The following is a 72,089-nucleotide window of genomic DNA, read 5'->3' on the forward strand; positions in this document are numbered from 1 at the left end:
GTACCAATCATTGTCACACAGACACTAGGTGTGGTAAAATTTGTCTTCTGCATTTGCCCCATCACTTTGTTCACTCCCTGGGAGGTGAGAGGAGCAGTGGGCAGCAGCGGTGGCCACGCCCAGGAATCATTTTTGGTGATTTAACCCCCAATTCCAACCCTTGATGCTGAGTGCCAAGCAGGGAGGTAATGGTTCCCATTTTTATATTCTTTGGTATGACTCTGCCGGGGTTTGAACTCACAACCTACCAATTTCGGGGCGAACACTGTAGCCACTAAGCCGCATGCATCCACAGCTGTTACCATTTCTAATTCAAAGTACCATACAGTTGTAACTGATATCTGTCAGTAGACTCAATATGGAAACGGTAAAAATAAAAACTACAATGATGCTAGTGGGGAGAAAACGCAGTCGAAGTGGAGGCACGTAAATAAGATTACCCACAAAACGGAGCATCCAGAAAGGACGGTCAGAACGAGCCTTGAAGAAAGTCTGTAAAACATAATTGATCCAAAATTCTGACCAAAGAACCATATTGCGTGTTTTGGCGACCACAAGGAGGAAATGTTTTAAATGTAGACAACAAACATCCATCCATCCATCCATTTTCTACCGCTTATTCCCTTTTTTGGGGTCGCGCGGTGCGCTGGCGCCTATCTCAGCTACAATCGGGCGGAAGGCAGAACATGACCCATTTTAAAACTGCTGTACAGAAAGGTAGAGGATTGGACAGTGTTTGCATTAAAAAGAGCTGAGATCATGGTGAATTTAATAAAAAATAGTATAGTGCATTCCAGATAACTGGGATATAGGACACACCGCCCAGGCTGAAAAAAAATATTTACCTGATGACGGTAAGGAGTGTGCAGTCTAGCAATAGAGGTAAGGCTTGTCGGTGCTATTTTGAAATGAAATGGTTATGCTTTCAACTGATACTGTGTGACATCAGACAGCGCCATCATTTTGGCCTCAAGTACAGCTGCTTCATACATTTTCCCTTGTTTAAAGCGTGGAAATTGTTTCGACAAGTAAAATGATTGGCTTGTTAGTCAAATTAGCACTACCTACATTTGTTTAGCCTGGATATAATTGGGTTTGAAAACATTACAAAAACTTTGTCGACCCAAATAGCAAAACTACATTTACAACGTCAGAGGTTTTGAAATAAATCATAATGAAGATTATTCATTTTTAAATCTTTAAATTTTGAGGACAGCCACGTAAAATTGCGTTGTGTTATACAAACCCCTTTTCCATATGAGTTGGGAAATTGTGTTAGATGTAAATATAAACGAAATACAATGATTTGCAAATCCTTTTCAACCCATATTCAATTGATTGCACTACCAAGACAATATATTTGATGCTCAAACTGATAAACATTTTTTTTTTTTTAAATAATCATTAACTTTGGAATTTGATGCCAGCAACACGTGACAAATAAGTTGGGAAAAGTGGCAATAAATACTGATAACGTTGAGGAATGCTCATCAAACACTTATTTGGAACATCCCACAGGTGTGCAGGCTAATTGGGAACAGGTGGGTGCCATTATGGGTATAAAAACAGCTTCCCAAAAAATGCTCAGTCTTTCACAAGAAAAGATGTGACGAGATACACCCCTTTGTCCACAACTGCGTGAACAAATAGTCAAACAGTTTAAGAACAACGTTTCTCAAAGTGCAATTGCAAGAAATTTAGGGATTTCAACATCTACGGTCCATAATATCATCAAAAGGTTCAGAGAATCTGGAGAAATCCCTGCACGTAAGCGGCATGGCCGGAAACCAGCATTGAATGACCATGACCTTCGATATCAAAAATCGACATCAATCTCGAAAGGATATCACCACATGGGCTCAGGAACACTTCAGAAAACCTCTGTCACTAAATACAGTTTATCGCTATATCTCTAAGTGTAAGTTAAATCTCTACTATGCAAAGCGAAAGCCATTTATCAACAACATCCAGAAACGCCGCCGGATTCCCTGGGCCCGAGATCATCTAAGAATGACTGATGCAAAGTGGAAAAGTGTTCTCTGGTCTGACAAGTCCACATTTCAAATTGTTTTTGGAAATATTTGACATCGTGTCATCCGGACCAAAGCGGAAGCGAACCATCCAGACTGTTATCGACGCAAAGTTCAAAAGCCAGCATCTCTGATGGTCTGGGGGTGCATTAGTGCCCAAGGCATGGGTAACTTACACATCTGTGAAGGCACCATTAATGCTGAAAGGTACATACAGGTTTTGGAACGACATATGCTGCCATCTAAGTGTCGTCTTTTTCATGGGCGCCCCTGCTTATTTCAGCAAGACGATGCCAAGCCACATTCAGCCCGTGTTACAACAGCGTGGCTTCGTAAAAAAAGAGTGCGGGTACTTTTCTGGCCCGCCTGCAGTCCAGACCTGTCTCCCATAAAAAATGTGTGGCACATTATGAAGCATAAAATACGACAGCGGAGACCCTTGACTGTTGAACGACTGAAGCTCTACATAAAACAACAATGGGAAAGAATTCCACTTTCAAACCTTCAACAAATAGTTTCCTTAGTTTTATTGAATGTTGTTAAAAGAAAAGGTGATGTTACACAGTGGTGAACATGCCCTTTCCCAACTACTTTGGCACGTGTTGCAGCCATGAAATTCTAAGTTAATTATTATTTGCAAAAAAAAAAAACAAGTTTATAAGTTTGAACATCAAACATCTTGTCTTTGTAGTGCATTCAACTGAATATGGGTTGAAAAGGATTTGCAAATCATTGTATTCCGTTTATATTTACATTTAATACAATTTCCCAACTCATATGGAAACAGGGTTTGTAAATTAGATTTCAATTTTCCCCCTAGCCGTCCAAATCTTTCATTGCTAGATTCCTATTTTCAATAGTTAAATAATCAACCGGAAGAAATAGCTACCATAGAAGCGGCTTGCAGCTTTAGGTCTCTCTTTATATACCATGTGGAGCCATTTCCCTAAATCAATAATCCTCAAAATTAAACTATCCATCCATCCATTTTTTTCCGCTTATTCCCTTCGGGGTTGCGGGGGGTACTGGAGCCTATCTCAGCTACAATCGGGCGGAAGGCCCGGTACACCCTGGACAAGTCGCCACCTCATCACAGGACCAACACAGATAGACAACATTCACACTGACATTCACACACTAGGGCCAATTTAGTGTTGTCAATCAACCTATCCCCAGGTGCATGTCTTTGGAAGTGGGAGGAAGCCGGAGTACCCGGAGGGAACCCACGCAGTCACGGGGAGGACATGCAAACTCCACACAGAAAGATCCCGAGCCTGGGATTGATCCGTAGGACTAACTCAGGACCTTCGTATTATGAGGCAGATGCACGAACCCTTGCTGCCCCAAATTAAACTACATTTCTTAAAAGTATCATTATCCCTACAATACTGGATGAGGCCAAACATGGTATACACTGAAAATGACAAGAGTAAGACTTTAGGGGCATTAGGTGTTTGAAAAAAATGTGGCCATTTCTAACCAAGAATTTGGCCTGTTTTAACGTTGATTTATACTTAAGACTGATGTCCTCAACTCCAACAGCTCTCCCTGCACTGTGGCTAAAGTTAGTCTTATATAACCTGAAATAAGAAATTAAAATAAGCTCCACTGTTTTCTCTGCTAGCTCTTTTGTATCATTCTCTGCATCTGTGTTCTCAACTTGTATCTCTTCTACAACTCCATCCTCACTCTACACGTGTGTACTCAACTGCAGTGGTTCTCAACCTTTTTTCAGTGATGTAACCCCTGTGAACATTTTTTTAATTCAAGTACCCCCTAATCAGAGCAAAGCATATTTGGTTGAAAAAGGAGATAAAGAAGTAAAATACAGCACTATGTCATCAGTTTCTGATTTATTAAATTGTCCAGGGTGTAAACCGCCCTCCGCCCGATTGTAGCTGAGATAGGCACCAGCGCCCCCCGCGACCCCTAAGGGAATAAGCGGTAGAAATGGATGGATGGATGGATGGATGGATGTATAACAGTGCAAAATAGTGCTCATTTGTAGTGGTCTTCCTTGAACTATTTGGAAAAATAGATATAAAAATAACTAAAAACTTGTTGAAAAATAAATAAGTGATTCAATTATAAATAAAGACTTCTACACATCATGCGATGAGACGGTGACTTGTCCAGGGTGTACACCACCTTACGCCCGATTTTAGCTGAGATAGGCACCAGCGCCCCCTGCCACCCCAACAGGAATAAGCGGTAGAAAATGGATGGATGGATTTCTACACATAAAAGTAATCATCAACTTAAAGTGTCCTCTTTGGGGATTGTAATAGAGATCCATCTGGATTCATGAACTTAATTCTAAACATTTCTTCACAAAAAAATAAATCTTTAACATCAATATTTATGGAACATGTCCACAAAAAATCAAGCTGTCAACACTGAATATTGCATTGTTGCATTTCTTTTCACAGTTTATGAACTTACATTCATATTTTGTTGAAGTATTATTCAATAAATATATTTATAAAGAATTTTTAAATTGTTGCTATTTTTCAATATATATATATATATATATATATATATATATATATATATATACATATATATATATATATATATATATATATATATATATATATATATATATATATATATAAGGTATTTTGGAATTGTTGCTGTTTTTAGAATGTTTAAAAAAAAAATCTCACGTACCCCTTGACATACCTTCAAGTACCCCCAGGGGTATGCGTACCCCCATTTGAGAACCACTGCTCTACTGCACAGGAAGTGACGTCCCCAAAAGGGCAGCGCTCTAAGGCCTCTAGCGGCCCACAAAAAGAATGAATGAATATTAGTGTTTGTTCTCCCAGACATAGTTCACTCACACAGAGACATTTTTGGATTGATCTGAAAGTTTGTAAATCGAAAAGAGGGGTTTGTAAATATAGGTTCCATTATCTGTGTTAATGTTTTTATGAGATTTTCAAAAACTTTTTTTTTTACTTTTGTGGAAAGAATGTTCATAACATTTATATTCAAGCTCAAAGGAATAATATTTCAACACTGTTTGATGATTGTCCAGTTAAAAATTCATGATAAATGTTTGACTCTGCCTCTTGAAAGTATTGCAATCGAGAATTGCTGAGAACCGGAACAATGCCCAACCCGAGTTGCCTGGCAGATATTTTAAGCAGAACCGGAACAATCCCCAACCCGAGTTGCCTGGCAGATATTTTAAGCAGCAGCTGTTAAGTATGCGTCCACTTTGTTTGCCTGAGCCTTAATGACCGATTGCAATTAATTATGGTTTATAGCTTACATTTTAGCTTCCACTACAGTGGAAAACAGCTGTAATTAAAAGTGTGTTTTTCCTCATTGCATTTGAAACAAGCTGAAGACATTTACAATTAGGTTGAAAAGTCCGGTGCAGGATTGGAAAGTCAATGTGATAAAACATTAATCTGGGGTTATGTTCCTCAGCAGTTTAGTGGGCTGATGTTTTCTCATTTTGCCAATGGTAGTCACGTTTAAACTGATGTTAAGCTGCAACCAAGCTATCGGCTCGCCAGTGGGTCTGCTCTCAATGCACTAAAGAAGTACAGCCTTGGGCTCAAAGAAATCCACAGCATTAATGTTAGTCCTCGGCTGTGCTTGGACTTGAAAATATTTGCTGTTCTGAAACTGTTTGACAATGTCATTTCTTAATCTATTCTACCTTCTTTACTGATGCCTGTGATACATAGCCACTACTAAGGATATTCACCTAAATTATTGTACAGGCCACATTTCTAAAAAGCTAAGGACTGTGTGGCCAGGCTACTCCCTTCACTTTTATTCTTTTTTTGAGAACTAGTATATTCTGCAGTGGACCTTTGTTTGTGTTTTGTGTTGTACAAAACACAATGGAGTGTGCACTGCACCGGACGGGGGTCTTTAGGAGGTTAAAATGTCAATGCAAGGGTTTGCCATACCTAAAAGGTTTACCTCACCAAGTGGTTAGTCATAAATTAGAACACAAACACTGGTCCAAGTTTTAGCACTTTGTTGCTTTTTAAGGACCTAATGCAAAAAAAGCTATTTAAAGATCATCTATGTGAAAGCACTCTCGTGTTTTTAGGAGTTTTCTGCAAAAATCTTAGTCTTTCCCGAGTTTTGAACTCGAAAACCGGTCTAGTGTCATTCCGGGACAAGATTTCGCTAGCAGGCTGCCAGTTGAATAATATTGGTATATACTGTATATATCAGGGGGGAAACTGTTATGAGCTTGTGTGGCGTGGAACCCAGCATGCAGAAAGCCAGAGAGCAGGTCAGCAGTCTTTAATAGCAGGTAGGATATTAAAAGATGATGGCGATAAAGCACAGCATGAAAAATACAAAAACTAAACTAGCGGTCAGGAAAGAAACAGCTGTGTATAGCACGCAGGGATTAGAGCCTTGAATGGGGGAAGCATCAACCAGGAAGCCTTCACATCCCACATTTTCCTTAGCGCTAGGTATTTCTCCAGTTTTTTGGTTTCCTTTCACCTGATGTTACTATTACTGTGAATGACTGCCACTATCACCACAGTTGTCTTCTGAAGTTTATACTAACCACCACTGTGTGAGCCTGTTTGTCAGTCTGGATTTGTTCCACATGATCTTGTCTGTGTCTGTTTGTTAGTTGCTACATAGCTCAGTGGTTAGCACCACTGATTCTCACTGGTGACAATCTGGGTTAAAATCCTGGTCAGGGTTATAAGTCGCATTCAGGTGGGTCCAAGACCCTAGACGTAGATACTCCAGATGTGTGAAAAAGTGAGGGAGAGCTTGGCTTGGGTATTTAATTTATATATCGGTGAACAAAAACACATTTTAATTTTTAACAAAGAAGTGAACTCCTCTCATATAATGGTCATTGCCTAAATAGTTGGTGTACTTTTCTAATTTCAAAACATAAAATGCATTGCCAGCTCTTTTGTCTCAGATTGTTTGCAAGCCAACTGTTGCATTTATGCCAGGGATCTCAATCTGTCAGTTCATTATAAGACGCTCCTTGTTCTCTTGATTTTATTTTCTGGGCAGTTGTAGAACTGGCATCATTTAACTTGGCAGGCTCCACAAACATTTTGGTGGACTTAATGTTTGCCACTAAATCTGTGTGGTCCACATGTTGCCTTATGAATGAAGAGGATAAACACCAAACTGTTGGCATTTCATTTTCTTTTTTTGCATTTATTTTTTCTGATGTATTTGTTGTCATCAGGTTCTTTCTTTTCCGCAACAGGTCTCCCAGTGTCCTCTGAAGCAGCGCATGCAGCAGAGCATGTTGTGACAGACATGTCTCTGGAGATGGAGAAGACCATCACCAAGCTGATGTATGACTTCCAGAGGAACTCTACATCTGATGATGACTCTGGATGCGCTCTGGAGGAATATGCCTGGGTTCCCCCTGGCCTGAGTCCGGAGCAGGTAAACAATAGAGATGGATTAATAGATATTAAAATATCAAGACCAAAGTTCCTGATACAGTAATTGGTTCCTGGCTTGACTGTGGTGTTTCAATTTTCGCAAAGTAGGATTCGTATTCTTAATTCAAATACTTCAAAAGCTAGACCATAAAAAAATATGTCTACGACTTTGATTGAAACTTGTATTAGTAGATTGCACAGTACAGTACATATTGCGTACAATTAACCACTAAATGGTAACACTCGGATACGTTTTTCAACTTGTTTAAAGGCCTACTGAAATGAGATTTTCTTATTTAAACGGGGATAGCAGGTCCATTCTATGTGTCATACTTGATCATTTCGCGATATTGCCATATTTTTGCTGAAAAGATTTAGTAGAGAACATCCACGATAAAGTTCGCAACTTTAGGTGCTAAGAGAAAAGCCCTGCCTCTACTGGAAGTCGCAGACGATGACGTCACCCGTGTGATGGCTCCTCACATCTTCACATTGTTTTTAATGGGAGCCTCAAACAAAAAGTGCTATTCTGACCGAGAAAACGACAATTTCCCCATTTATTTGAGCGAGGATGAAAGATTCGTGTTTGAGGATATTGATAGCGACGGACTAGAAAAAAAAAAAAAAACACGATTGCATTGGGACGGATTCCGATGTTTTTAGACACATTTACGAGGATAATTCTGGGAAATCCCTTATCTTTCTATTGTGTTGCTAGTGTTTTAGTGAGTTAAATAGTACCTGATAGTCGGAGGTGTACGTCCACGGGTGTCTTGACGCGCAGTGTCTCAGGATAGTCGACGGCAGCTATGGACGGCACAAGCTCAGCTTTTCTCCGGTAAGAATTGACTTTTTAACCACAATTTTCTCACCAAAACCTGCTGGTTGACATTTGGTAGGATCCATGTTCTCTTGACCCGCTCTGATCCATAGTAAATTTTCACCTCCAGGAATTTTAAACAAGTAATCACCGTGTGTTTATGTGGCTAAAGGCTAAAGCTTCCCAACTCCATCTTTCTACTGTGACTTCTCCAATATTAATTGAACAAATTGCAAAATATTCAGCAACACAGATGTCCAAAACACTGTATAATTATGCCGTTAAAGCAGACAACTTTTCACTGTGTGTGTGTGCAGCGCTCATACTTCCTAAAAACCCGTGATGTCTTGCGTACACGTCATCATTACACGACGTTTCGAAGACAAAACTCCCAGGAAATATAAAATTGTAATTTAGTAAACTAAAAAGGCCGTATTGGCATGTGTTGCAATGTTAATATTTTATCATTGATATATAAGGTACGGCGTGGCGCGTTGGGGGAGTGGCCGTGCGCAACCCGAGGGTCCCTGGTTCAAATCCCACCTAGTACCAACTTCGTCACGTCCGTTGTGTCCTGAGCAAGACACTTCACCCTTGCTCCTGATGGGTGCAGGTTAGCGCCTTGCATGGCAGCTCCCTCCATCAGTGTGTGAATGTGTGTGTGAATGGGTAAATGTGGAAGTAGTGTCAAAGCGCTTTGAGTACCTTGAAGTTAGAAAAGCGCTATACAAGTACAACCCATTTATCATTTATAAACTATCAGACTGCGTGGTGAGTAGTAGTGGGTTTCAGTAGGCCTTTAAGTCGGGATACATGTTAATCATTTCATGGTAAACCTTCTACATACGAGTTATTTAAAATTTTAGAGCCCCCTAAACATGAAATAATACTCATATAGTAAGATTTTTGCTAGTTTTACCCAACATTTTTTACCTACCATGAATTGATTAACGTGGACCCCGACTTAAACAATTTGAAAAACGTATTCGGGTGTTACCATTTAGTGGTCAATTGTACGGAATATGTACTGTACTGTGCAATCTACTAATAAAAGTTTCTATCAATCAAGCAATCTAAGTAACCTTGAAAGCATTGTTGAATTTGTTGCTCTGGGCGTCGTCAAAGCTTCCAGCACGGCTACATCGTGGAAATACTTTGTCAAATCCTGAGTAATTACGGTTAGACCTGAGCATCGATGTTATGGTTGTTCTACCAAAAGGTGGTCAACCAGATCAATGCTCCAAAGATGGCGCCGACATTAGCCGTGTCGTTACCATTGAGTGGCTCAAGTCCCACGAGGTTGTTGCATTTGACATTGCTCATGTCAAAGGCTGACTAATGTGGAGGTGTTTATGATGAGTCAGGAATTTAATCAAAAGTTTTTCCCTCCCTGAACATAAAAACCAGGCACATAACACATATATATGGCTCCATCGGCATTTGGTGATGACACTAAGCGGTCCTTTAGACAGGAAACAGAAGTTACGCTTGGTGACTATTGTGATTAACACAAAATAAATAAGACACATATACTAGTTGACAAAACATACTCAATAGTACTGTTAATTTACATTTATATGATTCAAGTAAGAGTAAAAAGTAGTCATCAAAATAACAACTTCAGAAAAAAGTATGGTCAAAACTACTCAACTACTGACTAACTTCTGATTAATTTAGATTAAAAGCTAGGACCGGCGACAACACACAGCAAACACACTCGACAACACACAACAAAAACAACAGGTGTAGCAGCATTTTTGCACTTTTTCAGCTATTTTTACAACGCTGATTTTGGAACATGGACTGAAGTAGGACGCCAGTTGCAAAGTTTGCAAGTCAAGTAGACGGTTGCTTGGCTAACAGCTGATTGGTAGCGTTACATAGCAGCAGCATGCTGCCAAAGAAGGTAATGCAAACGGAAGAGGGAGGCAAATTTAAAAACACCGTGGAGTTTTTGGCTGACCAGATTTATGTGGTTGGATAGCAGCAGAAAGGCCTTCTGGGGCTGTTGGACAAAGTGAAATTTGTTAGGATCCAGAACGCCGAGAAGGACCGGCATCTGGTGGAGCTGGAGAACAGAGTGGCGGACCTAGAGCAGTACTCCAGGATTAACGATGTAATTGTGACTGGGCTCTGCATTAAACCCCGTTCAAAACACCCCGGCGGTGACCAATGACGACGAGGGGGAGCCTGTTGAGCAGGATGACAGATCAACAGAGCAAAAGGTGGCTGCCTTCCTCCACTCAAATGGGATTGAAGTGGATTCAAACAACACAGAGGCTTGCTACCCTCTGACCCGCAAAAGTGACAAAAATACATCAACTGTTATCATGAGATTTACAAACAGAAAATACAAGTCATCACTGTTGAAGCAGGAAAGAAAGCTTAAAGGAACAAATGTATTAACGAGCACCCCCCAAAACGAAACTTCGACATTGCAAGAAAAGCAGGCATTCTGAAAAAAACAAGGGATAAATCAAAGCACAATGACAGGCAATTGTAAAAAACTGATCGAGCAGAACGGAACACCAGAGCAAGCAAAAACTGTCGTCATCAGGAACATTGAGGAGCTGGACAGGGACCAGTGAGCATCATGAACCGAGTGGTAAGCAGAGAAACATGGACCAATGGTGAAAAAGGAATGTATTTTGAGCGGGATGGATATGAGCTCAATCACATCAACAGAAAGAACAAAAGCAGAGGATGTTTGGTTCTATATGGGGACCAAGTTTTGAACTATAGGAAATTAACTAATACACACTTTCACGGACCAAATTATCAATACAACTAAAAAAATATATGGTATGGAAAAAATAGTCATTACAATTCATTCATTCCTATCATTAAGGAATGTAAATATCACACTGACGATCATTTCAATTCCGCAAAAGGTCCAATGATGGACAATACATGATCACTCAATCATTCATTTCAACAATCACAGTTTAAACTGCAATTTCGAAAAAATAACACAGTACTTAAGTAATTTTAGTAAAAGCTTCAAATTTGATTGCAGTAACAAAAACTAGGTAGATAGAAACAAACATAAATGAAGTTGAAATTGATGGCTACAAACTATACAATGTAAATAGAACCGATAAAAAGGGGTGTGGGGGTAGTCCTTAATGTAAGCACAGACTTATAGTGTAAACTAGCTAGTAATATGATGATTGTTTAAAATGATAGTATCGAAATGGTCACAGTAGAAATAATGAAGTACACAAGTAAAAATATTATTTTCTCGTGTGTACAGAAAGCCTGGGTCATGCGAAGAACAGTTTATGGAAAAATTAATGGAGTTAACGCCAAAAAAATCAGTGTTTCTATGTGGTGATTTTAACATCAATATTGAAGGAGGACTGAGAACATCAGATGAATTTTTGAACAACATGTACAGTACATAATTGTTTTCCATCATACCGTATTTTTGGACTACACGGCACACTTAAAATACTTTCTTCCATCCATCCATCCATCTTCTTCCGCTTATCCGAGGTCGGGTCGCGAGAGCAGCAGCCTAAGCAGGGAAGCCCAGACTTCCCTCTCCCCAGCCACTTCGTCCAGCTCCTCCCGGGAGATCCCGAGGCGTGCCCAGGCCAGCCGGGAGACATAGTCTTCCCAACGTGTTCTGGGTCTTCCCCCTGGCCTTCTACTGATCGGACATGCCCGAAAAACCTCCTTAGGGAGGCGTTCAGGTGGCATCCTAACCAGATGTTCGAACCACCTCATCTGGCTCCTCTCGATTTGGAGGAGCAGCAGCTTTCCTTTGAGCTCCTCACGGTTGACAGAGCTTCTCACCCTATCTCTAAGGGAGAGCCCGGCCATCTGGTGGAGGAAACTCATTTTGACCGCTTGTACCCGTGATCTTGTCCTTTCGGTCATAACCCAAAGCTCATTACCGTAGGTGAAGATGGGAACGAAGATCGACCGGTAAATTGAGAGCTTTGCCTTCCGGCTCAGCTCCTTCTTCCCCACAACAAATCGATACAGCGTCCGCATTACTGAAGACGCCACACCGATCCGCCTGTCGACCTCACGATCCGCACTTCCCTCACTTGTGAACAAGACTCCTAGATATTTGGACTTCTCCAAATACTTTAATTTTCTCAAAAATTCACAGGGCGCCTTATAACCTGTTGCGCTTAGTGTACGGAATAATTCTGGTTGTGCTTACTGACCTCGAAGCCATTTTATCCGGTACATGGTGTAATGATAAGTGTGACCAGTAGATGACATTCACACATAATAGATTCGTGTCGACTGCAAGATGACGCCAGTAAACAACACCAAAACTTTAAATGTTCCATTGAGAATATAGAACATTACCCATGGCGTTCAAAAATCTGTCTAGATGTTTTAGTACAACTTTGGTAAGCTATGAAGCCGCACCTCTTGATGGATTGTCAGAGCACAATGGCTACCATAGTCAGACGTACTGTGCATCAACATACAGGTGTTATTATGGTGTTTGTATAAGGACCACAAAATTGAACCTGTCAGCAGACATATTATCTGGCATTTTGTTTCACATCATTGTGCAAAACCAACTTTTCTTACCTTCTGGTACCTGCTGATGTGTAGTTGGGACCTGCATAAGTCCTCAAAGTTTGCACGTGCCAACCATTGTAGTTCGTTGCCACGCCGTAATTGATAAGCTTCTTTTTTTTCCCTATCTTCTTGTTGTGGGGCATTCATCCTCCGCTGTTGCCATTTCTAATACAAAGTAGTGTAATTTTCTAACTTATATCTATCAGTAAACTCACCATGGAAGCGCTGAAAACTACCGGTGAAGAGAGTTTACATTATTCACTCGCAGAACTTTAGTTATTAAAGAAATCCAGTCGGAAGTTTTTTCACGGGACACATTTCCGACGTTTTTGTTGCACTGGTGAGCCACGGATTAGGAGATGCTGCTCTGTTATTGATTTAAGTAAAGTCTGAATGTCATTAAAACAGTTAGCTCCACCTTTTGACACTTCTTCCACTCCCCTCCTTGCACGCTACACGGCTACAACATGGCTGACGGGGAGAAGACGCTGTTGAAGAGAAGCAACAAAAATAAGACCCCCAAACAAAACGGCGCATCCTGAGATGGTCAGCAAGTGTCTTGAAAATGATCTGTTAAACATAATCTGTGCAACATTTTTACCAAAGAACCACCTTTACATGTTGTATAGACCACAAGGAAGGGTTTAAAAATCATAATATGACCCCTTTGGTGGGCCTTATAATCCGGTGCGCCTTTTGTATGAAAATGGACCTGAACAGACCCGCTCCTCCGCAGTGAGCCATATAATCCGGTGCACCGCATGGTCCAAAAAATACTGTAACAATGATATTACTTTGGCTTCCAAACTGTTTAAGTGTATTCTATTTGCAGACCATAGTTTATTCAGGACAAAATACTGCCGATGTGTTAGAGGTGGTTTAAAATTAATTCATCAAAATTAACAGATGGTTTGATGCGAATAGATGATCCTTCAATCTTGGCAAAACTAAATTTATGATTGTTGGCAGTCGTAGGAAACTTATGGATGGCTCATTATATGTCAAAGGAGTTGAGATTCAAAGAACACAAAAAATCTAGTTTTTGGGTAGAAATTTGTCAGGGAAATCACGTACAGTAAAAATGATATAAAGGTTAAAGTATATAAAACTATTGCTGTTTTACACACAATGACAGAAGTGTTAAATCAAAAAGCATTGTAATTTTTGTATAACTCACTGATTGTTCCGCATCTAACATACTGTATGGAAGTGTGGGGTAGGGCCTGTAAAACATATTTAAATCTAATCTTCTTTCTGCGGAAAAAAGCTGTAAGAAGTGTTGAAATGCGTACATGGAACCCACAAACCCAATATTCAAACATTTAAATGTATTAAAATTTCATGAACTGGCATGGTATAATATTCTAAAAATCATGCACAAAGCATGTGCAACAATTCTACCAAACAACATTCAAAGTAGATGTGTAAAAAGAGAAAGTCATTATAATCTGAAAGGAACTGATATCTTTCATGAATCTTGATTTAGATCAGTCGTAATGGAAATAAGTATTCCTATCAGAAGTGTTAGTTTATGGAACTAACACTTGTGGAATAAAATTATATAAACGTCCCTTTGCATTAAAAGAAAAAAATAAAATCATGATGATGAAAAGATATGACTGGGTACAATTATTTCCTCATTAAATTTAAATATTGCTTTGTAGTCGTCAACATTGAAAGTCAATTGTTGTATTTGTGAAAATAGGGGTATATGTCATAATCAGCTCCTTTTCTTTCATAATTTACTTTATGTTATGTTGTTTGTTTTGTTTTTATTTGTATTACTTTGTTACATTTTTTTCTGAATGAAATAAATAAATGAACTGAACTGAACTGAGCTACAGTATTTCTAATGGCACTTAAACTACAACCATAGTTGGTGTGTTTGTGTGCCTCGTGTGTGCACATGCATGCTTCCTTGCAATACACCTAGATTTTATCCTCATTAGTACTAGAATGAATTCATTATTTTGCATGCACAAAAGACGTAAATTTTACATCATTAATGTCATTACAACAGGGCTAATGTATATATACATATATATATACTGTATTTCCATGTGAGTTTGGAAATTGTGTTAGATGTAAATATAAATGGAATACAATGATTTGCAAATCCTTTTCAACCCATAGTCAATTGAATGTACTACAAAGACAAGATATTTTTTTGGGGGCAAATAATAATTAACTTAGAATTTCATGGCTGCAACACGTGCCAAAGTAGTTGGGAAAAGGAATGCTCACCATTGTGTTGTATCACATTTTCTTTTAACAACACTCAATAAACGTTTGGGAACTGAGGAAACTAATTGTTGAAGCTTTTTAAGTGGAATTCTTTACCATTCTTGCTTGATGTGCAGCTTAAGTTGTTCAACAGTCCGGGGTCTTGTTGTCGTATTTTACGTTTCATAATGCGCCACACATTTTCGATGAGAGACATGTCTGGACTGCAGGCGGATCAGGAAAGTACCCGCACTCTTTTACTACGAAGCCACGCTGTTGTAACATGTGGCTATGCATTGTTTTGCTGAAATAAACAGGGGCGTCCATTATAACGTTGCTTGGATGACAACATATGTTGCTCCAAAACCTGTATGGACCATACAACATTAATTGTGTGTAATTTACCCATGCCTTGGGTACTAATACACCCCCATACCATCACAGATGCTGGCTTTTGAACTTTGCGCCTATAACAATCCAAATGGTTATTTCCTCTTTGTTCCGGAGGGCACCACGTCCAGAGTTTCCAAATATAATTTGAAATGTGGACTCTTCAGACAACAGAACACTTTTCCAATTTGCATCAGTCAATCTTAGATGAGCACGGGCCAAGCGAAGCCGGCGGCGTTCCTGGGTGTTGTTGATAAATGGCTTTCGCTTTGCATAGTAGAGTTTTAACTTGCACTTACAGATGTAGCGACCAACTGTAGTTACTGACAGTGGTTTTATGAAGTGTTCCTGAGCCCATGTGGTGATATCCTTTACACACTGATGTCAGTTTTTGATGCAGTACCGCCTGAGAGATCAAAGGTCTGTGATATCATCGCTTACGTGCAGTGATTTGTCTAGATTCTCTGAAACTTTTGATGATTTTACTTTGAGAAATGTTGTTCTAAAACTGTTCGACAATTTGCTTACAAATTGGTGACCCTCACCCCATCCTTGTGAGTGAATTACTTTCATGGAAGCTGCTTTTATACCCAATCATGGCACCCACCTGTTCCCAATTAGCCTGCACACCTGTGGGATGTTCCAAATAAGTGTTGGATGAGCATTCCTCAACTTTATCAGTATTTATCGCCACTTTTCCCAACTTCTTTGTCATATGTCGCTGGCATCAAATTCTTAAGTTGATGATTATTTGCAAAAAAAAAAAAAAAATGTTTATCAGTTTGAACATCAAATATGTTGTCTTCGTAGCATATTCAACTGAATATGGGTTGAAAAGGATTTGCAAATCATTGTACTCCGTTTATATTTACATCTAACACAATTTCCCAACTCATATGGAAACGGGGTGTATGTATATATATATATATATATATATATATATATATATATATATATATATATACAAATATACACATATATACACATATATGTATATATGTATGTATGTAGCGATGGGAATGAACACAATGTAACAAAGAAAAAGTTGCGTTTCTTCTTCACGAAAATACCCAAAAGTAAAAAGTATGTGAAAACAGCTCTGAGAAGTATAATTTGTAAAAATTATACTTTTAAAAATTACTTAAGTAAATGTAGCATGTTACTACCCATCTCTGACTGCAATACATACATGTCATATATACGACTTAACGTAGTCCATGACTTACAATGTGGGCCAAAAATATGTAATGTAATAAAATAAAAATGTGATTGAGTTAAGCCGCAAATTTGAAGCGCAATGTGGCAAATGGTATAAATATTCATACAAAAATAATAGTAAGCATCCATCCATCCATTTTCTACCGCTTATTCCCTTTTGGGGTCGCGGGGGGCGTTGGCGCCTATCTCAGCTACAATCGGGCGGAAGGCGGGGTACACCCTGGACAAGTCGCCACCTCATCGCAGTAATAGTAAGCAATAATACATAAATACATTTAAATAATAGTACTAAAATGTGTATTATACTAATATAATAATACTATCAGTATCTAATTTCAGTTTTGCTGTGTTAACAATATGTTGTTAACATTGCTACAGAGCAGACCTGGGCAAATTAAGGCCCGTGGGCCACATGCGGCCCGTTAAGCTTTTTAATCTGGCCCGCCGGACATTCCCAAATAATTTTTTTAGATCTTTAAGATCGAAATTGTAGCCGTCATTATGATGTGCAGTGATGTTTTCAAATAACCGTAAGTCTTGAATTATACAAAGTATTTCAATGGTTGGAATCTGAGCTTTTGCATTGTATACTAGTAACTATGGCAATCTAAGTCACAGCAGCTCATATGAGGCATCAGTGTGGGTGTGGTGCATTTCCACAGAGTGTTTCAAGAGCGACCAGCCTGAAATGTGGGTTTCAAGGACAGATGTGGAAGGAGATTTTTACAACAATGTTCTAAAGCTTAGTGACATATCAGATATATCAGATTATAGGTGGGTTTTTTGGGGGGGTTTTCGCGTTCATATTTTGCTTTGTTTGTTGCATTTTTGTTGCGTTTCACGTGATTGTAAAATAAGTCAATCGAGAGGATGTGTGATGTTCATATGTGTCAATATTCAGTGTTTTATCGTTCATAGTTAGTATTTTAAAGCCCACATTCTTTATTTTCATGTACATTCTGGGTGTCTCCTGCAGTAAAAATTCAATCAGACATTATTGTGAGGTTTTGTATTAGTGTTCCTAAAAATCAGATGTACCGGCCCCCAGACAAATTTTTTTCTCTAAATTTGGCCCCCCGAGTCAAAATAGTTGCTCAGGCCTGCTACAGAGTGTTGGTAATATCGTATTGACAAGCACTAGTTTTCCTTTCACCTCATTGTGCCAACTGACCAAGTGAGTAGAATAGAATAGAATAGAATAGAATGGATTTTACTGTCAATATATTTGCATATAACGAGATTAAGGACTCCAATTTAAGGTGCGGTAGTGGGAACAAATATGGGCACAAGAGGTAATAAAGGAAAAACTAACAATTGAAATAAACAGACTACTATCCAATAAAAATAATAAGCAATCCTGTACAATATACAAAACACTATAGAAATACAAAATACTGTACAATATACAGAACAAGACAAGAGTACCGAAGTAAAAAATAACAATCAGTTATTTAAGGGTAGTAGTAGTAGTAGTAGGGTATTCGGGTAGGATATGGTATAGGGGTGAATTATTATTTTAAGTTAGAGTTCAACATGGTGACAGCGCTGGGAAACAAGCTGTCTCTGAGCCTGTTTCTTCTGGCTCTGATGCACCTGTAGCGCCTGCCCGATGGTAGCAGGTGGAACAGGTGGAAGCCAGGGTGTGTGCTGTCCTGGGTTATGCGTTTTGCTTTGTTGAGGCATCGGGAGTTATGTAAAACCTTCAGGGAGGGCAGGGGGCAAACGATGATTTTTTTTGTGTAGACTTTATGACCCTCTGAATTGCCTGTTTGTTTGGTTCAGTGCAGCTGGCGTACCAGACTGTTATGCAGTACGTCAGCAGGCTCTCGACAGCCGAGCGATAGAAAGAGCGAGTGATTACTGAACTAGGCTTTCATGTGTGCCTTGTACGTACTTAAGTTGGCTCTGGAATAATTTCATTTTGTATATATGCATGTCTGACCATAAAACAGGGAATTATAAGGATAATTTAAGCTAAGAATTAGAAGACGATGATAAATGATGGTCCATCAACCTGCTTGATTTCTTTTGTTTTGGTTGGTTGTATTGCCCGACACCTGTATACAGGACTGTTCATTTACTCATTACACATCTTCAAGTCACAGGTATTCAGTTCAAATTTGACAGTCCTGTACCACTCCTACGTACTCCATTAGCTAATGCATTTTTGTGCAGGAGCCAGACTGTAGCAAATCGAACGGAATCGCTGAGGGAAATGTAATTATTTGGGTGATTTGTGGCATTTTCGCAATAACATTATGGTTCATTAACTGATCTCCTTCATGGTGCTTTAAGAGTCTTTGGGCTGCAGTTGGTGGAGGGGTGGGCTGGGGTGGATCGGGGTCAGACATGACAAACAAATCACTGCAACTAAGCTGTCAAGCTATTCACGGAGGCATAATTGTAAAGAAATTTTTTTAGCTGACACTTTTTTCGAAAACAAGTTCACATTCAGGCAGAGTGACAAGCATAGCCGAATGTTAAAGAGCAGACTGATGGACTGATTACAGTATTTGAACAGGCGACGTGATGCAGTGAACAAATACCGCCTAGATCGCTCTTCCAGAAATGCAATTTTCCAGAGAAGGAAGTACACAATACGTACAGAATTATGACAGAGATGTGTCAATTTCAATGGTGCTTAGCAAGATTGTAATTATGTCTTTTAATGTACTCTCTCAAAATTAAACCCCAAGGAATACAAGTAATCTAAATCAATGACACATCTAATTGAAAATGTGTGCTAATAGGTTCATGTGTTCAGGTAGGACAATTCCCAGTCTGGTCTTATTTGCAGTTTAAACTCCTTTTGATTGTATGCAAGACCAAGCTCACTTTATCAGTTGCAAATAAAAAAGGAGTAGTAGAGTTTTCATTCATTAGTAGCAAATAGGAGAGTGACGATACACTCATCTCACGAGACGATACGCGATATTAGTTTCACAAGATTGAGATGAGTTTTTAACCTTAAGTTTGAGCATGGGCACCATTTAGAGTTGGAACAATCAAGGCTACCCCTGGCTAAACTGGGACCCTCAGCAGAATTTTACTTTCAGGTACCCTCCCTACCATTACAAAATGTAGTTACTCCTTTTTAATTATGTCAAACAACTTCCAATTTCAAACCTGAGTTTAATTTGATGCATGTTTTGTACAAAAAATATATTATTTTGAAAAAATATTTAATAATAATAATAATGGATTAGATGTATTTAACGTTTTTCTAGACACTAAAAGCGCTTCACAGAGAAGTGATGACCCATCATTCATTCACTCCACATTCACACTTGGTGGTGGTAAGCTACATTTGTAGCCACAGCTGCCCTGGAGTGGACTGACGAAAGTGTGGCTGCCAGTTTGCGCCTACGGCCCCTCTGACCACCATTATTTGTTTGATAAATTATGTTTTTAGTGCAAAATAACAAATTAAACATAATGAAAACATAAGGATGTACACCCTGACCAGGATTCAATCTTTTATGCAAAATGACCAGCCCCGCAAAAAGAATCAGATCCAGAAATACTTTAATTATCCTAGAGGGGAAATTCAGCCCATTCAAAATCAGACAAACATTGCAGGGAGACAGAACGGGATCGCTGACAGGTCTGCCAACTTCCGACGCCCCTTACAAAAAAGGTGAGAAACAGGTAAACACTGAGGAAGGAGGGGGGGGTTGACAAAAAAAATCAGTCTAAGCCTGAGCCCCTGGAGAAGGGGTCTAGATTGAGGCCAAGGAAAAAAATCTCATAGCCATAGCTCACATAAACATGTGTAAGAGGGAAACATCAAAGGACACATAAGACATTAAAAGCCAATTCTACACACAGCCACCTAGTTGGTACTAGGTGGGAATTGAACCAGGGGACGCTCGGGTTGCGCACGGCCACTCTCCCCACTGCGCCACGCCGTCCCAAGATACGTCAAAGGACACCTAGGTCTCCGGTACCTGCTCATTCAGCCAAGACACTGTGAAGCGTGTCTGTCCCAGCGCTCAGCGCCAGATATACAGCCCTGTCTCGTCATCCGCATCTCCTCCATTCTCTCCAAACAAACTCTGATGTGGCAGAGACCCACCAGCTGGTCTCCATGGCCTAAAGGCTCCTGTTAGGCAGATCCAGAAGTTCACAAAAAAGTACCGCAGAAGTCACAAAAGTCCTTGTCACACAGTCCCAAAGGACAGGGAGAAAAGATGGCAGCTTGAAGAAATGTGTCATTATATTCTTAGCAATGATGGAGCAAAAAAGGTAAGGAAGACATTTGTGGTAAAATTTTCTATTAGCGCCATGTCATTAATAAATTCACGCTTTACATGAGCTATTTTACATGCACTTCTTTATGCAAAACAGATCAGATTTTGCCTATAGGTTCTATTCAGTCACGTGACTTTTGAACAGAAGTGAACAAAGTGGCGTTACATCAAACCATGTCCAACCATCAACGTCTTTCTACATAACAAAACAGATGCTGGAAGCTTGGAAAAGCATGCAGATTGTGTAGCAAAAATGAGTTTCAAGAACTCCAAAACAAAATATATTACAACCCCCGTTTCCATACGAGTCGGGAAATTGTGTTAGATGTAAATATAAACGGAATACAATGATTTGAAAATCCTTCAATTGAATGCACTACAAAGACAACATATTTGATGTTCGAACTCATAAACTTTTTCTTTTTTTTCCAAATACTATTTAACTTAGAATTTAATGGCTGCAACACGTGCCAAAGTAGTTGGGAAAGGGCATGTTCACCACTGTGTTACATCACCTTTTCTTTTAACAACACTCAATAAACGTTTGGGAACTGAGGAAACTAATTGTTGAAGCTTTAAAAGTTGAATTCTTTACCATGTTTTATGTAGAGCTTTAGTCATTCAACAGTCCGAGGTCTCCACTGTCTTATTTTACGCTTCATAATGCGTCACGCATTTTCGATGGGAAACATGTCTGGACTGCAGGCGGGCCAGGAAAGTACTACGAAGCCACGCTGTTGTAACATGTGGCTTGGCATTGTTTTGCTGAAATAAGCAGGGGCGTCCATGATAATGTTGCTTGGATGACAACATATATTGTTCCAAAACCTGTATGTACCATTCAGCATTAATGGTGCCTTCACAGATGTGTAAGTTACCCATGCCTTGGGCACTAATGCACCCCCATACCATCATAGATGCTGGCTTTTGAACTTTGCGCATATAACAATCCGGATGGTTATTTTCTTTGTTCAGGAGGACACCACGTCCACAGTTTCCAAATATAATTTGAAATGTAGACTCGTCAAACCACAGAACACTTTATCACTTTGCATTAGTCCATCTTAGATGAGCTCGGGCCCAGCGAAGCCGGCGGCGTTCCTGGGTGTTGTTAAAAAATGGCTTTCGCTTTGCATAGTACAGTTTTAACTTGCACTTACAGATGTAGCGACCAATTGTAGTTACTGACAGTGGTTTTATGAAGTGTTCCTGAGCCCACGTGGTGATATGCTTTACACACTGATGTCGGTTTTTGATGCAGTACCGCCTGAGGGGTCAAATGTCCATAATATCATCGCTTACGTCCAGGGATTTCTCCAGATTCTCTGAACCCTTTGATGATTTCACGGACTGTAGATGGTAAAATCCCTAAATTCCTTGCAATAGCTCGTTGAGAAATGTTGTTGTAAAACTGTTCGACATTTTGCTTACAAATTGGTGACCCTCGCCCCATCCTTGTTTGTGAATTACTTAGCATTTCATGGAAGCTGCTTTTATACACATTCATGGCACCCACCTGTTCCCAATTAGCCTGCACACCTGTGGGATGTTCCAAATAAGTGTTTGATGAGCATTTCTCAACTTTATTAGTATTTATTGCCACCTTTCCCAAGTTCTTTGTCAGGTGTTGCTGGCATCAAATTCTAAAGTTAATGATTATTTGCACACAAAAAAAAAATGTATCAGTTTTAACTTCAAATATGTTGTCTTTGTAGCATATTCAACCGGATATGGGTTGAAAATGATTTGCAAATCATTGTATTCCTTTTATATTTACATCTAACACAATTTCCCAACTCATATGGAAACGGGGTTTGTACAAATAACATTAAAATAATTTTATTTTACTTTTATTTAACTTTGTATCACTGGCTGTAGCGAGACTTCAAGCCGGCGCGAGACCATTAATTCTGGGTTGGTGTTGCACATTGCCAACAAACAAATACAGCAAATACTAGACATTTGTGAACTACAGGTGAGCACATGTGGGATTTTTGGGACAAGGGAACTAGTGAGTGTTTTATTTGGATTATTCAGCAATCTGTGTAATACGAGCAGTCAGCTGGCGCCGGGTGTACACATTCATTCGTTCATGTGTCTTTCACTTGGTTACCTGGGTTACAATGGGAAATACTGAACGTTAAAAGTATATCAAACAAGCCTTTTAAAGAAGTGTCACTGCAAACTTGTGCGTTCTTCGACTCTGCTCCCTTGGACTGGAATGTTATATTCGAGAGCCACCTCGAATATAGCCCTTCTTGGTTACCTCTTGAGGAAGTCTGAAAATAAATGTATCTTGTTCGTAATTTGAACTGTTCCAACAGCCTAAAACAACGCAAGCATGGGGCATTTTTCTTCGAAAATGGCAAAATGGTGCTCAGAATGCTTTGACAGCTGGCTCACCACTTTGAGCCTAGCATCGTTAATAAACTGGACGTGACGTCAGGTGAATACAGCCTAAAGGGAAGGGGGCCCTAGACCAGGGGTCACCAACGCGGTGCCCGCGGGCACCAGGTCGCCTGTAAGGACCAGATGAGTCGCCCGCTGGCCTGTTCTAAAAATAGCTCAAATAGCAGCACTTACCAGTGAGCTGCCTCTATTTTTTAGATTTTATTTATTTACTAGCAAGCTGGCCTCCCTTTTCTCAAAATTTTTAATTCTCAGAGAGACAAAACTCAAACAGAATTTGAAAATCCAAGAAAATATTTTAAAGACTTGGTCTTCACTTGTTTAAATAAATTCATTTTTTTTTTTTTCTTTGCTTGTTATAACTTTCAGAAAGACAATTTTAGAGAAAAAATACAACCTAAAAATGATTGTAGGATTTCTAAACACATATACCTTTTTACCTTTTAAATTATTTCCTCTTCTTTCCTGACAATTTCAATTAATGTTCAAGTAATTTTTTTATTTTTTATTGTAAAGAATAATAAATCAATTTTAATAAAAAATTTTCGACGAAGAATATTTGTGAAATATTTCTTCAAACTTATGATTAAAATTAAAAAAAAATATTCTGGCAAATCTAGAAAATCTGTAGAATCAAATTTAAATCTTATTTCAAAGTCTTTTGAATTTCTTTTAAAAAATTTGTTCTGGAAAATCTAGAAGAAATAATGGTTGGTCCAATTTGTTATATATTTCAACAAAGTGCAGATTGGATTTTAACCTATTTAAAACATGTAATCAAAATTCTAAAATTTATCTTAATCAGGAAAAATTACTAATGATGTTCCATAAATTATTTTTTTAATTTGTTCAAAAAGATTTGAATTAGCTGTTTTTTCTCTTCCTATTTTTCGGTTGAATTTTGAATTTCAAAGAGTCGAAATTGGATATAAACTATGTTTCAAAATTTAATTTTCATTTTTTTCGGGTTTCCTCCTCTTTTAAACGGTTCAACTAAGTGTTTTTTTCATCATTTATTCTCTACAAATAACCTTCCGTAAAAGGAAAAAAAATGTACGATGGAATGACCGACAGAAATACCCATTTTTTTTTATATATACAGATATATTTACTAAAGGTAAATTGAACAAATTGGCTATTTCTGGCAATTTATTTAAGTGTGTATCACTTTGGTAGCCCTTCACATTAATCAGTACCCAAGAAGTAGCTCTTGGTTTCAAAAAGGTTGGTGACCCCTGCCCTAGACTGACAGGTGTTGAGTGGGGGCGGGGCTGTAAGGGGGCATGTATTTGCTGACAGTGCCCCTGATTTTACCATGAGAAGTTATATGACTTTACGAGGAAACATTCTAATTTAGCTAAACAAGGCAGGTGCACTGTGAATTTTTTTATTTACACATGACCTTTAACTGTTGAACTTGTTTCTACAAATGAAGACTGAAATGAAAAACTATGAACTTCAAAATTACTATTTCAATGTCTTATTTGAGACTTATCAAGTGTATCGATGATTGTCTAGGCTGCTGTGGTGGTCTCTTGCTGCTAGGGAAAGCAATCCAGTGTGGCTTGTCTGGCGCTTTTTTTCATGTTACCCCAATACTGGAGACAGGTGCATTTGTCCCAACAGAAAATTATACAGCAAAGGAGAGAAATATTACAATTTTACATATTTGACTCTCATGCTTTCATTTTCAAAGAGCAACACAGTGTCATGCAGCTCTGACTTTGAGGGAGTCAGAGGGAGACATACCTTTTTAAAACGGTACGTAGGAAACATTGCCAGAAATTGTGTTTGTATTCTTCTTATAACGTAACCACTTAGGCCTATGTGTTTTAGAATAGAATAGAAGACCTTTTATTGTCACTATACACAGGTACAATGAGATTAAAAGCAACTCCAGTATCAGTGCGACAGTCTACAAATAGGCAAAACATAGGAAGGAAAGAAAAGAAAAATAGTGCAAAAGGATGTAAGGTGAACAGTCCAGTCCTGAGAACAAATGTTCTGAATGTTTGGTTAAATATTATACTATATGCATATATACAGAAGCATTCAGACTGTGGGTGGAAAGTAAAAATTGCACACAGAGAGCTGCTAAACTATACAATAAAATCAGTGCCTATCAGAGTTCATCGTGGTTATGGCTTTACGGAAAAACTGTTCTTGAGTCTGTTTGTCTTAGACCTGATGACCATGTAGTGCCTTCCTTGAGGACAGCAGATCAAACAGGTCAAAGCCAGGTTGGGAACGGTCCTTGATAATGTTGGTATCGTTGCTGAGGCAGTAAGAGGTGTAAATGTCTATCAGGGAGGGGATAGGGCAGCTGATGATCTGCTGTGCTGCCTTTACCACTCTTTGGAGCTTCTCCCTGCCTGCAGCGGTGCAGCTGCCGTACCATGCTGTGATGCAGTATGTCAGCAGGCTCTCAATGGATGAGCGGTAGAAGGTCAGCAGCAGGTTGGAGTCCGGGTTGTAGTTCTTGAGGACTCTCCATTTTGAGTGAGTTCATCGTATTCCTGAGATTCACGTCCATCCATGATTTGATTGCTTAACTTGTCAGTGTTGCCAAGTTACGTCAACACTAGTTTAAATGTTTTTTCATCTCATTTCCGTACAAAATGAACACTAAAAGAAAGTTGAAATAGCTGTGTGAGGTTTTTTTTTGTGTTCAAAGTGTGAGTACTAACAGTTACACAACACAAGGACCACAACTGATCATACTCGACCATCTGTCAACATTAGGGACGGGAATTGATAAGATGTTTCCGGTTCTGATTCCATTTTCGATTCTGCTAAACGATTTGGTTCTTTAACGTTTCTTTAATCGATTCTTATTTGTGAAAAAAGATAAGGTAAAGATGGATTTGCATCAATTGTGCTTAGTTTAGAGCTACCAAAACCTTACAAATCCAACAATAAGGTCTTAATAAGCATATAGCAGTGGAAAAAACTTTAGAAATTAAATATTCATTCAATAAAATAAAACAAGTGGGAACTACACACAAAAATGTAATATTTCATAACATTTTTTAAACTTTTAAGAATCTTTGGCATGTACTTAGAAAATATACAGTGCAAAGGTTTGTTTAGATTTATAAGGTGATACTAATATAATGACATGGGCTCATGGCATGCAACATGAGATGTTTCGAACCTTCTTTTGATATAATGTTGCTTACAGCTTATGAAAAAACCTTGAATCGAAAATCTCAGAAATTGTGGTGTACTGTAAACGTATTAACTGTGAACCAAAGTTGTATTAAATAGAGGCTTGATGCATGTCACTTTGCATGTAAAGACTTAATATCACGGATTAGTTTCCCATTTGAGGGTTAATTGCTGACATCAATGGACGTCTACACAATATTCTAATTTCCTGAGTTCTACCTGTTCAATATAATGACTGAGAGAAAATATGTTTGGAGAAAAAACATTCAACTTTTCTCTGACTTCAATTGAACATTCATCTACCGAAGAAGCGTCTATGTGGTAAATTGTTGGAAGCTTTTGACCACAAACATAGTCACTGCTCTGTGACATTCGTCGTTCCTGGCCGAGTGGAACCTTTCCCTGCTGCGGTCAAAACTCGAGGTAGATGTGAACTGGCTATTACTGCCCATCTCCAAACTGATCAGAATATGTCTCCTCATGCCCATTTAAATGAGAAGGCATTCATTTCAATTTAACTGGTAATAGCGCTAACATCACCAGCGGTATTAGTGTCTGCTGTAATTACGTCAGATGACTGCCGCTGCCTGGGATGAGATAAACCTGACATTCATTGCATGCTGTGTGTTCAAATGTATCAGCTATTGCTCATATGTCCTCCTCTTGACAAAATAACAACCTTGGAATTAATAAAAGTACCGTTGTTGCTATTTTTTTTTTTTTTTAGTAAAATGTCGAAAAACGTTGCTGACGTCACTACGCAGCTGGAAGAACCGTAAAGAGAATTACTAGACAAAATGGCAAGCGATTCCAAGGTGTTTGATTCCCATCCATAGTCAACATGCATGACATTTTATTAGTTCATATGTTTAAAATGTCAGGAGGATGATAGTACATAGTGAGGCAAAACAAATTGAAGAGACTGAAAAAAAGGAAGCTCAGGTGAGGTCATAAATTAATTAAATATGTATTTGCCTGTTTTTACTTTTTAAACAAAGTATTTAAATGAGAGGAACTGTAATATAGTTAGGGAAGATTTATGACTACCAGTGGGAGCTTTAGTGTGCTTTTCTTGGTGTGCAATAGCAATGTTAAGATAGTGTTTTGTTTTCCCTTTTTAATCCAGACATAGTGTAATTGTTAGTGCGTAATAGGTATTATTTATTACAAGTTTTAAGTTTTTCATTACATTTTACTGCCGTTACTGTATGTAAAAAGATGTACTACAGCCATATCATTTCTCCATTGTGGGATGAATAAAATGTCTCTTTATTTGTAATAGATCCAGAAAGGTCAACACGTGAGGACTAGGGGTATTGTTCGAAACCGGTTCCCCCGATTGTTCAATAAGAAAAGAACCGATTCCATGGATTCAAATCCCTTTTTGAGAACCGGTTCCCGTCATCGAAGCCACTATACTGTTTTTTCGCGACCATAGGGCGCACCGTATTAAAAGGCGCCGTGTCAGTTACGGGTGCTATTTCTGTATTAAACGCATAAATAAGGCGCAGAGTATTTTTGGGCGCAGGCATGGTTAAACACATGCGAGCTTAAAACATACGCTACCATGCATGGACGCTGTTTTAAAAAGGCAGCAGGCACAAAGCTGAGTTCGGTTGAACTTTATTGAAGTATTTTTCAATATACTCCCATTATTATTTGATCAATCCTCATCCACAAATCAATCAAAGTCCTCATCTTCTGTGTCCGAAATGAAAATTTTGGCCAGATTCCCTCTCCTCATTTTCAAAGTCAGTCTTGTTGTCCATTAGCATAGCAAGCTAGCACAACAGTAAAAGCCGACTTCTCTTGCCCTGTTGTACGTATCGATTCTCTACCGTGCTGGTCCCTTCTTCTCCAGTGTGCTTCACCGGGATGTCGAAAGTGAGCATCCATGTGGGTGACGTGTTTGTCGGCAATTTTTATTTACAACGTACATAGCAGCACTATATATGCTCAATGGGGGCGTGCCTTTAGCGTCCTCTCTCACCTGAAACATTCACCCTATAACGGCAGCATGCTGTCCTCAGTCATGTCCGCTTTTCCTCCATATAAACAGCGTGCCCGCCCAGTCACATAACATCTACGGCTTTTGGAACTCAGTGCACACACAACAACCTGGATTCAATAAGAGATTCGATAAAGAATCGGTTCAATAATCAATCAATCAATCAATCAATGTTTACTTATATAGCCCTAAATCACTAGTGTCTCAAAGGGGTGCACAAACCACCACGACATCCTTGGTAGGCCCACATAAGGGCAAGGAAAACTCACACCCAGTGGGACATCGGTGACAATAATGACCCAGTGGGACGTCGGTGACAATGATGACTATGAGAACCTTGGAGAGGAGGAAAGCAATGGATGTCGAGCGGGTCTAACATGATACTGTGAAAGTTCAATCCACAATGGATCCAACACAGTCGCGAGAGTCCAGTCCAAAGCGGATCCAACACAGCAGTGAGAGTCTGATCCAACACAGCAGCGAGAGTCCCGTTCACAGCGGAGCCAGCAGGAAACCATCCCAAGCGGAGGCGGATCAGTAGCGCAGAGATGTCCCCAGCCGATACACAGGCAAGCAGTACATGGCCACCGGATCGGACCGGACCCCCTCCACAAGGGAGAGTGGGACATAGAAGAAAAAGAAAAGAAACGGCAGATCAACTGGTCTAAAAGGGAGTCTATTTAAAGGCTAGAGTATACAAATGAGTTTTAAGGTGAGACTTAAATGCTTCTACTGAGGTGGCATCTCGAACTGTTACCGGGAGGGCATTCCAGAGTACTGGAGCCCGAACGGAAAACGCTCTATAGCCCGCAGACTTTTTTTGGGCTTTGGGAATCACTAATAAGCCGGAGTCCTTTGAACGCAGATTTCTTGCCGGGACATATGGTACAATACAATCGGCAAGATAGGATGGAGCTAGACCGTGTAGTATTTTATACGTAAGTAGTAAAACCTTAAAGTCACATCTTAAGTGCACAGGAAGCCAGTGTAGGTGAGCCAGTACAGGCGTAATGTGATCAAACTTTCTTGTTCTTGTCAAAAGTCTAGCAGCCGCATTTTGTACCAACTGTAATCTTTTAATGCTAGACATGGGGGGACCCGAAAATAATACATTACAGTAGTCGAGGCGAGACGTAACAAACGCATGGATAATGATCTCAGCGTCTTTAGTGGACAGAATGGAGCGAATTTTAGCGATATTACGGAGATGAAAGAAGGCCGTTTTAGTAACGCTTTTAATGTGTGCCTCAAAGGAGAGAGTTGGGTCGAAGATAATACCCAGATTCTTTACCGTGTCGCCTTGTTTAATTATTTGGTTGTCAAATGTTAGAGTTGTATTATTAAATAGAGTTCGGTGTCTAGCAGGACCGATAATCAGCATTTCCGTTTTTTTGGCGTTGAGTTGCAAAAAGTTAGCGGACATCCATTGTTTGATTTCATTAAGACACGCCTCCAGCTGACTACAATCCGGCGTGTTGGTCAGCTTTAGGGGCATGTAGAGTTGGGTGTCATCAGCATAACAGTGAAAGCTAATACCGTATTTGCGTATGATATCACCTAGCGGCAGCATGTAGATGCTGAAGAGTGCAGGGCCAAGGACCGAACCCTGGGGAACTCCACACGTTACCTTAACGTAGTCCGAGGTCACATTGTTATGGGAGACACACTGCATCCTATCAGTAAGATAAGAGTTAAACCAAGACAGGGCTAAGTCTGACATACCAATTTGTGTTTTGATACGTTCTAATAAAATATTATGATCGACGGAATCGAAAGCAGCGCTAAGATCGAGGAGCAGCAACATAGATGACGCATCAGAATCCATCGTTAGCAATAGATCATTAGTCATTTTTGCGAGGGCTGTCTCCGTGGAGTGATTTGCCCTGAAACCGGATTGAAAGGTTTCACATAGATTGTTAGACGCTAAGTGTTCATTTAACTGCTCCGCAACAATTTTTTCGAGGATTTTTGTAATAAAGGGAAGGTGAGACACCGGTCGGTAGTTTACCATGAGGTCAGGATCGAGGTTAGGTCTTTTAAGAAGAGGATGAATAACCGCTTTTTTGAATGCTAGGGAAACAGCGCCCGAGGAAAGTGATAAGTTTATAATATTTAGCACTGATGGACCTAATCATCTATAGCGGCCTTGCGATAACGCTGTCATGCAGCCTGACAGGATGTGCTGGAGGTTTGCATTGATGGTGTTGCAGAGGGGACAGGTCTCCTTGGCACCAAACCATTGGTGGAGGTTTCAGGGACAAGGCAAGGTGTCGTACGTTGCTCAGTGGGTGTTTCCTCGAGCGTATAGAGCAGGGGTTGGGAACCTTTTTGGCGGAGGGAGCCATACAAGCCAAATATTTTTAAAAGTATTTTCGTGAGAGCCATATCATTTATTTATTTTTTAACACTGAATACAACTAAATCTTTTTTTAAGAAAGCTCCTTGATCAGTTTCCCAGGAAGAGGGTCAAGTAAACATGTTGTCTGTTTTATTCCATTTACACGTTGTAACAATTCCTCTAATGTTATTTCCTCAAAACGAGAGAAACTATTTTGGAGTGCAGTATCCGCCGTATATACCATCGTGTCAGTGTTAATAGAACCCCGTTGTAGCTGGGACGCATTGTCTTTAATCTCCTTTCTAATGACTTCAATTTTCTTACTAAAGAATTGCATAAAGTCATCAGCTGAGTGGGTGGAGCTACTGGAAGGGGTCCCTTGTTGGGTTAGCGATGCTACCGTACTAAACAAAAATTTAGGATCGTTTTTATTACGGTGGATGAGATTTGAGTAATATTTAGCTTTAGCTAAGGTAAGCATGCGTTTATAAGTTATTAAACCATCACTCCATGCTTGACGGTGCACCTCAAGTTTAGTCGTGCGCCATTTGCGTTCCAGCTTTCTACATAATAATTTCTGAGCTCTAGTTTCTTCTGTAAACCACGGGGTGCGCTTTTTTGGAGCCTTTCTTAACTTTAGCGGTGCTATGTTATCAATGGTTTCGCGTTAAGGTTGTTAGTGAGGTTATCAATAGAGCCCACATACTTTGGGAATGGTGCCATTACCGAGGGCAGTAGGTCAGCAAGAGTTGTCGTTGTGGCCGTATTAATGTTGCGGCTGCTATAGCAGTTATTATTATTATTAGTTTGACGAACATGCGTCTGAACCTCAAATTTTATAAGGTAATGATCGGACAATACTTTGGTATACGGGAGTATCGTAACTTTGGAAACGGTGATACCCCTGACAAGCACTAGGTCTATCGTATTACCGCTGCGATGCGTGGGTTCATTTATTATTTGTGTGAGACCACAGCTATCAATTATAGTCTGGAGCGCTACGCACGGTGGGTCCGATGGGGTATTCATATGGATATTAAAGTCCCCCATTATGATTATATTATCGGCGTGTGTCACTAGATCAGCAACGAACTCTGAGAATTCATTGATAAAGTCCGAATAGGGCCCTGGGGGGCGGTAGATAACAGCCAGGTGTAGAGGCAGCGGTGTGACAGACCTCATAGTAAGCACCTCAAACAATTTATATTTATTATTTATGTTAGGACTAAGGATAAAGTTTTCGTTGTATATTAGTGCGACCCCTCCACCCCTTTTAAGCGGACGGGCAACATGCGCATGTGTAAAGTTAGGAGGACATAACTCATTTAGCGCAAAAAAGTTTTTTGGTTTAAGCCAGGTTTCGCTGAGACCGATGACTTTAAGATTGTTGTCTCTGATAATATCATTAACTAACAACGTTTTGGGAGACAATGATCTTATGTTTAAACAATCTATATTATAGGCAGTGGGCTGTTTTAGGGAATTTTTGATCAAATTATCCGTAGTAGCAATATTAATAATGTTGTTTTTATTATGCCCAGTGCATTTAGTATAGTTACGACCATATCTAGGAATTGATACGACAGGAATTTTCCGATTGTTTGATTGTTGCTTTGATAAACTGCACGCATCATGGTTAGCCACCTCAGTAACGGGAATTTTCCGATTGTTTGTTTGTTGCTTTGATAAACATAGTTTGCTACCTCGGTAGAACACATGTCCAACTCTGAAACACTCAGAGCAGAAAAAACTTGTTCTAATTTAACTGACTCCTTACCCAGACCAGTAGTCTCGCATTTTCCATTTAAATCCGGCTTCAGGATGGAGGGAAGTGGTGTTCTGTGGGGATTAGCCTTCTGCATTGTTTTTAGCCCCGCTCGGCATCCGCGTTTCCGATCACACCGCTGGCGTCTGCTCCGTAGACGGCCCCCGCTGCTACTAGACTCCCCTGTTTCACAGGCCGCTGGATGTAGCCGCCGACGTATTCCCATGCTAGTTAGCACGTTTAGCACGCACGCGTCTATCAGTCCAAAACGGCCCGATATGTCCACATCCAGAAGTGTCTGGCGGTCGTACGTGATCACGGAGTGACCACGATGTGAGCCAGCCATAAAGTTTGTGGAATTGTCTGGTATTTCTGCCAAATGTTCCATCTTTAGCAGGAGCTCCTCGAGGTCGCAGCCCGTCATCTTAATGTAAATAAGATGATTGGATAATGGGCTCGAACTCAATAATTTCTTAACGATCATCATCCCTAGTGAGGACTCATGTCAAGTAGATTTTTCTTTAAAGATGCATTTTAAATACCATAGTTCATTATTTCTATAAGGTTCTGTGTTATGATGTTCTAGTTATCTGTCAGGTTTCTGATATGTCCCCCAAAATGTTAAACTCAAACCCCGTGCCCTTGGCTGTGGGGGTGGTGTAAAACGCTGAGGCTGGCTATGTTTGCTTTTGGTCCATTCTAAATCCGAGCAAAGGTCTGTGTGTACTAAAACATGTGCAAACCTGATTGCACACGCAAGCTGATCTACCAGGCTTGCGCGCAGACCACTGTGTCTCTCACAGGAGCAAAATAAAGAGCACAGTCTTTTTGCACTTGTTATCAATTGCGCACGCAGTCTTAGTAGATCACCTGCAACACGCCCACTAACAGTACACACAATTTTATAGTGTTTATATGCTGCTTAGCATGTGTTATTTGGATCTTAGTAGAACAGTCCCTTATTAGTTTGCTGTTCCAATTCTTCACGCACGGCTAGAACTACTTTTATAGCTACAACTATTAAAAAATCAAAAATTTAAAAATTTTTAAAACTTTCTCTATGCGTTCTGTCCACAAGACAGCTTTTTTCTAAATAATAAATATTGTCACGTTTTAACCGTGCGAGATATCGTGACACAAATGTATTATTTAGCATGTAGGATAGGAAAGGATAGGATAGGTCTTTATTGTCATTGCACAAGTACAACGAAACTTTGTTTCCAGCACAAACCTGTTCAAGATTTGACAAACAAACAGTGTACAGGGTTGCAGAACAAGAACGCTGATGGGTCGCCCTAAGGCGCCCTGTAAAAGATGGGAAAAAGGTAAACGCTGGGGAAAGATGAGTAAAAAAATATAATCCAGACTGGGCTCCTTAGTGGGAAAAAAAACCTCCATAGCAAAGCACATATACATATTACAACATACATCTCGAGATATCTAGCAACAGAGCGAAGATAGTTCAAGGTCATGGTGGTAGGCCGCAGCTCTCAGGCGCGTCCCCCCTCGATGAGTGCCAGAGAGAAATTTATATTTTAATAGAACATTTTCAATACAGTTTACAGGGTACCAAAGCTCCTCTTTTGACTGCAGTGTGACATACACGCTCAGTAAGAGAGTCAAAAAATATAAATCTTTTAAAAATTGGTTTTCGAAAATAATTTGATTTTTTTCAGCTCCCCTAGTGAACATGTTTGGTTATTGGATGCATTATCATAATTGTGCTGTGCATCCCAGACATCACACTGAGCTGCCACAGTCTCAATCTCTGGTGGCCACTTTATTGTAATAGAGTGTGGAAAAGGGCTGCAGCCGCTCGAGCTCCAAAACACATCAACAGTTGTACCATTCATGAGGTTTTCTGCCACTAGGCCACAGAAGTCCTCCCGCCAACCACAAACATTCGTGATATTCTAATTAGAGCCTCTAAATTGTCTATAGGTGTGAATGTAAGTGTGAATGTTTGTTTGTCTCTGTGTTCTGTAACTGACACCTCTCACTCAGCTGCAATCCCAACCAGGATTAGCAAAAAAAAAAAACATGAATGAAAAAGTTGGACATGATCAGGTTTTATCGCCCCCTCCCCCCAAATTTAACTCTTCCTCATTTTTGCTGTCACAAGATTCATTGGCATGGAATAAGATACATTAAAATGTTTACAATATTCTATACCAGTGGTTCTTAACCTGGGTTCGATCGAACCCTAAGGGTTCGGTGAGTCGGCCTCAGGGGTTCGGTGGAGCCTCTGCCGCGGAGTTCAAGACCCACCCGACTCATCGTGTAAATAAAAACTTCTACCAATCGGCGTATTATGACTACAGCAAACAGAGCAGACGTCACACTGTGTGTAATTTGTTATGAGTTAATGCATTGTGTTGGTTTTGTTCTTTGAACAAGGTGATGTTCAAGCATGGTTCATTTTGTGCACCAGTAAAAAAAACCTAGCTTTGTCTTGAATTTGAAAGAAAAGAAAAAAAAGAAAAATATATATATATATATATATATTTTTTTTTTATTATAATTTTTTTTTTACTTAAAAAGGGTTCGGTGAATATGAAACTGGTGGAGTTCGGTACCTCCAACAAGGTTAAGAACCATTGTTCTAAACTATCAAGGATTGTGCTGCAAGATGAGTTTTTTTCACTTTATACCTATAAATCACCATATTGTAGAGCAGGGGTCGGGAACCTTGTTGGCTGAGAGAGCCAAGAAGCTAAATATCTTAAAATGTATTTTTGTAAGAGCCATGTAATATTTTTTTTAACACTGAACACAACTAAACGCTAGCATTATTAAGTAAGACCAACATTTCTAGAGTATAATAAGTAAATAAATAAATTCAAAAAAAATGTTATTCTGAAGCTAACTGTGGAGGGGCCGTGGCCTGCGGGCCTGCAGCGAAACGGGGTGTTGCCAGGATCGGCCTCGAAATCAGCAACAGGTGCGTAGATGGACCACCTGGGCCTTGTAATCTAATCACATGTCGCTATGTTATAAGCAGCAGTTAGGAGGAGAGACGGGGTTGGGGCTGAAGCCAGAGTGCGAGCGAGAACAAAAGAGAAAAATACAATTGCTAGAAAGCAACTGAGAGACTCTTTGAAAACTAAAACAATATTGTAACCCTGAAACAGGCTCTCATGTCGGTGCTTGGTGGTCTGAAGAACCCCCAGGAGGGCAAGCCCACACTAACCAATAATAAAAAAATAACTTCTTACCATTAACGAAACTTCTTGAACAGGTGTGGTAGAAAACGGATGTATGGATTGAAAAAGCACAAGAATGTTTTATATTTTGAACATTATTTTTAACACTGTGATTACAAGTGGAATTATTCATTACTTATCGTGTCAAGCAATGTCAGCTCAGATTTACCTGAGAGCCAGATGCAGTCATCAAAAGAGCCACATCTGGCTCTAGAGCCATAGGTTCCCTACCCCTGTTGTAGAGAAAAGGTATATTGTTAGTTATATCTTTCTAATAGAAATACACTGTACAAATATAGAACCCAACATTTAGTAGTGTTTTTTTTCTTGTTACCGTATGTTCCCATGATTGATTACATTTTACGAAACGGGGACAACAGGGTTTCCCTGCACAACTGGATGTAAGAGCTGCATATTCTCTTGTCTGTCAGGTGCATCAGTATTACAACTCCTTACCTGAAGAGAAGGTCCCATACATGAACAGCGCTGGTGAGAAATATCGAATCAAACAACTGCTTCATCAGCTGCCACCACATGACAATGAGGTAATGAGTTTGAGTTGATTTCCAACATGCAAGCATACAGCATGATACATCACAATTTCCAGTTTCTATATTCAACATAATCGAAAAGGAGTAGGAAGAAGCAGAGCTTATTTAATCCGACCCCTTTTCCTTTACATAGCAGTTGCTAAAACTTTTGTTCACGTCTTGTTCTCAATTTATTCACAATATACTCCATGGGTATTAATAAAAATAAATAAATGATAATTGGTGAAGTAAGTTATATCTCATATGGTGAGATGAGTAAGATTATCTAGAAAATGAATGGATGGGTGAAATAAATTCAGAATGATTATCATGGTTCTTCTTTTTTTTACTTTTTAAACACTTTAAGTTTGAATGGTTTCTTGAAGTGGATCATATTAGTACATTGTTTGATTGCTTTGATTAATCCATTCCATAATTTAATTCCACATACTGATATACTGAAGGTCTTAAGTGTTGTACGTGTGTACAAATGTTTTAAATTACATTTTTCTCCCAGATTGTATTTCCCCTCTTTTGTGGAAAATAATTGTTGTATATTCTTGGGTAGCAGATTATAGTTAGGTTTGTGTAAAATTTTAGCTGTTTGCAAAATCACTATGTCATGGAATTTCAGTATCTTTGATTCCAAAAAAATGGTGTGTTCTCTATATCCAACATTATGTATTATTCTAACTGATGTTTTTTTGTAACACCGTTAATGAATGAAGCGTGCATTTGTAGTTGTTTCCCCGTATTTCTACAGAATAACTCACATCTGGTAACACGAGCGAGCAGTAGAGAATATGGAGTAATTTTTGGTCTAGATCATGTTTTGCTTTATTCATTATTGACATGTTTTTTGTTACTTTATGTTGTATATTTTTTTACATGTGTTTTCCAGTACCATAATGCATATGGTAGTGAAAAAACAAATAGTCATTTGCTATGGCTTGATATAGCTTTAATGCACACATTATGGCCACATCTTGGATTTATGTTGAAATGTCTTGTACAGGTGCGTTATTGTAACTCCTTGGATGAGGAGGAGAAAAGAGAGCTGAAGTTGTTCAGCAACCAACGCAAGAAGGACAACTTGGGCAGAGGCAATGTCCGTCCTTTCCCACTGACCGTCAATGGGGCCGTGTGTGATAAGGTATCATCAAATCATATCAGCACTGAAAATGTCCCCTTTAAATCTCTCAATAGATATGTGAAACTATTGACAAAGTCTCTCCTCACTAACCATTACCTTTCGCCCCTTACAGTGTGGCGGCCAGATAAACGCAGGGGACATTGTGGTGTTTGCGGCCAGGGCGGTTCATGGAAAATGGTGGCACCCAAATTGCTTTGTGTGCTGCATGTGCGAGGAAATGTTGGTTGATCTGATCTACTTCTACCAGGATGGCAAGCTCTACTGCGGCCGGCACCATGCCGAGAGACTGAAACCCCGCTGCTGTGCATGTGATGAGGTGTGCCTCTGTGGGTGTGGAGACTTTTACTGCTGGGACTGGCTGAACGTTTGCTAACCCAGATACTTGGAACTGTTTGGAACTGGTCTGGTGTGAAAACATATCTCAGTGTTCTTGCCATGCCTCAAAAAAATTTGCTTGTTGATTTTCTGTAGCATATGTGAGGCGAGCCGGCATGTCGCGACAACAAATTGTCCATGTACCATTTCGCTAATTGACATTTGTATTTCATTTGAATGAACATGTAATACAATTTCAATTAAAATACAATACAAAAAAGCTAAATTATTAACAAAAGGGATGCCAGTGATGATGCCATGGGTGGAGATGGGAATTGATAAATATCTGCTAACAGTTTGGTTCTGTATCGATTCTCTTATCGATTCTCATTTGGAGGAAACGATAGCAAACAAATTGATTAGCATCAACTTTGCTCAGTTAACAAAAAAAACACAAATATACAAACAGTGAGGTCTTAAAGTGAAACTGCAATGTTTTGGAAATTTTGCCAATCGTTCACAATCATTAGGAAAGACATGACAACGTGTTTTTTTTCATGCATTCTAAATAATAAATAAATGCAATCAAATTACAGTGAAGCCTATGGGAGCCGTTCAATTCTGCCTATAAAGCCCCTAAAAAAACATCCAGACAACTCCATTGAGGTTTTAAATACATGATGTAAGTTTATATGTCATGTAGTAACGGGCACATTCATAATAACATGTAATATTTACGTATTTTGAACATTTTAAGCATATTGGGGACTTGTCCAGGGTGTACCCCACCTTCCGCCCGATTGTAGCTGAGATAGGCGCCAGCGCCCCCCGCTACCCCAAAAGGGAATAAGCGGTAGAAAATGGATGGATGGATGGATGGATGGGGAGGGCACAAGCGCTTTTCGTGTCGTCCTCGCCAGTTCCAGTCTCCTGCATGGCTGTAAAAGTGTCCCTACTTGTCAGATTATCTCCACAGCCATCTACTGTCCATGTGAGATGCATGATTTATGATCTACAATAAACTTACAGGGAGCAAGGGAGCAGCAAACCACTCGAGTATGTAAACATAAGGAGACACGGATGTTATTACGGCGACCGAGGAGACTCACGGCACCTCTATAAATAGTTTGTTTGCATTATAATAACAATAAAAATATCACTAATACGTGGTTAATATTTAACGTGACAAAATGTAAATTGTGTATTGTTTATTGGATTTTATGTGCGGAATAGTGGAGCTCCCATTGGGTCCGCTTTTATTTATGTTTATTTAATATTTAAAATGCATTAGAAAAAAATCCATCCGTCGTCATGTCTTTCATAATGATTGTGAGCGATAGGCCAAATTAAAAAAAAAAAGTGTAGTTCCCCCAAAGACTCACAGCCTAAATGGGGTGCCAAAAAATATTTTGTTTTGAAACTAACTAAAATAAATATTTTAATGTGGTAATAAACAAAATAAAACATATTTTATTCTGTGACAAATGACAATTACACAAAAATGTTTTGCAACATGTTTAACATTTTTAAAATAGAGAATGAAAAAGTATTATTTAAAAAAGAAAAATGTATATATATGCTGAGCGCTCAAAAGTCGGTAAAATCTACATAAATAAATGGGTTGTACTTGTATAGCGCTTTTCTACCTTCAAGGTACTCAAAGCGCTTTGACACTACTTCCACATTTACCCATTCACACACACATTCCCACACTGATGGAGGGAGCTGCCATGCAAGGCGCCAACCAGCACCCATCAGGAGCAAGGGTGAAGTGTCTTGCTCAGGACACAACGGACGTGACGAGGTCGGTACTAGGTGGGATTTGAACCAGGGCCCCTCGGGTTGCGCACGGCCACTCTCCCACTGCGCCAGACATATATAAGTCAAATATAATTGTACACTGTGCAATTTTTCAGACATCATCTCTGAAAATGAATCATTATTTCACAGAAAAATTAGCCCATCTGCTATGCGATATTTCTGACTAATCACAATGTCTCCAGCTATAGAGAACACCTTTTTAGAAAAAAGGCGTGCAGACTGCCGGTCAGATGCTGTCTTGTCATGTGATGCATGAGAAACATTAATTTCATGTTTATATATATATATATATATATATATATATATATATATATATATATATATATATATATATATATATATATGCTATCATATTTATATATTCTATTAATATGAAGGCAGTTTTAGTTATTAGTTACCTGCAGTATAAACAGCAGACGACATGCTGACTTTGCAGCTGCTGCGACCCTGAGAGGGACAAACAGTAGAAAATGGATGGATGGATGGAAGCTGGGGGTGATTTGCTTCTGTCTCAGGGGGAATCGAAATCACGTCATTCATTCAACGTTATCACATACTGTGTCTGCTAATGTTTTTTGTAGAATTTTCCCAATTTGATAAAATATCAACCTTGCAAATATTGCAGGTTGCCCTGCTGTCTTCCTTTTCGTCAATAATTATGACGTTTGTCCTGCCGAGCGGGGTTTTGCTAGGTGACGTCACTGATATCAATAAGGGAATCGTTAACAGAACGGTCTAATGGTTCCCAGGGATCGAAACCCTGGGAGCTGGTTCTCAACATGACCAGTTATCAATTCCCATCCCTAGCCATGGGGTTCTCTGAACTAATTGAGCAAAATTGTGTCACCCATCTTTTGCCTGTTGAATTGAATATCTTGTTCAAACAGATCATCTTTGCTGATGAGTGCACGGAAGCGGAGGGCAGACACTGGCACATGAAGCACTTCTGTTGCTACGAGTGCGAGACCACCCTCGGTGGCCAGCGCTACATCATGAAGGATGGACGTCCACATTGTTGCAACTGCTTTGAGTCCCTTTATGCAGAGTACTGTGATGCATGCGGAGAACATATAGGTAAGGAAATGTTGCATAATCTGGTACCTACACACAGGCATTCATTTCTCACATTCGTGCCACAGAAAAACCTCTAAAAGGCATTTATTGCAAGAGTTAATATTATCGGCCTCTGCGTTGTATAACACAGCTGTGGAAAGGCGGAGTCAGTGCAGTGAGATGTAGATAGTTATTATTATCCCTAGCGTTTGACAGGATGGCCCCATCTTTTATCCAGATGGAATCTGTGAAAGATGATTGCTTCCTCCTTGAGAATATATCTGTCCTGTCCCATAAATTGTACAATAATGACAAATGTTTTTGGTTTAGGTATAAAAATATTTCAGCAATAAATTTATTTTTTGACAAAAACCTAACGGCATTCTTAAAACCGTTAGCATTACCACATCTAAGACCTTGAAGCTCAAACGCTAACTTCGATTCGTATCCATTGTTTGTATGAAGGTATCGACCAAGGCCAGATGACGTATGATGGACAGCACTGGCACGCAACTGAAGAATGTTTTTGTTGTGCCCATTGCAAACGTTCTCTGCTTGGCCGTCCCTTCCTACCGAAGCAGGGACAGATCTTCTGCTCACGCTCCTGCAGCGCTGGACAGGTAATTGACCAATTTAATAAGTCAACATTTTCAATTTGATATCACAGCAGTTGCTAATGGTTTTGTTTTTTAAATCAGGATCCAGATGAGTCAGATTCTTCAGACTCCGCTTTCCAGAGTGCCCGCTCCCGTGAGTCCCGCCACAGCACTAAGATTGGTAAAAAGGAGCGCAGGAGCGCTGAGCAGGAAAGAAAGAGTGCAGAAGCCCGCCAGTCCACTGCTCCCCCCAAGCCTGACCGTCTGTCGGCCGAAATTGATCCCCTGTCAGTTCAAATGGACCGTTTAAGCGTATCAGCCAGCCAGACCCCAAGCAGGACACCGAATCGCACCCCCAGCCGTACTCCTAGTCGCACACCAAGTCGCGCTCCGAGTCTAAACCAGGTGTGGATGAGTCGAGATGACCCTTATGTCCCTGCTGCTTTTGAGGGCCCCCAGCGGGAATCCTCTCCGACCCCTCCATCTATTCATCTTTTGGGTCAGTGTAATGCCAGACAGGGCTACAATCCCAACGGAAATGTTCATCCTTCAGCCCAAAGTCCTGCCAACCCAGGAAAGAGGCCTGATTCCTGGGGAAAAGAACAAGGCAATGTTAAGAGGACACCAATGGCTGCCCTGAGGGGTCACTCCTTCAACGAAAACTGGATGCACCATAGCCAGGATGAGTTCAGGCCAAACAAGTTACGTACCCAGATGAGCTTCAATGAGATGTCAAGTCAGAACCAAGGATTCTCTGACAAGAGGAGTATTAGTATGCATGGATTTCAGAGAGACAGGAGGCCTCCTCTTACCAGGAGGAACCCCATCAATGCCATGAGCTTCAACGAACCGCTGACTCCACTAGAGCAGACACCACGTGGCTCTATGGACTCTCTCACCGTGTCAAATGCTATGGGTAAAGAGTTATCTTATACATTGTATACAGTCTATCATCATTCAAAATAGTCTAAACATGTAACATGTCTTTTATCATTTTAGCAGGCAATTCCCTTGATGGGGTCAGCAAGCGTCAGGAGCATTTGTCCAGGTTCTCCATGCCTGACTTGAGCAAGGATTCAGGTGTAAATGTGTCTGAAAAGAGCAACATGGGAACACTCAGTTCTTCAGTCCAGTTCCATAGCACAGAGTCTCTGTCCTCTTCTCGTCCCTTTAACAACAACATGTACACCCCACACAGAGTGGGCTATCCACTGCAGTATTGGGATGGCCCGCAGCCACTGAGCTTTGATGGCAAAGCTCGTGCTGGTGTGATGGGCAGCAGCGGGAACTTGCGGATGGCTCCCATGAGTGATAGAATGCCCCGTCGGCAGGAACTTGTTTCCCAGAAACAACAGCCTCAACCGAGACATCGCAAACACCATCGTGGAAATGGGCAACATCGCAGCACCCGCCACCACAAACGCTCCCGTCGTTCTCGCTCCGATAACGCCCTGCATCTGGTCGCTGACCGCCCTGCTCAAATGGTGGAGCTGCCGTTCCATCGTGTCCAAGAGGATTATGATCGCTTCCCCTCTGGTCAAGCTGCCAGAGAGTTGTTTGGTCAGGACCCAGGCGGACACCGACAGCAACCCCACCGGCCTTGTCCTCGCACCACATCTGATCTCACCCTACAAAATGCTGGCTGGCAGCCTGCTGGGGTGGGTGGGCCATGTTGGGGTGATGGGTACATGGAAGGGCCCGACCCATGGTGTTCCAGCTGTTCCTCTTCTTCTGAATCGGAGGAAAATGAGGGTTACTTCATGGGTGAACCTATCCCTCGACCTGTGCAGCTGTGTTACATCAACAACGAGGAGCTACGTCATCGCTACAGCCCCTCGGGAATGGCTGGACATCCTGGACCTCTGCACAGACCCATTCATGGCCAGCTGCACGCTCGCCAGAGGAGGAAGAGCAAGAACTGCATAATTTCATAAATATAGAAATAAATAATGGTGGGGGTGGGTAGAAGAGTGAAGGAGAGCCAGGTAAGGTAATAGCATAAGCATAAGAGAGGAGAAGCAAAGAGAGTGGGAAGTAGAGTGTGCGATAGTGTCAGATAATAGTGTGTGTTGGGGTGGACCGAAAGAGACACTGGGCCTATTTTTCATGCTGTGAGGTTACACAACTCGAGTTGTGTTTGTGTACACCTACACACAATGATCTGACTACATGAGGAAGGAGCTGGGTTGTCTTACACAATAGAAAACAAAAGCAATGTTTACAAGGATGGACACCAACCTGCTGATGGTACACAGAAAATCACTGCTGAGAGTGACACAACTAAAAATTCATGTGGTCGAGGTAAATACCAAGATGTTAGTGCATGTCCGTGTGCGTGTCCATGTTCCAGGGAGATTGAGCGATTCCGTCCAAAAAGGAGCATCAGTGGTGTCAGAGGTCTATGGCTTTGACATCACTCGTATCAGTGTGGACAGTCCGGAAGTTGTCGGGATAGAGAAAGCTACGTGCTAGATTCCTAGCTGTATCGCTGTTTTACCTCAGTGGAATCCAAATGCTGCTGGAATATAGTGTTGGCTCGCTAGCCCTGTTGGCTCCTTGTACAAATAGTTTGTTGAACCTTGTGCTTTACATAGCCAACTTCTCATGCTTTACCAAGGACAGAGAGTAGGAGCCTCTGCTCCTTGACCATTCAGGCACAGTAACGTGAGGTATGGTCCCGTTTTCTCTTCTGCAACATGCTTTGTTTTTTGATGACATCTTAATAGACACGTATGAGTATAATCCTATCAATAGAGAATTAATAACGCAATAATGCAAATAATAATCATATTGAAATTAAAGATAATATCTATTAAAAGTATATATAGTAATACACATATTAAAGCAATGGATTTAGTAGTATGCAAATGTCATGTACATATGGTCTTAAATATCTATATATTTTGTAACTAAAGAATCATTATTTGTAAAATAAATGTAGAGATAGGGATTCTTGCATGTCATTTGTTGTTGTCACATAATTAAAAAATAAAATGTACTTATATGAACAACCAGTAACTGATCGTGTTTTAGTCATGACTCACCTCGGGCCATCAATGAAAATCAATAAGGTTCTCTGAGGAATATGTCAATGTGAAATGTGTATTAATTTGATATTTGCCTAAATCATCAAAAGTGATCTTGCTGCTTTAATTTCGAGAAGTAATCATTAAAATGTTCAACTTTTCCCTCTTTTTAAGTAGGTCATTTGTTAAGTTATTGTACAAATGACTGATGTGCAAAATACATTCCCTACTCATTTTCACACACAATGTCAAACATTATAACATTGTATAGAAGGGTTCAGATTTTTAGACATTTCCGACAATGCATTGCCGTCGGCCGTATTAGAAGGCTTCGTTTGGGTCACACCCTTTTGTTGCTGATCATTTAAAGAGTGGTACTAAAAATGCAGACGATGTGTACGATTGTCAACTGCACCAATCGAGTAGGGAGAGATATTACCAGCTTTTATTACATTCCTAAGCGTATTTCTGGACAGACAAAAGCGGCTAAATAAGAAGAGTTAACGGCGAAGGCCAGCATGGGTTGCTGCAATCAACCGAGATGTGACGTGCTGACGACTTTGTGTTTGTTTGGATCATTCAGGTGATTAAGAATTTTTTGGGGGTGAAAACTAATACAAAATAAATAACAGCCTTATTCTTGTATTCACTTGATGTGCTTGTTTGAAGAATCTTGATAATTGTATTGATTCAAATGGTACTCCTCGTATCTGGACTATAGGCTCCACATAAAACAAAAGTGAAGCTACATGAGAACAACATTCTCCCAATTCGGCCCTACAGGCAGTGTGCTGAGATGACCTTACATTAGTTATCCATGATTATCCCGCGTGTCAAACTTGGGTCGTATCATTTCTGAGAGTGCATTACTCTCGGCTGGCTTGATGATATGGTAAACACAAACCTTATAAACCCAGCTACAAACAAAGCCGTCAAATCTTTCTAAACTGTTATCATTGTGAAAGTCCTTCAAGGTGTAAAATGGGCTGTGTTGAAACATTCGGTAGTTCACAAAGTCCGGGTAAGAGAAATCGATGAAGGTGTCGTGCATGGTCTCTGTGTAACCGGTGGTCTTTTCCTCTGCGTTGTGTGTGATTTATGGAAGACAACCGACACCATGGGTTGCTCAGCTGCACTTTACTGACAATACAAGATTTAAGATTCAAGATTCAAGATTCAAGATTGTTTATTGTCATATGCACAGTTAAACAGACAGTTTGCCGTACAATGAAAATCTTACTTTGCTAGTCCACCCTTCAACAAGTCACACAGTACTTAGCTAAAAAATAAAAAATAATAAAAGTATTTACAAGGCACAGTAAGTAACATAACATCAATGCGCATTCTGATTGACAGTCAACAGTATAAATATGGAAGTGACCTTGGGTCACAGCAGCAGTTAAAGTGTCTTTAGTGATCAAAGGTGAAAGGTGTCTACAGTGATGGTTCACAGTTCGGGGGTGGTCAAGGTAGCTGTCTTTTGTTCAAAAAGACAAAAGTAAAGACGGGGGGTGGGAGCTAGCATTCACAAGTTAGCATTCACAAGCCAGATGGCCTGTGGGTAGAAACTGCTTGTCAGTCTCGTAGTCCTGGATTTCAGGCTCCTGTATCGTCTGCCTGACGGTAGGAGGCTGAAGAGACTGTGCTGGGGGTGAATACTGTCCTTTATGATGTTGTGTGCTCTCCTGGTGGCCCTGGTAGAGTACATGTCCTGTAGTGAGGGGGAGGCTGCTCCTGATATGTACTGATCAGTTTTAATCACTCGCTGGATTGCCTTCCTGTCCTTAGCAGTGCAGTTTCCATACCAGACCGTGATTGAGCTGGTAAGGACACTCTCAACCGTACTTCTACAGAAGTTGCTGAGAATTTTGGGTGGCATACCAAATTTTCTCAGCCTTCTTAGGAAGTACAGTCGCTGCTGGGCTTTCTTTATTGTTTGTTGGGTGTTGTGATCCCAGGTGAGGTCCTCGCTGATGTGGGTCCCGAGGAATTTAAAGGTTTTCACCCTGTCCACCTTTGTCCCTCCTATGTACAAAGGTGTGTACTGTGCACTCCTTCTCCGTGGGTCAATAATCATCCCTTGTCTGTGTTCAAGGAAAGATTATTATCCTAACACCAGGCCACCAGTTCCGCTACCTCCCTTCTGTACGCTGCCTCAGCTCCCCCGGGGATCAGTCCGACGACCATAGTATCATCTGCAAACTTGATGATACTGCTGTTGTTTTGGGAGGCCACACAGTCATGTGTGAAGAGTGTGTACAGTACGGGGGCTCAGCACGCAGCCTTGGGGGTCCCTATGCTTAGAACTTTTGTGCCTGATGTCTGGTTGTCGATTCTGACTGACCGGGGCCGGTTTGTGAGAAAGTTCAGGACCCAGTCACAGAGAGTTGGTGTCAGACCAACAGTGAGGAGTTTAGCAGTGAGTTTTTGTGGGATGACCGTGTTACAGAATACAATTGTCATCAAAAACTTTCTGCCATCGTCAAGCCCCTCTCCCGTTATCGTAGACAAAAAGGGAATTTGGAAGGCGTTTCCAGCGCAAATATAAAGACAGGTGTCACAGTTATTATTGCAGTAGGGGGGACAACGAGACAATGGTTCCACATTGCCAAAACATCAAACAATATTCAGGTATATACATATAACTTACATATTTTGTGAAATTATAACAATAATGAAACATTACAAAATACATTATTTACAAGACGTAATTGACCCTGTTACATCTGCTCCACTCAGACTTATCCATCTTGTACGGATGACGGTATCCAATTACAGCAGTTTGCTACTTTTGACGAAAAAGGCACTTCTTATCTAATGACTCACAGTATTTTTCCATCGTATTACAGCCGGTGCAATGTTATTTTCCACTGAATAGTTCGGAAATGTTATGTGTAGCCCTCTCTATAGTTCCAACATGCAATAACCCCTTGAGCCATTAATAGCAGGTACTGGTAGTGAGCTCAACAGATGCTGAAAAAAAGCATACAGGTGCATCAAAAATGAAAACATCATAAAAAAACCTTCAATATTCGTTATAATTCATTTTAGAAAGTGACACCCATAAATGCATTTTAAGTTTCAAAATATGGGAAATTTCCCGGAAAAATAACAATACCACTACCTTGTTTGTGTGCCCTGACCTACCCTGCTATTCTTTAGGTAAGTATAATAAGTGTTGTATTTATCAATATATTTATGCTCCGTCCAATTTGTATTGGGAGATTGAAATTTCCAAGTTCCTAATCAGACGTTTTAACTGGATTGCCCTCTGAGGTCAGATTTCTTATTTATAAAGTCAGGGAGTCCTCACCACCAGCTATACAAAAAGATGGCTGCTCTGAATGTGAACAATAATAAAAACTTATGTAAAATCAGTTATTACCACTTCTGACTAAATTTTGCAGCACTAAATCAGCCTCATATAATTTACTTTTTTTACGTGGTATATGCGTACTACTACAATTTAGGGTTGTCTCGATACCAATAATTTGGTACCTGTACATTTCAATAATTTTCTATATTTTTCAAAATAAAGGGGACCACTAAAAATTGTCACATTGGTTTGATTTGAACACACAATCCTATGATACAATAAACCTGTGTTTCCTATTGCACTCAAAAAATAATTTTAGAAGGTCAAAATTATCGGTACCAGAAAACCATTAAACACATTGGGATTCTTTTATTGCACTCAAAGGACAATTTATAATAGAATATACTACATATAGCCTGCCATAATCTAGGACTAAGTTAGACGAGAATAGGAAGCTTTATTGACATTGTATTAAACGCTTCATGGGCTTCACGGTGGCAGAGGGGTTAGTGCGTCTGCCTCACAATACGAAGGTCCTGCAGTCCTGGGTTCAAATCCAGGCTCAGGATCTTTCTGTGTGGAGTTTGCATGTTCTCCCCGTGAATGCGTGGGTTCCCTCCGGGTACTCCGGCTTCCTCCCACTTCCAAAGACATGCACCTGGGGATAGGTTGATTGGCAACACTAAATTGGCCCTAGTGTGTGAATGTGAGTGTGAATGTTGTCTGTCTATCTGTGTTGGCCCTGCGATGAGGTGGCGACTTGTCCAGGGTGTACCCCGCCTTCCGCCCGATTGTAGCTGAGATAGGCGCCAGCGCCCCCCGCGACCCCGAAAGGGAATAAGCGGTAGAAAATGGATGGATGGATGGATAGTGTGCGATACGTGGGCGATTTGGACTGCACTAATATTTTGCACCAAGCCAAGCAGCTGTGTGCACATCTACAGGTGCATACTGTATCTTTATGTGTACAGCAGGGCAGCTGGTTATCTATATTACCAGTCGATCTGACTGTTTGTTATTTAATTGCTTAGATAAGTTTGTAGCAAAAATGTTAATACTTTAATCATGACACTTTTTACGTGGAATGTTTTAAAGCATTGGCGCTTCCGTGTTTAAAGCGTCACCTTTAGTTTTGAAACCCAATTACCTCCATATTGCACATCATGACCCCTCTTTTTTATGCACTAGATTTGCCATTTTTCTGCCAGTCTTCCTCTTAACGCTGTTTTTTCTTGTATGTTTCTTGACACACTCAACACAACGGTTCTGAACGTCAGATGAAAAAAGAGTACCTGTATTTTTCAAAGACAGTATATTATCATTTTTTATTCTTTAGTACCGCAGTACTTTATTAGTACCGGTATACCGTCCAACCCGACTACAGCAATTTTGTGTCTTTATATCTTGCAGATTTGTTGATTATGAATTCCGTGCAGGATCTGGCTGGCTTTTCTGTGATTGTTGCAGCCTGAATGACTGAATTTGGGAGAGGTTTAAAAGCATTCGTGAACTGCTAAGAACAATCTATCACAACAATTTTTGTTGGTCAATGACAGTCATGCAACAAGTCACGATTCAATTTGATTCTGATTCTTGGTGTGACAATTCAATTCAGAATCAATCCTAAATTCAACATGATTCTCAATTCAAACCGATTTTTGCAATAAATGATTTGGTTTATAAATTACATTAACGTTTTCAAAACAGGAGACAAACACTACTCTTGCTGACGTGTGACGTATGCACGCAGAGATGGCGCAAAAATAATATTTTTAAACATTGACTTTCGTATTGATTTAGAATAACAATAAATAAGAATCACAATTTGGATGTGAAAAAAGGTGTTTTTCAGGACTTCTAGTAAATGAGAGACAATAGAGACTACCATCACACTTCAACATCTCTAACATGTAAATGCTGTCTCTTTTTTAGGTCAGCATTGCAAATCAAACTATGTTCATAAATTCCTCACCGTGGTTAAATATATTTGAAATATTTTATTTTAAATAATAATAATAATAAAAACATGTAAATTAGGAAGTACATGTTTACATGCAGTACTACATTACCCAGAAGTCTTAACAGAAACTGGAAGTAGGTCTGAGAGCTACGTGGGTGGACGATCATCGTGCCGTTTGAGCAATAAAGTTTTCATAAATTGTCACATGTTGTTAGTTTTGCTTCGTCTACTCAAAAAACAAGCAGGTTTTGATTCAACGGTAAATCTGTGCATTTGAGTGCCACTCAGAGACAAATTCATTTGGCAAAAATTACCCTGATTGGCTAAAATGTGCGGTAAGTTGCACGCACTGATCATAGTTGCAAAGATGCACATAGTTCACGAGGATTGGTTAAATTTGCATAAATCTGTGATGGACTGATGAATGTGGCGTTTCATGGAGGCGATCAGGTATAATAGAGCGGCAGATTGCTTTGATAGCCTCTGCGTCATTTACAATGTTGGGTCCGGTGTATCTCGTCTTCCTTTTCTACAAGAAATTAAGACTTGAAATAGTTTAATCGGGTGCAGTGAATGCACAACTGTCTGAAATGAGCGACAAAAAATATTGAACTTTTTTTATGCACCTGTATTATATAATGAATAGACACTTCATTAGGTACACCTGAAACATCTAATTGCTTTGTTTATCCATGTGAGCGGGGTAGATTGGGTGAATAGGTTATGATGCTCTTTTGGCTAACAACATAACACAATTGCATTAAATGAATAACAATTCAGTAACAATTTGTCATGGTAATTTTAGTTAAATCTTGAATGTGCAAATGTTATCGTTGTTTCAAGCTAGACGTATGGAGATGGGAAAGCGGTATGAGAGCAGCAGGTGTAGCAGGCATCACACTTGATCAAGTGAGATAACATTCTTTGTGTTTGCACCAGAGGGATCCATGAAAGGTAGGAGCTTGCACCCGGTGAGCAAGAGTCTAAATCTCATTATGACGGCCATGCAGCTGGTGCATGATTCCTTCGCAGTGCTGACTAAATAGGAAGCCGAGGTGGCCTCGATTACCCTGCAACTGTGACGAAGTGAAAAGGAGGCCATCTTGTCTTTCGAGTGGGTGGAAACACACACTCATCCATTACACTGGAGTGGGTTAGAGGTGGCACAAAAAGTATGTTTTATGTATCTCTTTCTTCCTTTCTTACAGTACAGGACAATACACCTATGTCAATTATCAATACTGATCAATGAAAAGGTCATGTTTAAACAATCTGTTTCTCAGTGATTGATTGATTGTAACTTTTATCAGTAGATTGCACAGTTGAGGACATATTCCGTACAATTGACCACTAAATGGTAACACCCGAATAAGTTTTACAATTTGTTTAAGTCGGGGTCCACGTAAATCAATTCATGGTTTAATTCAGTTCATTTTGTTGTGGCGAAGAGCAAAAATAATAACAAGAGTCAAGATAATCCTCTTGGATAATGAATGAATGGATAATGAATGTTTTGATCTGATGATTGCCATTGAAGGTCTAACTTTGCAAAAATCATGTATGGAAATTTACTGTTAAACTACAAATGAGGATGATTTCAATGTAAAATACTAATGAAATACTTTGATTATGAGAAACGTCAACAGAATGATTAATTACTGATAAACATACTGAAGTATAAGTCTGCTTATTTGTTTGAAACAAAAACACATTTGAAAAAAACTAATTGCTAGAAAGATATTCAACGTGTCTCATTATTGCAGTTTGGGTTGTGTTTTATCATCATATTATTGCTCCTAAAATATATGTAATTGGCCATATCAGCTAATCCTCAGACTATTGTTTCATGCTAAAATTACAGAAGAACATTTAATTTCGATGTTCAATTATTCACATGTACTCCTCTTATGTGAGTTGGGTTTTTAAATTTTTCTTCCAATATATACAGGTCAAAGAAATCAAATGTGAGCAAAACCTAAAATAGTTAAGCTTTTACCACAGGCAGCAATCATAAAGTAAGCTTTCAGCACACACACAATGTTGACATTATGTCAATTGACATGGATAGTTATATTTTGACAAAGATGGGGGGGGGTGTTACATAATCCTAAACGGCAAAGGCAGGCAACAATTATGGCTGTAGACACAAAGTTAAATCATGAAATGCAACCTCAAACAAGCAGAAACAATGCTTGATTATCCGGGTGACTCCAGATACCAATCTAGTTGACCCAGCAACACAAAGAAAATTTAGACCTCCATATTTGTCCAAGTTTTCATCTATTTTGTTGTGAGGAATGATGTCTGGATCAAAAGATAGTTCAATATGTTTGGGAACTCCACCGACGAATAATCCTTTATCACTAGACACATCCTTTTTGTATATATTGTTGTGCTTGTAACACGAAAACAAGACAACTTGTAGTATCTTTTGACACACAAAACGTGTACGCCGTTTATTCCATTAAAGACGAGACTTGATGACTGCTTACATTAAAGAGACTCAAAAAGGCGGTCACGGCAAACCGCCACCTTTGGATAAATCTCCTGATGGTCACTTAAAGAGGCCGCAACAAATTACTCACTCTTAACTGCAAACTGCATATGAATGCTAAACAAGAACAACATTGTTATGTGCATAATAGAACCATGATAGTGAATAATGACGACAAAGTCAAGTAAACAGGTGTGGTGAATTATGTCCTTAAAGGGGAACATTATCACAATTTCTGAAGGGTTAAAACCAATAAAAATCAGTTTCCAGTGGCTTATTTTATTTTTCAAAGTTTTTCTCAAAATTTTACCCATCACGCAATATCCCGAAAAATGGCTTCAAAGTGCCTGATTTCAACAGTCGTTATATCCGCCCGTCCATTATCCTGTGATGTTACAGCGTGGCCACACAGAAACAAACATGGCGGATAGCACATAAAGGTATAGCGATATTAGCTCAGATTCAGACTCGGATTTCAGCGGCGTAAGCGATTCAACAGATTACGCATGTATTGAAACGGATGGTTGGAGTATGGAGGCAGGTAGCCAAAACGAAATTGAAGAAGAATCCAAAGCTATTGAGCCATATCACGGCGGACAGCGGCACGAGAGGAAGCGCGGACGAATTCGGTGATCGCCTTCTAACCAACGATTGGTATGTGTTTGTTTGGCATTAAATGTGGGTGGAGGGAAAGGCTGGATGCAAATATAGCTACAAATGTGGTATAATGATGCAATATGTACATACAGCTAGCCTAAATAGCATGTTAGCATCGATTAGCTTGCAGTCATGCCGTGACCAAATATGTCTGATTTGCACACTCCACATAAGTCAATAACATCAACAAAATTCACTTTTGTGATTTCGTTGACTTTATCGTTGGAAATGCATCTGCTTTGAGTGTCGCAGGATATCCACACATCCTTGCCATCTCTGTCGTAGCATAGCTGTTGTCTGTAAAGTGTGCGGAACAAACGAGGGACTTTCGCATCTTTTGGCCATTGGTGCAACTTGAATCCGTCTCCGTTAGTGTTGTTACATCCTCCGACAACACACCAATAAAGCAAGGTACGGGAAAACAGTCGAAAAAATTGAAAATTACAGAGCTGATTTGACTTGGTGCGTGTAATAAGATTGAGAAAATGGCGGGTTGCTTCATGTTGTGACGTCATGGGTGAAAGGTCATCGCTCGACAGGCTATCAATTGAAAGGCGTTTAAATCGCCAAATTCACCCTTTTAGAGTTCGGAAATCGGTTAAAAAAAAAATATGGTCTTTTTTCTGCAACATCAAGGTAAATATTGATGCTTCCATAAGTCTGGTGATAATGTTCCCCTTTAAAGCTACCGTGACAATATAAAGCACAGAGATCTATTCCATTGCATAGTGGGATTTTTGCTCGTATTGGCGTTTTGCAGAAAGATGTAGGCCCCTTGTGTATTCAGATAGTGCAGCCACTGCTTCAGCAGCCATCTTACTTTATTTGACCACCACTGGTTTTCACTTCCGGAAAGAAATCCATCGTTGGAATACAAGCAATTCACTAAAAACAAGGCAGAGGCGTTATTTAACAAGTATAATTAATATTGTTGGCCACTGTAACATAACACACAATTTGAACAGTAAAACTGTGTTTGAATATAGAAAACTAAAACTCTGAATTTTAATCAAGTGATTCTTTGCTCAGTGGCCTTGTGGTTAGAGTGGAAGGACTTGAAGGTTGTGAGTTCAAACCCTGGCCGAGTCATACCATCCATCCATCCATTTTTTACCGCTTATTCCCTTTGGGGTCGCGGGGGGCGCTGGCGCCTATCTCAGCTACAATCGAGCGGAAGGCGATGTACACCCTGGACAAGTCGCTGCCTCATCGCAGGGCCAACACAGATAGACAGACAACATTCACACTCACATTCACACACTAAGGACCATTTAGTGTTGCCAATCACCCTATCCCCAGGTGTATGTCTTTGGAAGTGAGAGGAAGCCGGAGTACCTGGAGGGAACCCACGCATTCACGGGGAGGACATGCAAACTCCACACAGAAAGATCCCGAGCCCGGGATTGAGCCCAGGACTACTCAGTACCTTTGTATTGGGAGGCAGTCACACTAACCCCTCTTCCACCGTGCCACTCAGGCAGAGTCATACCAAAGACTATAAATATGGGACCCATTACCTCTCTGGAATTGGGGGGTAAATCACCAAAATGACTGCCGAACGCGGCCACCCCTGCTGCTCACTGCTCCCCTCTCCTCCCCGGGGGGGTGAACATGGGTAAGGGTCAAATGCAGAGGATAATATCACCACACTTAGTGTGTGTGTGTGTGTGTGTGCGTGTGTGTGTATGTGTGTGTGCGTGTGTGTGTGTGTGTGTGTGTGTGTGTGTGTGTGTGTGTGTGTGTGTGTGTGTGTGTGTGTGTGTGTGTGTGTGTGTGTGTGTGTGTGTGTGTGTGTGTGACTATCATTGGAACTTTAACTTTGGCGTACCATTAGATAGAGCCTGTTGAAACGCACGACAGTTTGAGAGTTTGTTCGATAGGTCAGCTTACAGTAACGGACAAAATAAGTCATGCTTTTGAGAACATTTGAATAAGAACATCACATCAACATAAAAGCAACAAAGGTCATATGCTGCATGTCGCCCAGGGCTTTGCAAACTCTTCCTGTCAATCTTCACTAATCCCACATCCTCCTATCTTGTTGTTTGTGTCAACTTCTTTATAACTACATCTTCTCCGTGTGTGTGTGTGTGTGTGTGTGTGTGTGTGTGTGTGTGTGTGTGTGTGTGTGTGTGTGTGTGTGTGTGTGTGTGTGTGTGTGTGTGTGTGTGTGTGTGTGTGTGTGTGTGTGTGTGTGTGCAAATGACACACTTCTACATATCCCTGCCTCTCATGCTGGCAGTTGAAGGGATCTTTGGTTCCTCTGCTGCATCCGCTGCCTTTGTTTCTCCCTCTGATCTCACTCACTACCTGCTTTGGTTTGTGGCTGCTTTGAGGAACATGCAACGGAAAATGTTACAAAACAGTTGGACTGTTTCGATCAGACAGTTGGCTCGGACCACATAAAAGAGAGAGAGAGAGAGAGAGAGAGAGAGATGGTGATGAGCTGGTAATGACTCAAAGATGATGAAAGTGAGGCAGCACATGTCGACTTGCAACAATGCACCAGCGAATTCTGGCACATTTTGTCAAAACATGTCGAAGGAAACTAAATCATGGCGGCCCAGATCAAAGTACAGCAAGGTTGGTCTCCCTTTCAAGACAGCCATCTTGGTTAGAAGTTTGGGAAAACATCTTTTTGACATACCAGCCTGACGCTCGGCCTCACTTATACCTCAAGCATTTTGAGAATTGTCACCGTAAGTGTTTTTGTTTTTGACCATAGTTCAGGCTATGTGTTTACGTTTTTGTTTCCTTAGCCAAGTGTGTGTCTCCGCCCTGTGGGCACCTTTTGTTTGTACTTTGTTAGTGTTAAAATTAAATCATGTCTTTACCTTCACGCCTTGTCCAGTCCAGTTGCTATACACCATGGGAAAACAAACTGCGCCAAAGTCCAAGTCTTGACAGTACAATTGACCACAAAATGGTAACACCCGAATACGTTTTTCAACATGTTCAACATTATCACCATTATCAACATTAGCGTCAATATATACCTTGATGTTGCAGAAAAAAGACCATATATTTTTTTAACCGATTTCCGAACTCTAAATGGGTGAATTTTGGCGAATTAGACGCCTTTCTATTATTTGCTCTCGGAGCGATGATGTCAAAACGTGATGTCACCTAGGTAGTCAACGCCATTTTCTCAAACACATTACACGCAGCAAGTCAAATCAGCTCTGTTATTTTCCGTTTTTTTCGACTGTTTTCCGGTACCTTGGAGACCTCATGCCTCGTCGGTGTGTTGTCGGAGGGTGTAACAACATGATCAGGGACGGATTCAAGTTGATTTACGTAGAATGTGCATCGATTAGCACGGCATGCTAATCGATGCTAACATGTTATTTAGGCTAGCTGTATAAACATATTGCATCGTTATGCCTCATTTGTAGCTATATTTGCATACAGCCTTTCCCTCCATCCACATTTAATGCCAAACAAACACTTACCAATCGACGGATTTAAGTGGCTCCAGTGTCAAGAGATGCGAAAGTCCCTCGTTTGGTACGCACATTTTACCGGCGATGCTACGACAGACATGGCACAGAGATGAATGGATACCCTGCGACACATGCATTTCCAACGATAAAGTCAACGAAATCACAAAGCTGAGTTTTGTTGATGTTACTGATTTATGTGCTAATCAGACATATTTGGTCGCGACATGACTGCCAGCTAATCGATGCTAACATGCTATTTAAGCTAGCTGAATGTACATTTGTAGCTGTATTTGCATCCAGCGTTTCCCTCCACCCACATTTAATGCCAAACAAACACTTACCAATCGATGGATTTAAGTTTATCCTGTGTCAATGCAAAAGTCCCGATCGTTTGGTCTGCACATTTTACCGGCGATGCTAAGGCAATAGCTATTCGCTCAATAGCTTCAGTTTCTTCTTCAATTTTGTTTTCGCTATCTGCCTCCATACTCCAACCACCCGTTTCAATACATGCGTAACCTGTTGAATTGCTTAAGCCGCTGAAATCCGAGTCTGAATCCGAGCTAATGTCGCTATATCTTGCTGTGCTATCCGCCATGATGTTTGTATTGGCATCACTGGATGACGTCACAGGAAAATGGACGGTGGCTTCGCAGGTAGCGAAAATCAGGCGTTTTGAAGCCTTTTTTCGGGATATTCCGGGACGGGTAAAATTTTGAAAAAAACTTCGAAAAATAAAAAAAAGCCCCTGGGAATTGATTTTTATTGGTTTTAACCCTTCTGAAATTGTGATAATGTTCCCCTTTAACCAATTCATGGTAACGGTTCTGACTAGCAATGACACAAAAAAGTCGATTCAAGATTGTGTTTCAGGAGTTACTGAAAAATATTTACAATTTTTTAAATAATTTTTTACATTTCAATATGTCCTCGTATCCCTGGCAGTTCTGACAGTGCTTATACACCATTCGAAAAGAGCTTGGCAAATTCAAGTAAAAAAAAATTAAAAAAAAATACAATATTTACAATTACAACATTTATTGTGTCTGTATTGAAAAGGTTGTATAAACTATTTTGGACATGGTAATGCCTGTCAAATACAAAAACTAATAGAAATTAATTTGTTATGGCAACTTCTTACAGTCTTTTGCTACTGTCAGGTTCAAACACAGATGACATCTATTAAGCAAGATAAGAAGCAAGGAATTAAACAGAGACAGAATACAATTTGGCTCAATTGAGGAGAGACGTCTGGACTGTACTCTTTATACAGTCTCACTGCAATCTGACAAAAGATTGTACGCATCCTCTTTTATTTGGACTTTCCCTGATTACGTAGCAACAGCTGTTTCCAAGGGACATGGGTCGTAAACAGCCATTGCCTTTGGTTACAAACAATTCAAAGAAAAGGTCGTAAAACAATAAAAAGAAAAGGTCGTAAAACAGTTCAAAGAAACGGTGCCAGGAGGGGAGTCTGGTCCTGCTTCATCTCCGCTTTGTAGTTCTCGGGTCAATACAAGATCTTTCTGTGGATTACAATGCATCAAAGAAACAAAACACCTTCATGTTGCTTCCCATCCTACACAGTGGAGTTTTACAAGTTTTCTTCTTGGTAGGATCAAAGACAGCTTTTGTCCTCTCGCCGGGCGACCTGAACTCAATGTAACACAAAGTTTTCTGAGAACTTACTGTAGATACAATTATACTGACAGCTACATTCTTGTCATGACCTGTCATGCAAGTCTGACATATTACACATGTTTACTTATTTTCTTGTATTCACTTCCTTGTCAGTGCTCTTATTTGTTACTCTTCTTGTTATGGCTCCACTACTTTCTCTGAGCGCTGTCTCTTTCACCTGCCAGTTTATGATCGCCAATCAGATGTAATGCCAGCTTTCCCCCCCAGTCATGGCTGGAGGATTGTTGGAACGTTGCTGACAATCATCCTGCCAGACTAAACTATGTTCTTGTGCACTTCCCTGTTGCACTAGACTGCCATGGTTAAAGGACTCTTAACTGCACGTTTCCTACTGCCACTGCATCTTGAGGTCACAACGATTGAAGAGATGGATGTTTGCAAAAAGTTCTGAGTCTTTCCAGTCAAAAGATATTCAATCAGCAAACAAAACAAAAAAAAAATCTACTTATTAAGTGGTTTTTGACCACATTTCAAATCCTATCCATTACTGAGTAGAAAAATATAAATACAAACAACTCTTGGTTTGATGGGGTGAGGAACGGCGTGGCTCAGATGGTAGAGTGGTCATGCCAGTAACTTGAGGGTTCCAGGTTCAAATAAAATAAAATGAAATAATCGGTCTAAGCCTGGGCCTCTGGAGAGGGGGTCCAGACTGAGGCCAAGGGGAAAAAAATAACTCATAGCCATAGTACACATCCCTCTTACATGTATGTAAGAGGGAAACATCAAACATCAAAGAAAACAAAGGACATGAAAGACATTAAAGCAGCAGAGCGGATACACCCAGCCACTTCTACATACAGCTATGAATAAAAAGTGGAGAGAGCATGGCCAGAGACAGGAGCAGACCCAACAAAGCAACCAAGAGAGTTGACTCTACTCTCGGCCGCCAACCAACTCTCGGCGAGTGTCCAGTCCGCATGGATGAGCGAGGATACGTCCAAGGAGACTGAGGTGTCCGATACATGCTCATTCAGCCAAGACACTGTGAAGCTTGTCCATCCCGGCGCTCAGTGCCAGCTCCGCAGCCCTGTGTCTTCATCCGCATCTCCTCCAGTCTCTCCAAACTGACTCTGCTGAATAGCAGAGACCCAGCAGCTGGTTTCCATGGCTAAAAGGCTCCCGGGAGGCAGATCCAGAAGTCCACAAAAAGCACCGCAGAGGTCACGAAAGTGCCACCCTTTGTCACACAGTCCCAAAGAGTCCCGGACCATTGTTCATTTAGGACTGGCATTGAGATCATGCATCATGAAATGTCATCGTGAAAGACTAGCGTGTAGTTTGATTCTATTTTTAAAAAACATCTATACATACCATAAACGTTCATATCTGTATTCTCAGCTGTTGCTCGCCAATGACAGTCACAACTAGCCTAAGAGGTGCTCTCACCCGTCTTGAACCCAAAAGTGATGTTTTGAAAAAGACTGTAACGTATCGGGCAATCACTTACTGGAATCGACTTCCACAATATCTGCTGTCAATCACCAGCATAGTGGGCTTTAAGAATAGAATAAAAGGAGAAGTATTGTGTAAAGAGATTATTCTAGATTGTACCTAATGTCATGACTGTTTTTATTGATTATTGAGTATTTTATTGATTATGGGATAAGCAGCAGAAGATGGACGGATGATTCTATTTCGTCACTTATTGTTTGTCTTTGGTACACTAATGTGTATAATTTAGGCCATTGGTTCTTTGTTTTATTTTTGCAAAAATGTATACAATATATCTATTTCTATATTGCTGTTTTTATCTTTGGTATGAAAATTATTATGTAAAAAAAGTTATTAGTATTTTTTGGTTATTTGTTGTTGCTACTTTTGTATTATGACAATTTATTATTAGATCATGTTGTACTGCATTTTAATCTTTTGTTTTGAGGTTGTGTGATATTTTTTGCCTGGACCCCAGGAAGAATAGTCTCCACTGCAGTGTAGACTAATGGGGATCCTTAATATATATATATATATATATATATATATATATATATATATATATATATATATATATATATATATATATATATATATATATATATGTATATTTATATGTATATATATATATATATATATATACTGTATATATATATATATATATATATATATATATGTATATATATATATATATGTATATTTATATGTATATATATATATATATATATGTATATATATATATATATATATATATGTATATATATATATATATATATATATATATATATATATATATATATATATATATATATATATATATATATATATATATAAATAACACATGAAAACAAGAGGGAAAAACAAAAGGATGACACAAGAGCACAGAGCTCCTGCCAACAGCAGCCACTACAGCGGCGCCATTTTGGAAGAAAAAAGAAAAAAAAAAAAGAAAACGCCGGCTATTTTAAGCCAGCTATTCAGTAAACCATGCTACAAGGTTCATAGCAAACGTAATAATGGATTATATTACTAACTGGTTCATTGTCAAACACACTAGGCATTTATCCAATTGAAAGTACTTTTGAGGAATATCATGCTGTATTTTGCCAGAGGACGGTAATGCTATTGTCTTGCAGTAAAAGGCCGAGCTAGTTACACAACAACATAAGATAATAAACTTGCTACTGTATCTTTCACACATTCTTACTCTACTGCTAGTGCATACCATCTCATTTATTGCCAAAAATAATGTCACCGACTCCATCACTAAAAGTATTTTTTTAAGGAACGTACATCTTTTTGTAAAAGGTTGTGGGTGAAACAGGACTCTTCTTTGTACACACTCAAAGTGACTTCTTCACAGTTCAATCACAAATCATAGAAGTTTAAACTTTTTACTTAAACTGAGGCTAAAAATTAGTGTAGTGACTTGTGCTGCTTAAAGCAAACAAACAACAGAGCATTTTCCTTTTTTGGGTTTCATCATGGAGATGATGTTGTGGCACAGGATGACTCGAGCAAGGATGCTTGGGTAAAATTCTACCATGTATTGATAATTTGCTGACGTCACACTTGAACAAAACATGACACTTGAACACAGTTCCAAACGGACCGTTTGGAGGAAACATGAAGGGCAAAATTGTTTTATAAATGTTTCTACAATGCCTCCACGGTTTGATTTTAAATTTTCGGACTCATGTAGATCATACATACAGGCAGGTACTGATAGGTAAGAGAAGAAGGTTTTGCATGACAGGGCACCTTTAACAAAGGATTACAGGTTAAGAATTGTGGGTTTTAGTTAGATTTGGGGATGGATTTGGGATTAGGATAAAGAGCTATATTTAGCAAGAATGTATTTACCATATGAATAGCTCAAACCTTGTCAGATTATTGAGTATGATACAAAAACTAATACGTACATGTATTTTACAAACCCCGTTTCCATATGAGTTGGGAAATTGAGTTAGATAAACGGAATGCAATGATTTGCAAATCCTTTTCAACCCATATTCAGTTGAAAAAGCTACAAAGACAACATATTTGATGTTCAAACTGGTAAACATTTTTTTTGTTGTTGCAAATAATCATTCACTTTAGAATTTGATGCCAGCAACTCGTGACAAAGAGGTTGGGAAAAGTGGCAATAAATACTGATAAAGTTGAGGAATGCTCATCAAATATTTATTTGGAACATCCCGCAGGTATGCTGGCTAATTAGGAACAAGTGGGTGCCATGATTGGGTATAAAAGCAGCTTCCATGAAATGCTAAGTAATTCACAAACAAGTATGGGGCGAGGGTTTCCAATTTGTAAACAAATTGTCGAACAGTTTTAGAACAACATTTCTCAACGAGCTATTGCAATGAATTTAGGGATTTTACCACTTACGGTCCGTAAAAATCATCAAAAGGTTCAGAGAATCTGGAAAAATCACTGCACGTAAGCAATGATATTACAGACCTTTGACCCCTCAGGCGGTACTGCATCAAAAACCGACATCAGTGTGTAAAGGATATCACCACACGGGCTCAGGAACACTTCGTAAAACCACTGTCAGTAACTACAGTTGGTCACTACATCTGTAAGTGCAAGTAAAAACTCTACTATGCAAAGCGAAAGCCATTTATCAACAACACCCAGGAACGCCGCCGGCTTCGCTTGGCCCGAGCTCATCTAAGATGCACTGATGCAAAGTGGAAAAGTGTTCTGTGGTCTGACGAGTCCACATTTCAAATTATATTTGGAAACTGTGGACGTGGTGTCCTCCGGAACAAAGAGGAAAATAACCATCTGGATTGTTATAGGCCAAAGTTCAAAAGCCAGCCTCCGCGATGGTATGGGGGTGTATTAGTACCCAAGGCAGGGGTAACTTACACATCTGTGAAGGCACCATTAATGCTGAAAGGTCCATACAGGTTTTGGAGCAGCATATGTTGTCATCCAAGCTGTTGTGAACTTGCATGTCTGCTGTTGTGTGTCCCCGAGTATGCAAGAATCCAGGAGAGTTGAGTGAAGGTAAGAATATTTTGGGTTCATAAATTGCTCTCATGCAACAAGTGACGACTGCTACTTTTTCCACGTTTATTCTCGCTAACTCATATGCTAAGCCCCCTGCCTTTTCTTAGCTCACATGCTAATTGTTTTCGTTTTTACATTTGTGTCCTTTCATGCCAAGTTTAGTTTTCTGTTTGTATTTCCTAGTTTTCATATTAGCGTTTTTGGTTTGCCTTTTTATTAGCTCCAGTATTTCTGTTTAGAGCTCTCTTTACCTGTGACAATCTGTTACTTTATTTCTGTTAATTTTCGTGTTTTTGTATTTACTTCCTGTTCAGTGCTCTTACTTTGTCGTATTTCCTGTTTTATTCACGAGCACTGTTTTTCTCTTTTCGTTGATTGGCAGCGGTTCACACCTGCTGTCAATCAAACTACTGCCTATTTATGTTTCACTCGAGCACTCCTCAGTGCTCAAAGATAAATTTATGTTTGGTGAATTTACTATGCAAGACTGCTTTATGTTTATTTGTTTCCTTATGAGTTCTGAATTAAATTCCTCTTACCTTCACTCCTCTCTCCTGGATTCTTGCATCATCGGGGACACACAAAATGTGAGTTCCCAACACAAGCAACATCATCATGGACGCCCCTGCTTATTTCAGCAAAACAATGCCAAGCCACGTGTTACAACAGCGCGGTTTTGTAGTAAAAGAGTTTGGGTACTTTCCTGGCCCGCCTGCAGTCCAGACATGTCTCCCAACGAAAATGTGTGGCGCATTATGAAGTGTAAAATACGACAACAAGACCCCGGACTGTTGAACCACTTAAGCTGTACAACAAGCAAGAATGGAAAAGAATTCCCTTGTAATCGTTTGGCCATTATTGAAGTAAATCGTTTATAATCTACATTGGGAACTGATATTGGCCTGTAAGATCCACATTCGATTCTATCCTTGCCTTCTTTTGGTATAGCTGAAATAATTGCCTCCCTCCAACTAGGTGGTGTTTGTGCCTTTTTTAAAACCCAATTCAATGTGGGGAGTAAAACAGGTATTAATTATTTTTTTTATTCCTTATACCACTCTGCCGTGTAACCATCTGATCCTGGCGATTTACTAATTTAAGTCTACTAATGGCATCTTTTAATTCATTTTCAGTTATATCTGCAGACATTGTTTTATTTTGTTTTTCATCTAAAATAGGTAAATTCAGGGAATTCAGGAAGCTGTCGATTTGAGTTATGCTCCTACTAGAGACCTCGGAGTATAAAGTTTTATAAAAATGTTCGAAGGTTTCCTGAATTTCATTTGGTTTAGTTTTTATCCCTTTTGTTCTTGGATCCCTGATTTTATAAATCGTTTTTCCGCTATCTTTTTTTCTAGTTTCCAGGCCAATATTTTCATAGACTTAGAGCCACTTTCAGTGTCTCTGTTTCAAATACATTAGATTTTTTTTTTCTTGTGTTGCCAAACCGTTAATTTCATTCCTAATATTTCTTATTTCCTTTAATGTATCTTGTGCCAGATCTAGTTTGTGTCTTCTTTCTAATTCTTTTAGTCTTTTTTTAAGTCATCTGATTTTGTCTTCTCATTTTTTTTCTTAAATGAAGATATTGCTATAATTTTCCCTCTTAAAACAGCCTTCAAGGTGTTCCATAACATGGGAGGCGAAACTTCTCCTGTGTCATTGAACTCTAAGAAGAGACTAATTTCAGATGTATGTTGTGTCTTAAAGGATAGGTCATTCAACAGACTTGAGTTTAATTTTCATGTATTATTTTTTGCCCTCAAATTAAAGTCAATATATATGTATATAGGTGCATGGTCACTTAGATCTATCGTCCCAATTTCATAGGTACAGCACATATTTTATCTTTATCCTTCCCAAATGTTAGAAAATAGTCTATTCTTGTATAAAGACTGTGCGGAGCTGAGAAATAAGTATAGTCCCTTCTGTCTGGGAAAATGTCTCGCCATATGTCGATTAAGCCTACTTCCTCAAAAAGTGTGTTTACTTTCTTACCTATGTTAATACATAATGATCAAACAGGTTTTATACATCAACGGCAAACACAAAACAATGTAAGAAAGACACTACATATTAGTGTCTCAAAGGGCTGCACAAACCACAACACAAACCACAACGACATCCTCGGTAGGCCCACATAAGGGCAAGGAAAACTCACACCCAGTGGGACGTCGGTGACAATGATGACTATGAGAACCTTGGAAAGGACGAAAGCAATGGATGTCGAGTGGGTCTAACATGATACTGTGAAAGTTCAATCCATAATGGATCCAACATAGCCGCGAGAGTCCAGTCCAAAGCGGATCCAACACAGCAACGAGAGTCCCGTTCACAGCGGAGCCAGCAGGAAACCATCCCAAGCGGAGGCGGATCAGCAGCGCAGAGATTTCCCAAGCCGATACACAGGCAAGTGGTTCATCCTTGGTCCCGATTCTGGACGAGCGGTCCATCCTGGGTCCCGACTCTGGACAGCCAGTACGTCATCCATGGCTACCGGATACTTATCAAACAGTTTTACCCTAGAAAGGGGCTCTAGACAGGGATGTGCATGGTCACCATTACTCTGCATTATAGCTGGAACCTTTAGCTCAGTCTATCAGACAAAACGAAGATATTAAGGAAATTAGGATTAAAGGAAGAGAGTATAAATTGGCCTGCTATGCGGACGACATTTTGGTCTATCTTGTACACCCAACATACTCGCTCCCTATGTTAATGCAATCATTTGAAATGTATGGTTAATTATCAGGATATAAAATTAACATCGGTAAAACCCATCTACTCTCATATAATTCTAACCCACCAGGGGAAATCAGAAGTAGTTACCCTCTGAAATGGCAAACAAAGTCTTTTAAATATCTGGGCATTAATTTGTCAAAAGATCTAACAAAATTATCAGAATACAATTATCTAGCCATACATAAAAAAATAAAAGATGACATAGCAAGATGGAACTTAATTCCTTTTTTAAGCTATAGTTCCAGAATTGATTCCATTAAAATGAATGTACTGCCGAGACTGCTATACCTGTTCCAAACCCTACGAATAGAGATTAAAGGGGAACATTATCACCAAACCTATGCAAGCGTCAATATATTCCTTGATGTTGCAGAAAAAAGACCATGTATTTTTTTTAACCGATTTCCGAACTCGAAATGGGTGAATTTTGGAATATCAAACGCCTTTCTGTTTATCGGTCTTTTAGCGATGACGTCAGAACGTGACGTCACCGAGGTAACACACCCGCCATATTCATTTTCACATTACAAACACCGGGTCTCAGCTCTGTTGTTTTCCGTTTTTTCGACAATTTTTTGGAACCTTGGAGACATCATGCCTCGTCGGTGTGTTGTCGAAGGGTGTAACAACACTAACAGGGAGGGATTCAAGTTGCACCACTGGCAAGAAATCTACCGCCAGATCCCTATTGAATGTACCAAAGTGTCTTCACACTTGACCGGCAATGCTAAGACAGACATGGCACAGAGATGTATGGATAACCTGCAGATGCATTTGCAACGATTAAGTCAACGAAATCACAAAGGTGAGTTTTGTCGATGTTGTTGACTTATGTGCTAATCAGACATATTTGGTCACGGCATGACTGACAGCTAATCGATGCTAACATGCTATGCTAATCGATGCTAACATGCTATTTACGCCAGCTGTATGTACATTTGAAACTAGATACCCACATTTAATGCGAAACAAACACTTACCAATCAACGGATTTAAGTTTCTCCAGTGTCACAAGATGCGAAAGTCCTGATCGTTTTGTCCGCACATTTTACCGGCGATGCTAATAAGGCAGCCATGCTATGGGCCACTTCATTAGGTACACCCATGCTACTGCCGAATAGCGTCAATAGTTATTCGCTCAATAGCTACAGTTTCTTCTTCAATTTCGTTTTTGCTATCTGCCTCCATACTCCGACCATCTGTTTCAATACACGCGTAATATGTTGAATCGCTTAAGCCGCTGAAATCCGAGTCTGAATCCGAGCTAATGTTGCTATATCTTGCTGTGGTAACCGCCATGTTGTTTGTATTGGCAGCCCTGTATGACGTCACAGGGAAATGGATAGTGGTTTCGAAGATAGCGAAAATAAGGCAGTTTAAAGCTTTATTTAGGGATATTCCAGGACCGGTAACATTTTGAAAAAAACTTCAAAAAATACAACAAGCCACTGGGAACTGATTTTTATTGTTTTTAACCCTTTTTAAATTGTGATAATGTTCCCCTCTAACCAAAACAAATTCAATGAATGGGACAAAATGCTATCAAGGTTTCTATGGCAAAGTAAAAGGCCAAGAGTTCGTCTCAAAACTTTACAATTGCTCAAACAAAAAGGAAGATGGGGTTTACTTTGCCTCCGATATTGTTATTTTGCAGCCCAGATGAAATTATACTAAACTTCATATATTAAAACAAAATGGGAGAAGGAAGGAGGGATAACTATATCGGAGGAAGAATGGACAATAATATGGAAATATCAATGGACTTGTACCAGCTCACCCAAGTGGAGGGAGTTTGGCTGGAAAAGTTTGATCAGATTTTTCATTACAGCTTCACAAGAAGTCTCACTATGATAACTCCCCTGCCTGCTGGAGAAATTGTGGGAATTCATACGCAAACCACTACCATGTTTTCTGGGACTGCTCCACTATAAAGGACTATTGGAAAGAGATACAGCAAGCTTTACAGGATATTTTTAAACGAGAAATATCCCTTGAAAGTAAAACTTAGTTTTTTGGACTTGCACCTCAAGATTGGCTGAAGAAAGATAAATACTTAAAGAATATCCTACCGCTGGCTAGTAAAAAGACCATCACTAGGAAATGGATTTCCCAGGAGAGCCCAACTTTGAAGCAATGGATGGAAACCACAATGGACATACTGTATATAAAATGGAGAAGATAACTTCCTTTATTAATTATAAATTGGAGAAATGTACTTCATACTGGGAAAACTGGGTCAATTATGTCACGCCCCATAAGCATGACTTAAATCTCTGGAATTAGTGTACTGTTTAAAAAAAAAAAAAAAAAAAAAAAAAAATTACTCCCCATATGTGTATATATACATATAAATATCTGTATACATTTATTTTATTTCTGTTTATTATTATTATCATTGTATTATCTATTTTTTGCTTATTTAATTGATGTATGTGTAGATACTACCTTGTTTTTGTTATCTGTTTCTTTTTTATTTTTTGGGGGGGTGGGTGGTATGATGAGAATATAAACAAAAATACTTTCGACATTTAGGGCAGACAACGGCTATGTGATGTTTGTGAAAATGATTTAGTGGATGGAAATGTCTCATGCTGGATGTCAATAAAAATAAAATGAAAAAAAAAAAAAGGAAAAGAATTCCACTTAAAAAGCTTCAACAATTAGTTTCCTCAGTTCCCAAACGTTTATTGAGTGTTGTTAAAAGAAAATGTGATGTAACACAGTGGTGAACATGCCCTTTCCCAACTACTTTGGCACGTGTTGCAGCCATGAAATTCTAAGTTAATTATTATTTGCAAAAAAAAATCAAGTTTATGAGTTCGAACATCAAATATCTTGTCTTTAAAGTGCATTCAATTGAACATGGGTTGAAAATGATTTGCAAATCACTGTATTCCATTTATATTTACATCTAACACAATTTCTCAACTCATATGGAAACGTGGTTTGTAACAACAGTGTGACGATCTGTCTTGTCAGGTGTCACATGTTTCCTTAGTTTGTGTTTATTTCATGGCCAGTGCTCTTATTTTGGTGCCATGTCCTGGGTGTCTCCCTAAGCACTTTTCCCTTCACCTGTCGCTAATTGGCAGCCTGGCCAAACATGGTCGTGGTTGCCAATCGGATGGCATTTACGCCTGCATTGCCCTCCAGTCGGGGCTCGAGGATTGGTTTGTTGTTTTGTGATGGACTGTTAGCTGCATGCCGTGTGCAAGATTGCTCCTCCTGTGGTGTAAAATGATTAAATACTTGTCCTACCGGCACCGACTGTCTCCTGCATCTTGGGATCACAACTACAACAGCCATGCGATTTTGTAACAAACAGGCAACGTATTCAACACAAACAATTGTTTGTCTATCACTGTATCGTCATTTACTATTTTATCCTCTCTGCAGGTCAACATGGTGCTGAATACAGTGTAAAAAAAACAATATGTGAACAGAAAATCAGTCATTGATTCGCCCCTATCTTCCCAGTTTGGCCTCTAGTGCTGCAGTGCTACATCATGTGCTGCTTTGCTCTTCAGTGTTTTTGAGTCAGCCAAGAAATGTGTGCTAAACGGATTTTGGGGCTGCAGCAACACACGTCAACGCTCAGCACCTTGCTTCCTGTCTGCTGAACAAAGTCCATCCACTTTGCTAAAATCCAAATTATAGTGGGTATTAACTATTCATCACATTATGCAAATATAAATGAAGGAATGGAAGATGGAGTACGGGTAGAGATAATGGGCTACTCTGAAGTCACATAATATTGGGGCTCATTAACCATTAATAATAATGTTTATTTTGGCGTCCCCTGTCAAGTACCTAATTGGCTGAGCAAATTTGTTTCAAGGGAATAATTGCCATCAGACAGGGAATCTGTCTATCCTCAAATAACACAAACATTTTAAGCAAACAGAAAGAGTAGGACGGTGTTTTCCGTAATGAGGCAGACGTAGAAGCTTGTGAACTCCCAATGAACTGAGTGTCCTTGTCTCTGCTGGAGGTGCTGCAGAAAAAGAAGCTTATTGTAGCAGGAAGGCAAACATACTATCGGTTTGCTGATATTACACAATGTTGGAAACACTATTTTTTAATCAAAGCTCTCCTCCATCACAGCTATCTGTGTGTTTCTATGGTATCCAAGCTTCTCTCTCTCTCTCTCTCTCACCCTCTCTCTCTCTCTCTCTCTCTCTCTCTCTCTCTCTCTCTCTCACCCTCTCTTATATACACACAAATCACCAATGAGTCACCATCATCGCCCTATCACTGAAGAACACACATAAAAACCTGTTCCACACTAACACATACACAAACACACACCTCCACAGTGCTGCAGTATGTGCACATAAAGAGCCTGAGCGCAAGAGAAGATATAAAAAAAAAAAGAAAATGTGGGCAGGATTTGACGTTGAATGCTTCTTATCCAGGCTGGATTATAGCACAAGTGATGATATGGTGTCTGAGCCTTACATTTACACTTCAACACGTTTGTCTTAAGATGATCAACCTGTTACTAAGTTACAATTTTACCATGAGGAGCTTGATTGTTGACATGTCTCTAGAGTTTTGGCATTATAAATCTACTGCATCAACACAAAGCTGATACACAACACAAATTATGCAATACTTATTTGTTTCTCGCTCAAATGTGCAATAACACTATAGCAGCCACCAGGAGCTGAAGACCACCAAATAATTGCAATGATGCATCGTATTGATGGAAGGCCTCGCCTCTATTCGCTTACACTGCCATCTAACGGCTGTATTTTGTATTGCATACAGATGCTGCAAATGATGCATAGTACGTCATACTTCAGGGTTTCACGGTGGAAGAGGGGTTTGTGCGTCTGCCTCACAATACGAAGGTCCTGCAGTCCTGGGTTCAATCCCAGGCTCGGGATCTTTCTGTGTGGAGTTTCTATGTTCTCCCCGTGAATGCGTGGGTTCCCTCCGGGTACTCAAGGCTTCCTCCCTTCTTCCAAAGACATGCACCTGGGGATAGGTTGATTGGCAACACTAAATTGGCCCTAGTGTGTGAATGTTGTCGGTCTATCTTTGTTGGCCCTGCGATGAGGTGTGACTTGTCCAGGGTGTACCACGCCTTCCGCCCGATTGTAGCTGAGATAGGCGCCAGCGCCCCCCGCGACCCCAAAAGGGAATAAGGGGTAGAAATGGATGGATCTCTGAACGGCGAGGCTGAACATATTATACCCTGAGGAAAAGAATAACGGACAAGTTAAAATTTTGTATCATTATTGTGAAACTGTGAATAGCATTTACCATGAATACATTTAAAAGTACACAATCAATACATATGATTAGTATCAGAGGATTTTATTCATGAATGAGCAGTATCATAATCGGCAGCATAAAACCTTGATCGGAACATCGTTCAAATATATATATATATATATATATATATATATATATATATATATATATATATATATATATATATATATATATATATATATATATATATATATATATATATACATATATATATATATATATATATACTTAAACATATAGTGGAAGTAGTTATTATTAGCTTAGGGGGAGGCTGTACAGCGTGTATAGGGACACATAATTAGCTACTAGCTGCTTGTCAGCTGGTGGACTAAAAGTAAATACAGTCTCAGTTAGAGGGGAGTGGCCTTTGTGATCAGCAACAACGATCACACACTTTTTAACAATTAGTGTAAATTGAATAAATAAAACAAAAGGCAAAGAAAACAACACAACTGCATGCATGCTGACAAGCACCAGAGGGCAGGGCTACATTACATCAGTGTTACAGTTGCTGCATTGGGTCTTCTTCCACTTCTAGGTCAATTGTAAAATTATATTAAAAGTCATAATGGTCTTGCACCCTCTAATATATTTGACCTGCTTTTACCGAAGTGACCCTCAAGGATCCTGAGGTCCTCCAGCATCAAACTTTTACCTTTACCAAATACCAGAACTACGACCCTCGGTGGTGCAACATTAAGTCACGATAGCCCCCATCTGCCAGAGAGCCTCAGGACTGTAGGGAGCGTTTATGAGTTGTTGTTATTTTTTTTTTTAAAAAGCGTTAAGACGCACCTTTTTAATAACGCTTTCTACTGATCATAATAAACTTGCGTTCCTATTTTCATTCTGTTATTTTCTATATTACTTATTGTTATTATTATAACTATTTTTCTCAATCCCCTAATGTTTTTATTCATTTATTAATGTATTTTTTTTATTTTCCTTTTTACAGGCCCCGCAACCCCAAAAGGGACAGGCGGTAGAAAATGGATGGATGGATATGGTAAAATATGTTTTCTACTGTTTTTTAGATGTCGTTAATTTTAGTCCAGTGTGGACTCCTCCAAAGGATGATCGATAAAATCCCTTAATCTTCAGTGCCATGCCCATCCATCCATCCATCCATCTTCTTCAGCTTATCCGATTTCGGGTCGCGGGGGCAACAGCCTAAGCAGGTAAGCCCAGACTTCCCTCTCCCCAGCCACTTCGTCTAACTCTTCCCGGGGGATCCCGAGGCGTTCCCAGGCCAGCCGGGAGACATGCCATGCCATGTTTTGTTATTGTCTATAGAGCTGCTTGCGTGCGTGCGTGCGTGCGTGCGTGCGTGCGTGCGCGTGTGCGTGCGTTCGTGCGTGCGTTCGTGTGTGTGTGTGTGTTTATTTCTCTCTGTTTTATTTAGGTGTAAAGCGCTTTGTGTTGCCACTTGCCTTTGATTGATTGATTGATTGATTGATTGATTGATTGATTGATTGATTGATTGATTGATTGATTGATTGATTGATTGAAACTTTTATTAGTAGATTGCACAGTACAGTACATATTACGTACAATGGACCACTAAATGGTAACACCCGAATAAGTTTTTCAACTTTTTTAAGTCTGGGTCCACGTTAATCAATTCATGCCTGTGCATGAAAAGTGCTATACAAACAAAGTCTGATTCTTGTTCTTATTGATTGATTGAACGACAACATTGCACTGAAATTCCATGTGTCTTCTGTGTCAGTCTATGACATTATCAAGTCCGTTTTTGGTTGTGCGGATGCGAT

At 39.8% G+C, this 72,089-nt stretch overlaps 1 protein-coding gene across 2 annotated transcripts; it reads left to right on the forward strand.

Moving 5' to 3' along the window:
* The first annotated feature begins 7,285 nt into the window (after positions 1–7,285).
* Positions 7,286–43,219, forward strand: LOC133554931 (prickle-like protein 2). 2 transcript variants are annotated; one of them, XM_061904236.1, is made up of 8 exons: positions 7,286–7,436; positions 36,207–36,320; positions 37,321–37,458; positions 37,571–37,774; positions 40,482–40,668; positions 41,113–41,267; positions 41,346–42,159; positions 42,243–43,219. In XM_061904236.1, exons 1-8 carry the CDS (start codon positions 7,305–7,307, stop codon positions 43,175–43,177), a joined length of 2,679 nt encoding a protein of 892 aa, XP_061760220.1. In that variant the 5' UTR covers positions 7,286–7,304; the 3' UTR covers positions 43,178–43,219. The 2 variants fall into 2 exon arrangements, with proteins under 2 accessions (XP_061760220.1, XP_061760222.1); XM_061904238.1 differs by having other exon boundaries at positions 42,246–43,219.
* Positions 43,220–72,089: the final 28,870 nt, after the last annotated feature.

This window comes from Nerophis ophidion, linkage group LG06 (assembly GCF_033978795.1).
Source record: "Nerophis ophidion isolate RoL-2023_Sa linkage group LG06, RoL_Noph_v1.0, whole genome shotgun sequence".
Classification (NCBI taxonomy): Eukaryota; Metazoa; Chordata; class Actinopteri; order Syngnathiformes; family Syngnathidae; genus Nerophis; species Nerophis ophidion.

Excerpts from the sequence above, each read along its gene's own strand:
- LOC133554931 (XM_061904236.1), top strand. The coding sequence starts at position 7,305 with ATGTCTCTGGAGATGGAGAAGACCATCACCAAGCTGATGTATGACTTC. Across the intron at positions 7,437-36,206 it reads CTGGCCTGAGTCCGGAGCAG|GTGCATCAGTATTACAACTC; the intron begins GTAAACAATAGA and ends CTTGTCTGTCAG. Across the intron at positions 42,160-42,242 it reads CACCGTGTCAAATGCTATGG|CAGGCAATTCCCTTGATGGG; the intron begins GTAAAGAGTTAT and ends TTATCATTTTAG.